At 47.4% G+C, this 70,861-nt stretch overlaps 1 protein-coding gene and 1 long non-coding RNA gene across 2 annotated transcripts; one reads left to right on the forward strand and one right to left on the reverse strand.

Moving 5' to 3' along the window:
• Positions 1–5,987: 5,987 nt before the first annotated feature.
• Positions 5,988–8,754, reverse strand: LOC132346953 (uncharacterized). Its single transcript, XR_009496980.1, has 2 exons — positions 8,487–8,754; positions 5,988–6,519 (listed from the first exon to the last, which is right to left on the reverse strand). It is a non-coding gene; the product is annotated as an uncharacterized lncRNA (long non-coding RNA).
• CHMP4B (charged multivesicular body protein 4B) lies at positions 8,070–52,840 on the forward strand. The gene is made up of 5 exons (NM_001128506.1): positions 8,070–8,391; positions 47,530–47,707; positions 49,520–49,634; positions 50,661–50,787; positions 51,967–52,840. Exons 1-5 carry the CDS (start codon positions 8,202–8,204, stop codon positions 52,029–52,031), a joined length of 675 nt encoding a protein of 224 aa, NP_001121978.1. The 5' UTR covers positions 8,070–8,201; the 3' UTR covers positions 52,032–52,840.
• Positions 52,841–70,861: the final 18,021 nt, after the last annotated feature.

The raw sequence follows: 70,861 nt of genomic DNA on the forward strand, positions 1-70,861 counted from the left end.
TTTGTTGCAGGAAGGTGGACCCCTTCCAGGGCCCAAAAACTGGGCTCTTGTCTAACACTCGGAAATGAATTGTCCAAGGAGACACATGTGCTGACAAAACAAGAGATTTTATTGGGAAAGGACTCCCGGGTGGAGAGCAGTAGGGTAAGGGAACCCAGGAGAACAGCTTTGCCACTTGCAGTCTCGGATTTTATGATGGGATTCATTTCCAGGTTGTCTTTAGCCAATCATTCTGACTCAGAGCCCTTCCTGGTGGTGCACGCCTTGTTCAGCCTAGATAGATGCCAGAGAGAAGGATTCTGGGATATGGTCGGACATGCGGTGTCTCCTTTTGATCTTTCCTGAACTCTCCGGTTCAGTTCAGTTCATTTGCTCAGTCGTGTCTGACTCTTTGCGACCCCGTGAATTGCAGCCTCCCTGTCCATCACCAACTCCCGGAGTCTACTCAAACTCATGTTCATCGAGTTGGTGATGCCATCCAGCCATCTCATCCTCTGTCGTCCCCTTCTCCTCTTGCCCCCAATCCCTCCCAGCATCAGAGTCTTTTCCAATGAGTCAACTCTTCGCATGAGGTGGCCAAAGTACTGGAGTTTCAGCTTTAGCATCATTCCTTCCAAAGAAATCCCAGGGCTGATCTCCTTCAAAATGGACTGGTTGGATCTCCTTGCAGTCCAAGGGACTCTCAAGACTCTTCTCCAACACCACAGTTCAAAAGCATCAATTCTTCAGCACTCAACTTTCTTCACAGTCCAACTCTCACATCCATACATGACCACTGGAAAAACCATAGCCTTGACTAGACGGACCTTTGTTGGCAAAGTAATGTCTCTGCTTTTCAATATGCTGTCTAGGTTGGTCATAACTTTCTTTCCAAGGAGTAAGCATCTTTTCATTTCATGGCTGCAGTCACCATCTGTAGTGATTTTGGAGCCCAGAAAAATAAAGTCTAACACTGTTTCCACTGTTCCCCCATCTATTTCCCATGAATTGATGGGACCAGATGCCATGATCTTCGTTTTCTGAATGTTGAGCTTTAAGTCAACTTGTTCACTCTCCTCTTTCACTTTCATCAAGAGGCTTTTTAGTTCCTCTTCACTGTCTGCCTAAGGGTGGTGTCATCTGCATATCTGAGGTTATTGATATTTCTCCTGGCAATCTTGATTCCAGCTTGTGCTTCCTCCAGCCCAGAGTTTCTCATGATGTACTCTGCATATAAGTTAAATAAGCAGAGTGACAACTCTCCAGTTGGTGGTGGCTTATTAGTTCCGTGTTCCTTACCAGCACCTCCTGTCATAAAACAACTCATGCAAATGGTTACTATGGTGCCTGGCCAGAGTGAGTGGTTTCAGTCAGTGTGCTTCCCCTAACAGTTTCTGCCTTGGTGCCTCTTTCTAGAATGCTCTTTCCCCAGATTTTCCTATAGCTGGCTCCTTCCCTCTATTCACTGTTGTCCGAAAGTCATTTCTGCAGAGAGGTCTTCCCTGGCCAATCTGTTTAAAATAAACCCCACCCACTCCCATTATTCTCTGGTCCCTTACCCTGCTTCATTTTTATTCATCTTTGACATTATATTAGACATTCCTTTATTGTCTGTTCCCCTCATTAGAAGCCCACAAGTTCAAGGACTTTTGTCTGTTTTGTTCACTGGTATATCTACAGTGCCCAGAACTTCCCTGGAATTGCTTGATCAATATTTGTTGAGATACTCTGAGAAAACAAGGTCCCCTCCACAATCCCCTCCTCCCACCTCACAGAGGCCAAGTTTCCCCAGTAAGAATCCTCCATGTAGGCTGAGAGAGAGCTGGGAGGTAATGTCTGATATGAAGGGCTCTTTCCTTTGTCTTAAAAGGGAGCTGAGAATATCTGGGACAAATGAAAAGGCGGTGGCTTGGAAGTCTCAGTTGACAGAGCAGGTATCCTGCCTGGTCCAGGAGAACCGGTTGGACTGATTTTATCACCCCTGGGGAGGAGGGAGTGACAGTAGCAGCTGCAGATGCTCCCAACCCCCAGCGTTGCCAGCAAGTGCCCTGCGGGTTCTCAGGACCTGGAGGGGGTTGGTGTCACGGAGTTTAGCAGTTCTGCATCAGGTGTGGGGGTGACCCCCTCGACTGGCCAAGGGTGGCTGGCGTATGGTTCGTCACAGAAGCTGAGGCAGGAGGTCAAGGCCCAACTTCATTGTGTTGAATCACAGAGAGTGAACTGAAGCCCAGAGAGGGGAAGGGTCTTCTCAGGCTCACTAAGTTCAGATCCAGCTCTCCTGACCTGAAGGATCATAGTGACTCCGGCAAGCCTGAGGTTCTTTGTTGGGAAAGAATTCGGAGACAAGCAGAGAAGTTAAGAAAGTAAAGTGAAAGTTTATTTAAGCAAAGATATACTCTCAGAGGCAGAGGGGGCAGACAGGTGAAGAACTGCTGCCCTAAGCCTCTTTGGCAATCTGGTTACGAGGGGCCTACAAGTGAAGGGGTGGAATATTCACTGGGGAAGGAGGAGTTTGGGGGTTGGCTTCCCTGACTTTCATGGTTGGTGATGCCATCCAACCATCTCATACTCTGTCGCCTCCTTCTCATCGTGCCTCAGTCTTTCCCAGCATCAGGGTCTTTTCTAATGAGTTGGCTCTTTGCAGCAGGTGGCCAAAGTATTGGAGTTTCAGCTTCAGCACCAGTCCTTCCAATGAATATTCAGGACTGATTTCCTTTAGGATTGACTGGTTTGATCTCCTTGCAGTCCAAGGGACTCTCAAGAGTCTTCTTCAGCACCACAATTCAAAGGCATCAAGTCTCCGGTGCTCCATCTTCTTTATGGTCCAACTTCACATCCATACATGACTACTGGGAAAAACATAACTTTGACTAGACGGATCTTTGTCAGCAAAGTGATGTCTCTGCTTTTTAATACGCTGTCTAGGTTCGTCATAGCTTTTCTTCTAAGGAGCAATAATCTTTTAATTTCATGGCTGCAGTCACCATCCACAGTATATGTCACCATACGTAGTCACAAATTGTTTTTTTTCTTGTGCTGAAGATATTTTCAAAGAGCAATCCCAGACCCCCCAAAAAAAAACCCTGACCTAAATCTGACTCCCTCACATTGTTATTCATGGGCACCTAGTCCCCCCGAACCACCTGAAACCACGCTGGCAGCTCACCATAGCGGTCGCTTGACTCCCACTCTGAATTGAGGAACGTACACTTGAACTTTAAAACAGATTCTCTTCGGAAAGGAGACCCACAGGGCAACCTGCTTGGCAGAGTGGCTGCCAAGGCATTGTTCGGCGTGAATATTAATGACCCAAGAGCTGCCACTGGTCATGGGACGTTCGGGAGCTTCAGGAGCACTGAGGGCCAGCGCAGGCATCCAGAACATGGGACTAAAAGGTGGGCTCTGAGGCTGAAGGCAGAGACCCTCAGGCAGACAGTGTCGCCAGCACGAGGCATGGGAATGTGTGTCCCTCTGGTCTGTGAGATCCAGGGCCTTATGCACCAGACACACAATGTCACCGTAGGTCAGAGGTTCCAACAAAGGAGCCCGCAGAGGGGCATGGAAGGAGGATGGCCCTATCTCTGGTGGCCATCTTGAAAAGGCCAAGTGTAGGTTTTGCTTTGCCTGTTTTTCTACTTTGTGTAAATGGAATCACACAGGCTTTTGTGTCTAATTTCTTTCAGTCAGCATAATATATGCAAGCTATTCAAGTGATTGCAAGTCAGGTGGCCCATTCTTTTCACATAGTTCTTAATGAGCTAATACTGAGGTAGGAGGTGGATGGGCCCCTGGGCTGGACAGTTGGTGTTTGTTAAGCAGAGTTAAATTCAAAGTTTGTTCTCAGCCAGACACTCCAAGGACAAAGCTAGTGTCAGAAGCTGAGCTTTGCTTAAGTAGAGATAGAGTGCCCACTCCTGAGGTCAAAGAAGACTTCCCTATCTGCACATGCGCAGGAAGGCTTTTGGGGGGTTGAAAAGGGAGGCAATCCCACCCATAATAAATGTGGGCATGTGCCCAAAGTGTTTTGAGGTAGGATACATCTTAGAGAAAATTTGTGTATGCATCTTGGGGAGGGTGCGTCAACCAGTTAGGTGTGAAGAAGGAAACAAGATAATTGGCCAAATGTAAACAAAGACCTTGAAGCACCGTCTTATATAAGTGACTTGAATATTTATTTGGCTGTGCCGGGTCTACATTGTGGCATGCCATCATCTTTAGTTACGGCATGCGTACTCTTAGTTATGGCAATGTGGGATCTAGTTCCCTGATCAGGGATCCAACTTACGCTCCCTGCATTGGGAGCACAGAATCTTAGCCACTGGACCACCAGGGACCTTCCCTATATGAGTGATTTAAATGACCTTTTTACTGCGCTCCTCGTTCCGGACACCTGTGGGTGTATGTACCTGCCTAGCTTCTGACTTACTGTGCTCCTCCTCTTTGGAGAGAAGGCCCATATCCTTTCTCTCTGAGTACGTATTTCTGCCTTGCTTCTGTCTTAAACTGTTTCTCTGTGCGCTCTCCCACATGTTATGCTATGTCTCTAATAATAAACTTTCCTATTTTCACAGTTTTTTGCCTCCTTGAAATAGTCTTGCTTTCAAGCTTGGTAAAGAGTTAGGGCCCTTTGCTTCTAGCCTCTAGTCCCTGGTGGTCTAATGGATAGGATTCCTGGGTTTTCATCCAGGTTACCCAGTTCAGTTTCTGGGCAGGGAACTAAGATCTCTCTTCAGGACTGCTCACTGCTCACTGCTCTCCCTCTGAGATCAATAACAGTCAGCCTCAGTTTGAAAAAGCTATGCATTTGCCCAAGAGACCAGAGACCAGAAAAAATGAAGACTAGGGAAGCCCAGTATTGCCCTGAGAATCTCTACCAAGGCAGTTGAATCCTCAGCCATGATGGCAGCTACCTTGCCCATGTCACCACCTCCCATCTCAAACACACTAGGCAGACATAATGAATTGATCTCAGCATATTTTTACAAAATATCCTGAAGCAGACTCAGACTTCTTCTCAACCCAATAACCTGAGTGACCCACACCAATTGATTGTGGTTGGTATTAAAGATTAAGTGTTCTGCTATCATATCCCCAAGATGTTTTTCTGGGCTCCCAGAGTTATGACATGAGGGGCTCTGATGGCATCCATGGTTTTCCCCACAGCAATATGAGACTGGTGGTGGTGAGGTCTACAGAGTCTGCTCGTTCATATATTCTCTGGGTCATGGCTCAAACCCAGCAAGTGTTTGCTACCTGTGTGTCTGGTTGCAGCATGACTTAGCTAAGAGGGGAGAGGCTGATTGCTTAGATATGGAGGGGTTGCTCTACTCATTAGATGACTTGACGGAAACTTCCCTGTTTCTGTTTTTTATTTTGATAAAAATATTGTCGTTGTTGTTTAGTCGCTCAATAGTGTCTGACTCTTTTGTGACCTGATGCACTGTAGCCCACTAGGCTCCTCTGTCCCTGGGGTTTCCCAGGCAAGAATACTCAAGTGTGTTGCCATTTCCTTCTGCAGGGGATCTTCCAGACCCAGGGATCAAACCCATGTCACCTGAATTGCTGGCAGATTCTTTACAACTGGCAAAGCTCGTTAAAATACTGCAATGTCTCAATTAAAAAACAAACTCAAGTCTGGCTTATGTTTCACAATTTATGTTGCTGAGAATTCTTGACAATTCTAGCATGTCTCTTACATTTGAAAAAGTGTTTCCAACCTAGAAAGTTGGGTGAGATGGACTTTCTCATCCTCTGGGAATAGTTACCTGTAGGTGGAGGCTGGGGTTGTAGCAGATTACAGCAACAAAACATGAAGGACCACATTCAAAGCTTGTTTTTGTCTATATGTAGATAATAGTCTGGGGAGGAGACAAGACTCATGTGTGAAATAATAGAGAAGTTCCATTAAGCTCTCATTTATCTGAAACTCTGTTCCTAGGCAACAGAGTCCAGCAAGTGATTAAAAAAAAAAAAAGAAGATTTTCTTCATAGGCGAGCACTTCAGTTCCTCATTCAGAACAGGTTTACTCAGAACTGGTTTACTAATGCAAAAGACTGGAAGCAGCAAATTAGATTGGTGGGCTTGAGGGAAATATTGGCTACTAGACTCACTGCTAATACACAGAGAAGTGATTCTTGACAGTAACAGACAGAGGAAAACAATGATATGTGAACCCATAACCAGTTGGCCTTTGTAATGAATGGGCAAAAAAATAAAAACAACCCTCAATACTTCTGCTACTTTTGAAAGTTTTGAGTCTTCTTCTGGTTTAATTGCTATTGTGCATAACAGTACTCTTGCCTGGCAAATCCCATGGACAGAGGAGCCTGTAGGCTGCAGTCCATGGGTTCACGAAGAGTCGGACACGACTGAGCGACTTCACTTTCACGCATTGGAGAAGGAAATGGCAACCCACTCCAGTGTTCTTGCCTGGAGAATCCCAGGGACGGGGGAGCCTGGTGGGCTGCCATCTCTGGGGTCGCACAGAGTCAGACACGACTGAAGCGACTTAGTAGCAGCAGCAGCAGCATAATGATGACCTAGAATAAAATACACATTTCTGAGCATGTACTGTGCTAGGCCTATGCTAAGTAAGCATCTAACACACCCTATCTTACACAAGCTCAGAGGTGGTCCTGTTGTTATCTCCAGTTAACAGTTTTGGAAAGGCACGCACACAGAGGAAGGGAGGTAAAGTGTCCAAGTAAGTATTCAAGGAGGGTTCTGAACCTTTGCAGTCCAGCTTTGCTGTTAGCCTCTACTAGGTTTCAAAGAATCACTTAGGTGAATAAAGCATAGAAAGGCATTGCAGGTAGAGGAACAGCATACGTGAAGACATGGCTAGTAAGTTAAACTAGTCAGTCACTCAATTTCTGAGTCTTGGTTGTTGCTGTTCAGTTGCTAAGTTGTACCCAAATGTTTGCGAACTCCTTGGACCGTAGCCCACCAGGATCTTCTGTCCATGGGATTCTCCAGGCAAGAATGCTAGAGTAGGTTGCCATTTCCTCCTCCAGGGGATCTTCTCTAACCAGTGATCGGCCTTGTCTGTTGTTTAGCAGGTGGATTCTTTACTACTGAGGCATCAGGGAAACGTGAGTCTTGCTGCTGCTGCTGCTGCTAAGTTGCTTCAGTCGTGTCCAACTCTGTGTGACCCCGTAGATGGCAGCCCACCAGGCTCCCCCGTCCCTGGGACTCTCCAGGCAAGAACACTGGAGTGGGTTGCCATTTCCTTCTCCAATGCATGAAAGTGAAAAGTGAAAGTGAAGTCACTCAGTCGTGTCCGACTCTTAGTGACCCCATAGAGTGCAGCCTACCAGGCTCCTCCGTCCATGGGATTTTCCAGGCAAGAGTACTGGAGTGGGGTGCCAACACTGTTACCCACCTACAAAATAGTAAGTCCTAAAGGAGATCAGTCCTGGGTGTTCATTGGAGGGACTGATGTTGAAGCTGAAATCCCAATACTTTGGCCACCTGATGCGGAGAGCTGATTCATTTGAAAAGACCCTGATGCTGGGAAAGATTGAGGGCAGGAGAAGGGTACGACAGAGGATGAGACGGTTGGATGGCATCACCGACACAATGGACATGGGTTTGGGTGGCCTCCGGGAGTTGGTGATGGACAGGGAGGCCTGGTGTGCTGCCCTTCATGGGGTCGCAAAGAGACTAAGCGACTGAACTGAACTGAACTAAAAATAGTAAGAGTATTATCTCACACAAGCTTGTGATAATTAAATGTGATAATCCAAGTAAAGCACTTCACAATGCTTGGATCATAGAAAGTGCATAACGTTAATTACTGTTTTATAAAATATTCTTACTTCTCCTCCTGTTTTTCTACCCCCTCCCAACAAAATTAGTTTCAAGGAGACTACATTTCCCAGCATGCCACCCCGCCCTTTGATCCTAGCTAGACCAAAAAGACGCGCCGCCGAGTGTCTTCAGCCGGAAGACTATAGCCTCCCGGCATGCAGCGCGCCTCCTTCCATTAGCTTTGAAGCACGGCCGGCGCGTTGCCCACCGGGAGTTGTAGTCAGCGGCGTGTTTCCCTGACGCCTGCCGGGCCGGGCGTGGGGGCCTGTGGGAGGTGGCGCGGCCGGGCCCAGCTGCGGGGCGGAGGTGGAGGAGAGGCCTGCGACGGCAGGGAGCGGCGGGGAGAGGAGCGGGCGCCCGAGCCGAGCCGAGCCGGAGCGGACGGCGTAGGCCGGCGCGGCTAGCAGCAACCATGTCGGTGTTCGGGAAGCTGTTCGGGGCTGGAGGGGGTAAGGCCGGCAAGGGCGGCCCGACCCCCCAGGAGGCCATCCAGAGGCTTCGGGACACAGAGGAGATGCTAAGTAAGAAGCAGGAATTCCTGGAGAAGAAGATCGAGCAGGAGCTGACGGCTGCCAAGAAGCACGGCACTAAAAACAAGCGCGGTGAGTCGGCCGGGCCCCCTCAGACTCCCTTGGCCGGACTCCACCTTCGTCAGACTTGCTCCAGTGTTTGCTCGGATCCTGGAACTCTTTCTTACCTTGTCAGACTCCCTTCCTTGCCTTTCTGGTTCCGGGACCCCTCCCCATCCGACTGCCTTCAGTGTCTCCCGGAGCCTTGGACTCCTGCATCATCACACTGTCATTCCAGCCCTCTCGTCTCAGGCTCTCCGCACTCTGCCAGGCCCCTTCAGACCCTAATTTCACAGCTCTTCTTCCTCTTCTTCCGCTTGCACTCTGTTCTTTCTCTTCCGCCTTTTCCTCCTCCCTCTTGCCTGCCCTCACCTCCCCCCCCCCCCCCCCCCCCCGCCCTTCGCAGATACTGCCGTCGCCTCCTTGGCTCCTTTCAGCCCTCCATCCCAACACTTGTGTCCTTCCTGGTCCCACCCCTGCTCTCTCCCGATTCCTCTGTGGAGTCCATGAGCTGTCCCTGGTCTCTCCCCATCTCCTGACTCAGAAATCTCCTTGAGAAGCCTAAATGGAGAGGAAAGGGAACTGGGGGAGAAGAGACTCTGGTTCCAGTTCTGTTCACTTGCTGAGTGAACTTGAGCAAGTTACTTTTCTTCTTGAGCCTCATTTCCCCCATCCATCAGCCAGGGTTTGCCCTCTGTAGGCCTAAAGTGCCTTCCAGCTCTTGTGATTCACTTCTTGTTGCTTTATCAGAGTTTCACGTAGCGCAAGCCTTCACCCGGTGACTCACCGCTTCGCGATCCCTGTGTGCCAGAAATAAGGATTCCTTGCCTCCATTGGCCCTGACTCCTCCCCCAGTCCCCACTACTGTGGTTCTGGGCGGGGCTGTTGAACTCTGAGGCACTTTACTTACTGTTGTGTGGCTTTCTGGGCAAGTGGTTTGTATTCCTCTTAAGTCAAGTGAATGTAAAAATGCTTTAATAACTATGAAGCAATTTAGAAATATTTGATTTTTGTCGTTGTTATGGCAATAGGAGGATGAACCATAGCATGACAACCCTTCCCCTGAGAAGCGGGAAAGGTGAGAGGGGTTTAGGAGCTTTACAAACAAGTATTTAACTGAGAAATCTGCAAGTCACTAGCTTTGTGACCTTGAGCTAGTGAATTTACCTCTGAAAGGAAGATCGTGGATTTACAGTGCCCAGCATATAGTAGGGGTTAATTAGATGTTTTCATCATTCTAACAGAGGAGCAGAATAACGCGTCCTGAGGATACTCCTTTGCTGATGATAGTCAACAGATAGTCTGGAAATTCTTTTGGGGGGCTTACTACATGCATGGTATTCAGAGGGTGAACAGAACCAGCTTCCACTCTCATGAGGGAGAAGACAGGAATATAGGTGAAGAAAATATTGTCTAGTGGTGGAAAGTGCTAAAAAAAAAAACCAAAAGGGATTGGGAGTGATGGGTAGGAAGGGGTGCCACTTTAGATAAGGTGGTCAGGGAAGTCCTCTTGGAAAAGGTCAAGTTTGAACTGAACCTTGAGAAGCTACTAGTTCTGTAGAAGTCTAGGGGAGAAGCCTTCCACGCAAGCAGACAGCAGTGGAAAAGGCCCAGAGATCAGCCTCTTTTAAGCAACAGAAGACCTCTGTTTGTGGAATACAGTGACTGAAGAGAGTGGTATAATGCAAGTGGGTGTGGAGTGGACTTTGAACTTCCTGGTGAAGAGTTTAGATTTTATTCCAAGTGGATGGAAAACTGTTGGAGGGTAATTATGGCTGTCCTAATCATTCACATCATTTTAAAAACACCATCGGGCCTCTCTCTTTGGAAAATAGACCTGTTGGGGGGGGGGGGGGCAGGTGAGAATGGGAGAGGGGAGACGGGTGAGGGCAGAGGCAGCTGGGCATTTGCAGCTTGGACTCCAGTTGTAGTTCCGGAGTTGGAAAGCAGGGTTAGATTTTGCTGTCTTTAGCATTTTTCTTTCATGACTCTCCCTCATTCAGGATCCTCTGTTGTTCACAGAGGTAGTGAGTCGGTGTTTTGACCAGTCTGCATTTGGGGAGGGCTTTGCCCATTGCTGGGCGGAGGAGGGCATTAGTTTACATCATCTCCCATCTGAGAGGGCAGGTCTCCTGTGGTCTTTCGGTCTGGAGCTAGTTTTGTTTCTGCAGTTCTAGAGGTGATTGAATTGGCTTGCAGGAGGCTTGGAGAGAGATTGCCAGCCAACTATGAGACTACCAGGCTCAGCCAGCTGTGAGAACATTTTGGAAAGCAGTCTGCTTTCTTGAGTTTACCTGAGAGGACAGGAGCTATCTCCCCTTCTTTTTAGTGTCCTCTGGGGGAAAGGTTGTATTTGCTTATAGGGGCAGTGCTATGAGGTGTTAACACCACAACCTGTCATTCATTTAGTCACTGATTGACTCGAACTGAGCTGGGACTTGGAAGAGATGAAAATACACTGTGCCTGCCCTCCTTTTGGAAGTTGTGTGTGGTGGTGTGTGTATGTGTGTGTTTTTTTTGTTTTTTTTGTTTTTTTAGTTTGTGTGTGAGAGAGAGGATGAGGAGGAGAGAGGAGGAAGAGTGGGAAAGGAGGGAGGAAAGAACACCGAAGACTCTTGTCTGGAGGGCGAAGGGCAAAAGCAGCTTGGTTGAGGACAGAAATGTGAAGTGATCAGCAAGGGGATTGGGGAGCCCCAAGTGAGAGCATCCCCTAGTGGGAGTCTGTGGGGCAGGAGAGCAGATGGGTAACCCTTGGGAGTGACCTGTAGCCTTGAGACTTTGACCTGGAGATGGTCAGGAGCATTGGCTGTCTTAAAGCAGAAGAGATCGGTCAGCTTGGATTTCTGAAAGAGCAGTATCAATAAAGGAAGGAATGTCCGCTGACCAGGAAGGGACCGGGGGCAGGAGTCCAGTAAAGGGTCAGGGTGAATCTCATGGACAGTGCATTTGAGCTAGCTTCATCATGAACCGTGTCTTAGGCAGGTCACTCTGTACCTCAGATTCCTCCTCTTATCAGTAGGGGTACTAGTATCTACCTTATTGGATTAATTTATGATATGCATGTAAAGTTCTTAGTAGAATGCCTGCCATACAGTGACCAATCAATGGCAGCCATTATTACAAGGAGACTCCAGGTGGGAACAAAGGGCCTAGAGAAGCATGGAGGACCTGACAGGAAGTAATAAACATCAGAGACTTTTCTGAAGGAGAATCAGAAGGCTGGTGCTTGATCACAACTGTGGGCACGATGAAGGAGAGGGAGGAGTTGAAGGTGATTCCTAAGTTGACAGCTCAGACAGTGGGTGGATGGTGATGCCATTAATCAAGTTTGGAAACACAGAGGAGGGGCAGTACTTCCTAACTGAGTCCTTTGACATTTGTGAAACTCCTTTTTCCTCATGAGTCTCATGATATTTCCTTGAGACTGAGCTCCATGAGACAGGATATGTTAGTCATGTTCATTACTGTGTCCACTGGACTGCACGGTGCTTGCAGGTAGTATTTATGCTCAGTAAGTATTTGTTAAATGAATGCAAACAGCCTTGGGGGTATGTTCTGTTAATCCTATTGTCTGGAGAGGAAACCGAGGCTGGAGAGAGGATGTAACTCGTCGCAGAGACCAGGTCTGCCGGTGGCCATGGGTATCTTGTGTTCTGTTTACTCCTGTGCTGGCTGCAGGCCTCATCATGACCTTTGTCATCGCTTAGCTCATTAAACACCCACCTGTGCAAGGTGTGGTGCTGAATCGGGGGAAAAAGAAGTGAGACAGGACTAGGCCCTGCCCTGTGAAGTGTGTAACCAAACGTGGATGTTATTTTTGTGACGTACATATTAGAAAGATGACAAATGGTTCTTTGAAACAAACCTCTGCAGTTCAAGTCAATAATTTGCATCAGGCAAGTATGTTCCAATAAGTGGTTTTAGTTAGGGGCATAGAGCAAAGTTTGGATTACATTTTTTTTTTTTTTTTTTCCAAATTTCTTTTCGTTTTCTTTAGTTATGTATTGATTCTTAGGCATGTGGCTTGCTCTTAAACTGTGTCTTAGGTCCCATGCTTAACATGAGGAGCTTAGTACTGGGAATATAGAGAAAACAGATACATCCAAGGCACTTAAATATTGTCATTTTTCCTTTTCTATTAAGTGGAAATAGTATTCATCTTACATGACTATGGTGTGGATTAGCTAAGATAATATAAGAAAGAGTGTGGCACATTGTAAATATTGAGTAAGTAAACTATCCTTTACTGATAAAGTTGTTATTGATCAAACTTTTTAAAAATTTTATTTTTAATTGGAGGATAATTGCTTTACAATGTTGTGTTGGTTTCTGCCATACATCAATATGAATCAGCCATAGGTCACATATGTCCTCTCCTTCCTGAACCTCCCTCCCATCTCCCACCCCATCCAACCCCTTGATCAAACTTCTTGGGTTCAGTTGTCAAGTGGAAAAGTTCTTTCACTGAGAACTGGATGGGAACCAGAATTGCGGTGCGGGTGAACTGACAGAAATCTCCCCAGCTTAGATCTTTTTTAAACAGTGCCTGGTTGGTTTTCTCCTTAAGAAAGATGATCATATAGCAAACATTGTTTTCTTCTTAAGACATTGTAACTAGTTATGAAATAAGCTACCCTATGTGGCTCAGATTTCTCTGTTTTCCCCTTTTAATAAAAATGAAACCTGACTGTTGAAAGGATCATATTTTTAGTTTAACAAGAGACTTACATGAGATTGGGAAATGGCAGGTTGGATACCTCCGCCTACACTGGTATATTTCTCTTGGATTTATGGATGCAAATCAGTTCATTTATAGGTTCATTTGGGTTCAGTTGAAAATGTCTGGAGGCAGATAGGCCAGACGCTCATGGGAAGTAGATCTTCATTAAGTCCTGTTCATTGCTGGAGCCAAGGTGGCTCTCTCATGTTTAATAAAGTTGCTCTAAAATGTGAGCACGTGGGAAGACATCTTCATAAGTTAAATTTATAGTGATCATGGCTTTTTGGTCCTCTGTAATCAAGATGTCAGGTTGAAAAGTACAGCGTCTTAATGGTACATGTGCCAGCAGGAGCGCCTATCCCAAAGGGCCAGGGATGGAAAACCTGAAACCCACCCAGGGAATTGAGCAATGGGGATTTCCCCTGGTGCTGCTTAAGTTTCTTGTTTAAAGAGATGGTTGGCCAGATTGGCTTTGGTTTATTTCTTAAGACAGATGGAGTGTCAGAGAGGCCTTATGCATTGGCTCTTCAAACATGCTGGCACCTTTGATTCAAATTACAAAAAAAAATTTTTTTTTCCCTATTGGGCGGGAAGATTAAATATTTTTAAAGTGCCTGCCAGTGGGTTTCTAGTGTGATTTGAAATTCAAGATAGATTTTGTTTGGAAGTTTAGCTAAACGTGAGGACCTTTGAGCTGGAGTATTTTGCTCAAGGAAGTTCTGAGTTGTTCTGAGTTGGGTGTGAGTGTAGAGAGCTAGGTTCTGGAGAGGAGCTTGTGAAGATGTGTTTGAGCCATATACTTCTGGGGCAGAAAGCCAGGGCCTGATGTTTGCAGTGGTCCAGAGTCCTGAGATGGAGTTCTGGCCTGCGGGGAGGAGACTGGGGTTCTTGGGGTCTTGAGAGATTTCTTTGCATAGGAGAAGTTTGTGAAAACTTGATCCTCTTACCCAGAGTTGTTTTGTGCTCTGCCACTGTCTTTAAAAAAAGAAAGAGGATATCCAAAAATTGACAACTTTATATTGGTCGCTTTGAGGATTTGTTGCTTAGTCACCCAAGTCGTGTCCGACTCTTCTGCAACCCCATGGATTGAGATTTTCCAGGCAAGAATACTGGAGTGGGTTGCCATTTCCTTTCCTCCTTTGAGGATGGATGGTTATAATTAGAAGGCAAATTTGAGCATAGCAACAGGAAACAACAAGAGACCTAGCTGGATATAGTACTGGCCTGTTTTTAAGGTGTCTGGCTCAAGTCAGCAGACGTTTGTTGAGTTCCTTTTAGGAGGAAGGTAGCATGATGGTGTAGGTAGAAGATTTCCAAACTGAGTGCCGGTTCACCACTCACCAGCAATACCTTGGCAGTTATCCTCCCTGAGTCCGTTTCCCCATCTATAAACACAGAGTAAGAACAATACCTCTTAGGGTTCTTGTGAGGCTGTAGAATAAAGCGACACGTGTAAAGTGCCTAGCAGAGCGCCCAGCACAGAGAAGGCACGTACATTTCCTTGGTTTCCCGGCTATAGTCTCAGGCACACTAAGAGGTAGAAAGATGGATGAGACGCTACAAGGGCACACAGTTCAGTGCAGATGACACACACACGTACAAGTAGCTGATAAAAGGCAAGCCGTGTACAAATGAAGCGTTAGAGAAAAATCCAGCAGGAAGAGATGAACTCATTTCTGAGGGTTGGCAGGTTCATCTCACACAGACACCCATCCAGTACCCAGATTCCCTTCGCAGTGTTCCTGCTGAGCGATTAGCCTCTGATTGAACCTCTCTGCCGACAGGATTTGTATTAGGTGCCCTGTCCTCTCACGCTACTGCATAGTCTGCCTTTGGATGGCTCTGACTAGAAAACCACCTTTCTTATTTGAAACTGAGATCTGTCTTCCTCTAGTGCCGACCTCCGTACAGGCCGGGGTGGTGGCTCCACAGGGAAGCAGCTTGGGCTGGTGGAAAGAATGTGGGATCTGGAGTTAGAAGGTTTAGGGGCGAATGCCACCCCTGACGCTTGTCAGCGGTGAACTGTTTGCTTCAGCTGGAAGAACAGGTGGTGAATTCTGCCTCAGAAAACAGGTCTCATCCCCCTTTGGGAAGATAGATCAAGGCAAATGGGGCTTACGTCTCAACCTGCACCTCTCTTGGACAGGTCTTCTGTGTTCCATTGACTGTTCCTGGCCTGGTGTTTTTGTTCTTTCCTTGTTACCCTCCTGTAGGTGGGCTCCTGTTCATCAGTGTCGCTCTTAAGGTGTGAAGTGGGCAGAGCTGACCACTCAATGACTTTGCCAGCTGAGGTCTGAGCACTGCAGCCCAGAACACGGAGGACTGGCTGTCTGTTAGGAATTAATTTAGTTCTGTGTGCTGTATGGCCCTGGTAATTCCCATATCACTGAGAATTTTTCTTGTTTTTTTTTTTTTTTTTACACTTGATTGATTACACTTTCCCGTGGTCTTTCATTAGTGAAGGAGCAAGCATCTAGGAGCCCCTAAAATTTGTTCCAGGTGGCACAGTGGTAAAGAATCCCAAGAGACACTGGTTTGATCCCTGGGTCAGAAAGATCCTTTGGAAGAGGAAATGGAACCCATGCCAGTATTCTTCTTCTTCTTTTTTTTTTTTTTAATATTTATTAGTTTTATTTATTTGGGTGCACTGGGTCTGGGTTGCAGCTTTGGAATCTTCCATGTTCATTGCAGCATGCAGGATCTTTAGCTGTGGCATGTGAACTCTTAGTTGCAGCATATGGGATCTAGTTTCCCCACCAGGGATCGAACCAGGGCCACCTGCATTAGGAGTACAGAGTCTTAGCCCCTAAACTGCCAGGGAAGTTCCCTCCAGTATTCTTGCCTGGGAAATTCCATGGAGAGAGGAGCCTGGTGGGCTATGCTCCATGGGTTCGCAAAGAGTAGGACACACACACTCACACACTCACACACTCACTCACACACAGTTTGTTTGATCCTTCTTAAGGAGCCTTAGCTGAAGGATTGAATGGTTTAAGTTCTTAACACGAGCATCTGGCTGGCTTGATTCTCCCATAGCTTCTATTTCTAGCTTTCCCTCTTCCCTCTACGTTACATGGCAGAGCTGGCGGGAGGGCTAACTTGAGGGATGCGGGAAAGCTATATGTCTTCATGGTCCTGGATATTTAGTTCAGGAGGATAGTGATATGGTCTAGTAAAAAAAAGCTCTAAGTTTGGGATCAGGTGACCTGATTTCACATTCCACCTCTGCTTGCTGGTAAAAGTATCCTCCTGTCCCTGACCATCAGCTTCTTCAGCTGCAAACACAGGATACAGTATTTACTATACAACTTTGCTTCGCATGCAGAGAATAAACAGGTGGTTGCTGGAGGAGGGCAAGAGTGTGGGGATGTGAATGACATAGGTGAGGGAGATTAGGAGGTACAGACTTTTAGTTCTAAAAATAAATGAGTTAGACTTCCCCGGTGGTCCAGAGTTAGGAACCCACCTGCCAATGCAGGGGACGCGGGTTTGATCCCTGGCCTGGGAAGGTTCCACGTGCCACAGGACAGCCAAGCCTGTGCCACCACTACTGAGCCCACACGCGGCAATGACTGAAGCCTGCGCTCCTAGAGCCCGTGCTTCACAAGAGAAGCCACCGCCGTGAGAAGCCTGCACAGCGCAACTAGAGAAAGCCCGAGCACAGCATCAAAGACCCAGTGCAGCCCCAAATAAAACAATATTAAAAAAAAAGAGGAAATGTGCACAGCATGGGGAGTATAGTCAGTAATAGTGTAATAACTTTGTATAGTGACAGATGCTAGCTCAGCTTATCAGGGTGCTTGTTTTGTATGGAAATGTTGAGTCACTCTGTGGGCACCTGAAATTAACATAGTGCTGTGGGTCAGTTATACTTCAGTCAAAACAGAAAACACCAGTGTTGTAAATTGACTATGCTTCAGTTTTTAAAAAGTTGAAAACAATAGCAATAACAACAGAACTTTGCTACTGAAAGTGTGGTCTGTGGGCACACCGTGAAACTGTTAGACTTGCTGATGCGAAAGCCCCGCCCAGTGAAGCTGAGCCTGCACTTTTATTTTATTTTATTAATTTTTTTTTTTTTAATGAGATCTTCAGGTGGTGTGTATGCTCGTAAAAGAGACGCCTCTCTATAGTTACGTAGCTTTCCCTCCTCCCTCTTCCTCACGTTGTAGTGATTACGTGAGAATGTTGGGCATTTTTCACATGTCCATGCCAGTATTCTTTCTTTTCCTGGACACTCAGGAATTCTGTGTACCTGGCTAATTTGCTCACTTGTTCTGCGGCTTAATGATTGAACTCTTATCCAGCTCAGCCTGTCCCAGCTACCTTCAGTCAGAAGCCTGCCATCTAGATAACTGACATGCATTCAGTAAAGCTGTCGGCCATGAGGACCCACTGACTAGCAGGCGCCAGCAACCCCGGCTGGTGTTGCTCATAAGTTAGAGGTAGTTGCTGATACGTTAAAGGTAGTTCCCTTCCTCAGTGAGCATCACTCCCTGGATGGAGGACCAGGGGGTAAAGAAAGAACTTTCTTTCGCCCAGTGAGCTTGTGTAGAGCACTAGAAGGACCCCAGGTGCAGAGATAACTCCACCTGGAGTGGGTTAGGAAGTGAGTTTTTTAAAGTCATATTTTTTTTCCACCAGAAATCATTTTTCAGTGAGTTCTGATTTCTTGGTTCAGTGGCTTTATGACTGTTTCCTCTTCTGTTCATCTGGCACTGATACTGTTCTGGTCCACCAGTTTTCTGCATCAGGAGGAACAGATGTTCTCCGAGTGCCTGTTCTGTGTTGGGAGCCGTCTGAGATGCCGTGTGGATTTCCAGGCAGTGAAAAAGACACAGCCTGGCCCAGTGGATCCTAGCATTGGACAGATCTGTGGCTTTCTCAGAGAAAGAAGTTATCACAACTAAATAGCGCATACGTTTTCTGACTGGAGTCTTAGAACCATCCTAGGTAAAGTGTCTTTTTCAGGAGTTTTTGGATAAAGTAAAGCTAGAAAAATCCAAGGAGTTTCTCAGCTAGGCGAGAGGGAGTGAGGTGGGATGATGAAATGGGGAATTCCAGCATTAAACTTGCCCTATTTGATTCTGTAAAATGACATCTTTTCTAGATTTTAAGGCGTTAGTGAGTTTTTGAGCAGGGATTCCTGATTGGGTTTAAAATCCAGCAAAAAGCTTTGTCATCTCTTTTTCACCCTCAAAATAAAACAACATACTAAAAAACACATCACAACAAAACAGAAAGCCCCAGCGTCAAGCATCAGGTTGTTTAGGAGTCTTGGCCTGGAGCTTGGCACAACCTGCTGAGGTAAGTTTTTTCCCATTGAACAATCAGGGCAGTTGAGTTTGCTCAGAGCCAGGAGGCTCTGTGGTCCCAAAGCAGGAGTTCAGGCCTTCACCCAATCAAGGTTTCCTGCTGAAATGTGGGGTCCTGCCTTATAGTCCTGCTCCCAGGAAGCCCAACTCCTGGTGAAGGGATAAACCCTGGACAGCAGTAATTAAAGTCCAAAATTGGCCATGGGTACCACCCATGAGAACACCCTAAATGTAGCTTGGTGGAGATTTGAGTTTGGGAGACTGGCCCCAGTTTAGGATTGGGGATGGCAATGTGATCTTTTGCATTAGGCTGGTGGCTCAGACGGTAAGAAGCCTCCTGCAATGTGGGAGACCTGGGTTTGATCCCTGGGTTGGGAAGATCCCCTGGAGAAGGGAACGGCTACCCACTCCAGTATTCTGGGCTAGAGAATTCCATTTACTGTATATTCCATAGTGTCGCAAAGAGTCGGACACGACCAAGCGACTTGCACTGTAAAGGAGTAGGTAGCTGCGAGGTGGGGCAGGGTGAGGTGGGGGTTAGGTGTAAGCCTTTCATGTTTGGTATATGACACCACCTCAGTTACAACGGAGAGAACTTTTGCTTTCATCTGGCTTTTCGAGGAGAGTGTATTTGAGGAAGGGGGTTTTGAAATGAACTTAGAGATTGTGCACTGTTTCGGGACTCTGCTGTTGAGACCCCAAATCTTTTCTGTCTTCGTTCTGCATAGGTAAGACATTTGCATTTTGTTTCAGATGGTCCGTTTTATTTTTTTTAATTTATTTTTATTTATTTACTGATCGTACCACATGGCAGGCATGTGGATCTTAGTTCCCTGACCGGGGATCAAACCTGTATCCCTTGCATTAGCAGTGTGGAATCTTGACTCCAGGCAAGTCCTGAGATAGTCCATTATGAAAGAAGGTTGCTAGAAACTTTTGTTTCATTCATGTACCCGTTTGATAAATATATGTGAACTTGAGCTTTGTGCCAGATACTGTCCTAGTTTACTGGGTAAATGCAGATGGAGTCAGGTCATTGCCAATGAAGTGCTCACAATCTAGCCAGAGTGACAGACAAGTAAACAGATGTAATCAAGGTACAGTGTGATCTGTTCTAGAAGCATATTTAGATTTCACAGTACAGGATATGCAGTGGAGGGAGTCAAAACAGCTCTGTGTGTGTGTGTTACTTGAATCTGTGTTTTATTAAATAGTTATTTTGGAGAGTAGTAGAATGTTAAAGCAGTAGGGAACTCAAATCGTATGAGTGCTTGAAACTTTGAATTAAATGGAAAAGTTTTGAGAAGGGAAAACCAGGAGCATGGTAATATATAATAATGTGCCATGTGCTCAGTCGTGTCCAGTTCTTTGTGACCCCAGGGACTGTAGCCCACTAGGCTCCTCTGTCCATGGGATTTTCCAGGCAGGAACACTGGAGTGGGTTGTCATTTCCTCCTCCAGGGGATCTTTCTGACCCAGGGACTGAACCTGTATCTCCCGTGGCTCCTGCATTGCAGGCAGATTCTTTACCCACTGAGCCATCAGGGAAGTCCTATAGTAATATATGTAGTACTTTGAAAAAGTACCTTATTTGAATCAGAAGCCCCTTTGGCGGGGACGTAAGAATGGATAAATGTTTAACTTAGTTGGGTGATAAAAATAATTGGCTTTAGAATACTGAAGTGTAGCTTATTCTTCCTGTAAAAGGAAATAATAACTAATAAACTTGAGGAATGGCTTCTTTACTGTCTGCTAAAGCAGGAACTGTAAGTTCTTTGTAATCTGTGTAAGACCTGTAATATGTGTAGATTTGGTAGTTGTAAAACCAAACATAAGACGTGTACACATGAGTAGCCTGGCTGCTGTTCTCTGCAGAGGCTTGCAGAGGAGCTGCCACTCAGATGAAGCCATCTGAAAGGCTCCCCATTTGGGTGAGGAGTTTGATTAGCTCAGTGTCCCCGGAGTTCATGAGACTAGTTTCTTAATTTTCCGTTAGCTGGATCAGTTGCTTTCACCTCCCCAGAGCATTTTCTCCTTTTAGAATCTTGCACAAGGGCAGTCAGTGGTTGTAGATTGCTTGGCAGGTCTGGAGTTAAAAGATTTAGGTGTTGAGTTGTAGTGGGTGCTGATAGCCCTGTGTGGCCATGTCCCAGGAGGGAGTTGGTATCAACCTGGCATTCAGCTTGTTGCTCTTAGGAGTCAGGGCTGCTGGGCTTGCAGCTGCGACAACCCCCCACCCCAGCCCATCCCCTTCTTTTGGCCACATCATCGGCATGTGGGATCTTAGTTCTCAACCAGGGATCCAGACTATGCTCACTGCAGTGGAAGCGTGGCGTTTTAACCACAGGACCACCAGGGAAGTCCCTGACCACTCTTCTTATGCTTAGATTTTAGAGGTAATTTCAGAGGTGTAAAGGACAAATAACACTATAAAAACACCTTAAGTTATTTTCGTCATTCTAAAAAAATTTTTTTGAAGCAAAAAATTATTTTTTCAGGGGAAAAATCAGAAAATGAAAATATTCCCCCCATCTTTGGGAAATGGCATGGACTCTACAAACTTGATCACATTTGACCTTTTCAAACAACCTTGTATATGAAGTGGTATTACCTTCCCACTTTTAGAGATGAGAAAGCCAAAGTTCAGAGTACTTGAATCACTGGGCTGACCCAGGAACCTTGGGCTTCCTGAGATGGGCTGCATTATGGTGGGCTGTAGTATTTTGGTGTTCCATAGGACCAGGACTCTATAACCTTGAGTGCTTATAACTTACCAGTGGATAAAGTCTTGTCATTGGAAATTAATTTTTACAATATTCCCTCTAGAGTATGAGCACCTGTTACTCTGCAGGAGAGTGCTTCACATTTGTGCTGGGTCTGTGGCTTCCAAAACCGTTTCCACATCCATGATCTTATTTTGAAACCCAGAGAAAATTCTATAAGGCGGATGGGACAAAGTGATTTTAACCCATTTTGCAGAGAGAGAAACTAAAAGCTCAAAGCAATTAAGTGGCTTCTTTAGGGCTTGAGCCAAGGCTAGCCTTCATGACGCCCCAAGTCTCGTGCTTTCCTGCCACATCTTGCACCATCCTGACTCCCTCTCATTTATGCTCAGTCTCGAAAGCTGTGTGTCAGTAATGGGCATGGGTCAGGTTGAGGAGGAACAAGGTTGTGGGTTCTTAGAGTGACTGACAGAGAAGGCAATGGCACCCCTCTCCAGTACTCTTGCCTGGAAAATCCCATGGATGGAGGAGCCTGGTAGGCTGCTGTCCATGGGGTCGCTGAGAGTCAGACACGACTGAGCGACTTCACTTTCACTTCTCACTTTCATGCATTGGAGAAGGAAATGGCAACCCACTCCAGTGTTCTTGCCTGGAGAATCCCAGGGACGGGGGAGCCTGGTGGGCTGCCATCTCTGGGGTCGCACGGAGTCGGACATGACTGAAGCAACTTAGCAGCAGCAGCAGCAGAGTGACTGAATCATCTTAACACAGTGGGACTAGTGCCAGAGAGAAGATGGACAGGAGATTGTTCTTACGTGTCTGGAATGGTTTGAGAGCTTTTTTGTTCACTGTATTCATTCATTCCCAGTCTGCTACAACATCAGCATTGTGCATTTCCCAGCCTGGTTTCCATTTCTTCTACAGCAGTAAGCTCCTTCTCTCAGTGGTCTCTAGTTTCTCTGCCTCAGCACTGTTGACATTTTGGGCTGGATGGGGAGTGGTCCTGTGCATTGCAGGCTGGTTAGCAGCACCCTTGGCTTCTGCTCACTAGATGTCCATAGCACACCCCCACCCCAAATTGTGGCCACCAAAAATCTCTGCAAACACTGCTGAATGTCCTAAGAGACAAAAGCTCCTAGAGTTGAGGACCACTATTCTAGGACTGGTGAAGCCACACAGGTACAGCTCTAAAGCTTTAGAGGTTGGCCTAGGGGGAGGGATCTTAAAGAGCAGAGCCGGGAACACCTGTTAGAGTGTTTTTTTTTTCATTTTAAAATTTATTTTGTTGAAGTATGGTTGATTTACAGTGTTTATTCGTTTCTGCTGTACAGCAAAGTGATTGATACCTATATACATTCCTTTTCATATTCTTTTCCATTATGCTTTATCACAGGGTATTGAATGAAGGGAGGGCTTCCCAGGTGTCTCAGTGGGTAAAGAATCTGCCTGCAGTGAAGGAGCCACAGGAGACACGGGTTCAATCCCTGGTCGGGAACATCCCCTGGAGAAGGAAATGTCAACCCACTCCAGGATTCTTGCCTAGAAAATCCCATGGATAGAGGAGCCTGGTGGGCTACAGTCCATGGGGTCACAAAGAGTTGGTTTGTGATAGTTGATTTACAGCGTTTATTAGTTTCTGCTGTACAGAAAACTGATTGATACATTTATACATACATTCTTTTTTATATTCTTTTCCATTATGTCTTTTCACAGGGTATTGAATGTAGTTCCCTGTGCTGTGCAGTAAGGTCTTGTTTATGCATCCTGTGTACAATACTTCGCGTCCAGTAGTTCCAACTCCCAGTCCTTGCCTCCCCCCCTCACCCCGCACTGTTCTGGCACCCGTAAGTCTGTTCTCTAGGTCCGTAAGTCTTTTTTGTTTCGTAGATAAGTTCCTTTGGGTCATATTTTAGGTCCCACCTATAAGTGATACTGTATGGTATTTGTCTTCGTCCTGCTTCATTTCCTATGATGATCCCTAGGTCCGTCCATGTTGTTGTGTATATGTATATACCACATCTTTACCCATTCATCTGTTGACAGACCTTTAGGTTGCATCCTTGTCTTGGCTATTGTAAATAGTGCTGTTGAACACAGGGGTGCGTGTATCTTTTTGGATTATAGTCTGGTCTGGGTATATACCCAGGAGTGGGATTCCTGGATCATATGGCCCCTCTATTTGTAGTTTTTCGAGAAACAACCGAACTGTTTGCATTAGTGGCTGCACCAATTTACATTCCCACCAACAGTGCAGGAGGCTTTCCTTTTCTCCGCATTCTGTCCAGCACTTGTTGTTTGTAGATGTGTGTGTATGTGTGTGTGTGTCTGTAGATTTTTAACGATGGTCATTCTGAATCATTGTAGTTTTCGTTTGCCTTTCCTGTTAGACTATCTTTTTGTTGTTCTGCTGAGGAAACCAAGGTTTGGAGATGGCTCAGGGCCTCCTGGCTCTGCTTTCTGGGAGTGTAGTTAGTATCAGGATCTGGACCTGAATCCTTCCCCACCAGGACTCTTTCATCATCCCAGAGACCCTCAGTCTTTTCAGATTGGAGGACCCTTATCTAGTTCCAAAAAATATTTGGTACGGTCATGTGATAATAGTTGTGCTTTTAGTACCCATTAATTAAGAAGGTACATTATTCCCTTCAACTAGTATTTATTGAATACCGGCTGTTTTGTGTCTTTATCCTAGGACTGTGTCTGAGATGAATGGTAGAAGGTGGGGAGGTGGTGGTTGCTTTAGTTATTGTGCAATATATCCATCGTTCAGTGTGCAGAGAGTGCTGGGTCGGCGCATTCACAGAGCAGCAGAGTGATACCTGTCAACCCCACGGGCCCACACCGGTAGGCCGGGAGCCAGTTGACGCATTATACTGTGCGATTTGAGAGAACAGCAGGCCTCAGACTCCAGGCTCTTCTGAAACCATGAGTTGATAGCCACACTTGAGCTGGAAATCTCACACTCTGCGGAAATAAAAAGCGAGCGGCTACCCAGTGTCCTCATTGCAGCCCTCTCACAGCTCTCCGTGGGGCATTGGTGACACGAGAAGGGGCTTTGGCTGGAGACAAGCTTTAAGTTAGCATTAGCTGGTCAATGGGGCGTGGGCCTAAGGGGCCTTTAAAATAATGGCCTTGTACTTGAGAATGTGTGTTTCCAAAGCCTCTCATCTCAGGCACTCAGCTTCTCTGACAAGAACTATTGCTCTTATTTCAGAGATAAGAGGCAGAGAGGCCAGGCCACACAAATGGTCCCTACTCCCAGATTTAGGAGCTGGCACTCTAGTTGGCATCCCAGGATGTAGCTGTTTGTTTCTGTCAGATAATGATGGAAAAGGGTAGTTAAATTAAGTTCTACCCAATTTGGCCAACATTTTGAGTGTTCTGTGAAAGACTCCATGTGAAGGGACTCTACAGGACCCAGCTGAATGGGGCACAGATGAAGGGATTGGGGACAGGGAGGGGGTTAGGGTCATTCCAGGCAGAGGGGATTGTGGGAGCCAGGGTCCTGAGATTAGCCTATGCCATGTGAGGGGTGGGAGGGAGAGGGGGGATTATGGGAGGGGTAGGAGGATTATGGGGTATGGGTGGGGGGTGGGGGTGGCCCCGGGTGGAGTAAGAGTTGGAAAGGTAAGCTGTGGCTTCCCTGAGGAGACCCTGGATGCCAAGCTGAGGAATCTGTGTTATTGATTTTAGTGGGGCAGATACCTGAGAGACACATTCTGTCTGGAGAGCAGTTTGGTGGGGCCTAGCAGTCCGTGGGGTTGCAAAGAGTCGGACACGACTGAGCAACTGAACTGAGAACTGAGCGGCCATGTTTCCCCAGCACCTGGCGAGGTTTCCCACCAGTAGACTTTCTGCCCATTATTACTTGAGAGAATGAGGCAGGTAGAGCGGCTGTTGCCTTATAGCAGGGGACACATGGCTCACCACCCTTTTTCTCCGTTAACTTCTTCCTGGTTCCCCTTCTGCTTTTCCTGAAGCCCAGCACACCCTAGGCAGCTGGATAGAGGCAGAATAGCAACTTTTTTTTCCACTCTGAGCGAATCTCAGGTTACATGCCGAAGGTAAGCAGGCACATAAATATTTCCTGCCTAAATTAGCTCAACCCAGCCTCCTTTATTTAATCAGGTCGTTTGCTGCTTCATATAGTGCATTTCACCCTAGCTGCCTGGCTGGCTCACTCAGTTAGTTGTGATCTTTGCTATTATTTAATCTTCTCTTTATATTTATCTTTGAGCTAAAAGAGAGCTGGTGACTCCCTTGGCTGATGACAAGGACCTCTGTTTATGAGGCCATATACTTCAAGTTCAGCCTGGACTCTTCTCTCCTAGTCACAAAAATCTGAGAACTAACTCTTTTTTTCCCCCTTTTGTTTGCTGAGCTCCTGGACTTCCGTTAGTTTTCCTGTTCCCTGGGTGCTGCCTTTGTGCAGGATGGTCGAACTGAGCCCTAGGACTTAAAGCAGCCTGGTTCTAGTTTTGACTCTGTCAGCTGGTATCTTTGGGCGAGTCCTGCCCAACTCTCGGCCTTTGTTTTCTCAACAATAAAACGAGAAGGACAGATTAAATGAATGCTAAGGTTCTTTCCTGCTCTAACATTCTCTGAGTCAACAAGTGCCGTATTACAGCAATCCTCCAGAGAACCAGATGTTCCAAGCAGTTTTGCTGTGTAAAAAGATGGAGTAGCTCAGCATTCGTTTCATGTGTTAACAGCGTGCGTTCCTCCCTGCTCATTGTAAAAGTTGGGGAAGCTATAGACTATTTTGTAAAAGGTCGTTTTCCATTTCATTTCTCTAGTTCAGAGACCAGAGCTGCATAATGGCATTTAGCTGCTCCCCTGAGACTCCATCCAGGCAACAGGCACAGACGCCGGAGGGCATCTCTCCTCGTCTGGATCGGTAGCCTCCCTCTGAGTAGACTGCCAGCTTTTGGGCAAATCAGAGCCACAGGTTTCTTCTGGGGCTTAAGCAGGTTCAAGTTCGGCTGGACAAAAACTCGGCGCTGACCAGTTAAGCATATTGAGAGTGCTCCCTTGCAGTAGGACTTGACTTCCTCACTGACCCAGCTTTGAGGCCATGGAATGTAGGGGACTTGTCTCCTGTGTGAGGGGAGTGGAGAGAAGAACCAGCTACCAAGAGTGGCCTGACTTGACTCACTTAAATTAAATCTGCTCTTGAGGATTGCAGTTGTAGATGATGCTGGGGGTCTTGGGAAGAGCCATGGCCTTCTCTGCAAAGGCGTTCTGTGCTTAGTGTAAATCTGCTACCGCCACAAGCAGCTACGCCTCTTAGGAATATGGAAGACATTTACTTACCTGGTTCTAAATTAAGGCCTTCAAAACCTCAAGTCTCTACTAGTGCCCATTAAAACAGTTCTCTCCCTTTTATTAACTTCCACACTACGTTCCTGTCTCCTAAACAGCTCTGGAGGATCACACAACTTTAGAACTCTTCTGTCTTGTATACAGAGGGGCGTCCCAGGCCCAGAGAGTTTGGTGACCAGTTGAAAGTGACGTCGCTCTTGAAAGCCCACCCGGAACTGGAATCCACAGCTCCTGTCTCCTCGTTGCAGTGAGTTGTGCCTCACTGCTTCTCAGCAAATACTGTGGTGGCATGTGCCCAGCCCTGCCAGAATGATCCTGAAAATAAAGTTGCCATGCAAGAAAGCCAGCTAACAGGCACGGTGGAGCAGACAGCTGCTATTTTGAAGGGTTTTTTTCTTTTGAGTTATAACTGGCTGTTGGTGGTTTTGTGGGCTGCCTGGAGGATCCAGATCTCAGGGTCTTGTTGCTACATTCCTGACACTCTGTGTAGCCCCGCTGTCTTTCCTGCCTCTCAGGGTGCTCCTGTGCAAGGGGTCTGAACAGTCCCTACCTCTGGCCCATTTTGCAGGACTCTGGAGGACTAGGAGGTCTAGAAAGAGACCTAGGAAAGAGTTGGCATATAAATAGCAATTTTTGGTGCTTCTTGATTTTTTTTTCTTTTGATTGAGGTATAATTTATTTATGGTGAAGTGACAGGTCTGAAGTGGACTGCTTAGTGAATTTTTACACACGTATGTGCCCATGTGACCACCACCCAGATCAAGATACTGAACACTCAGCACTCAGGCAGTCTCGCTCTCATAGGGTCTCAGGACCTGAGACGAGAGCGGTGTCTGTTTACCTGCAGGAGTCTCGGAGGCCGTTCTGTTTTCCTTCTGCTGCTCACTCGGCGTCTGTTTTCCTAAGCACCTGGTAGGGCAGGGTTCTGTGCTGGGAGTATAGACAGCAGTAAGTGTGGTCCTGTCTCGGCTCACAACCCGTCAGGGGTTATAGAATCCAAGGGACAGAGAGAAAGGCTGTGAGAGACAGTGGAGGAGGGAGGCTGACGCTTGCTGCGGGGGGAGAGGTTGTGTGTATTCTGTAGATGCAGATGTTTACCCACTTCCCTTACTATCTAGAAATACAGGAAAGGGGCCAGATTATAGACTTTCAGTCTCTTCTCACCCAGTTGTTTACATTCTCAGGCCATGCTGGGAACTTGGAGAGGTGCAGGCTCAGCTGAAAATCCCCGTCTGTGGGGTTTGTTCAGCTTTACCTTCTCTGCTGAGAAGCAGGGGAGAGTTCAGCAGTGTGGAAGAAAGCAAAACCAAGAGGGACCCCCCACCCCTGCCCGCTGACTTCTTTGGCCTTAGGCTCTTTAGGAGCTGACTTCCCTTCTCTCTTCGGTTTTAAGACTCGTAAGGCCACAAGTCTTACGTGAGTTAATGTTGATTTTGACCTGAATTTCTCTGCCCACTTTGGTTGAATAGTTAAAACATAGACATTTTCTGTCTCTTAAACAGACTTTTCTGATCTCTTTTCATGTGTGAGGAACAAGTTTTTGTTCTGTCTTAATTATTAGTAAAGGCGTATGGCTCTGGTTGACAGGAGGGCAGAAGGTCATTCCAAAGTAGACACAAGGTGGTTCTTTTCTTTAAAGAGTTCTTGAAGCAGTGAAGACCAACACCTGAGACATGGTCATCATGACGAGATAACACGTTAGGACATCTGCATGTGACGGGGCTGTATCTTGGTCCATGTGTAAACAGTAGGGAAGAAGGAGGGCAGAAGCCTTAGTCTGACTGAAACTTGTTCAGGTTCTGATGAATTACTGTGTCTTGGAAATATAAGAGACTTGGATCAGGGGTCCCCAGCCCCCAGGCCACGGACCTGGTACCAGTCCGAGGTCTGTTAGGAACTAGGCCACACAGCGAGAGGAGAGCAAGCAAATGAAGCTCCATCTGTGTATACAGCCACTCCCCATTGCTTGCATTACCACCTGAGCTCTGCCTCTGGTCAGATCAGTGTCGTGGGCATTGGATTCTCATCGAAGCACAAACCCTACTGTACTTGAATCATCCCAAAACCACCCCACCCTACTGTCCATGGAAAAATTGCCTTCCGTGAAACCAGTTCCTGGTGCCAAAAAGGTTAGGAACCTTTGACTTAGATCATCTGTGTCTTTTCCGCACCCTCATTTTAAAGATGGAGAAACTAATTTGACCAGAGCTGGAACCAGAGCCAGGTTTCATATCTGGTGGCATACGAAGATGTTCTCGAGGAGTGAGTGTTCAGCAGGACTTGAAAGAAAGCTTGGCTGAAAGAGGGTGGCAGTGATGCAGTGAACAGAGTGGCAGGAGCATTGGGTGGTTCCCCACGTTTGGAGTCAGAGAACCAAAGTGCCGAGGCCGATGGGAGGTAAGAGTGAAGAGGCAGCCAGCCATCTCTGGGGAGGGCCCAGGAGCCCCATAGCATGGGGACTTGGGGCTATGGTGGTCGTGATTAAGGATATTAATTGGCTGGAGAATCTCTAGTGTTTCTCCTTCTTACCTTTTTGTTTTCTGAGTGACTACTTGGGGACACTTGAGGTACATATTGCTTTCCTTGACAGGAAGCTTGCTTTTTGACATTCCTTTCTTTGCATTCTTTTCTAAATAATCAGACTATAATCTAGAACTGTCATATATTTTTCAGGGAATAGAAATGATCTTCAGGTTCTGCTAATTCTGTGCACTTTAGAGTAGATCCTCCAGTTTTGTTATTCTCAGTCATATGTGTGGTTACAAGCTACAGTGTTGAAGAGAGAAGACCAGATAGCAAACCCAGGAACCTTTTTTGGTGGTAAATTATACGTAACATAAAATTTACCATGTAGACCATTTTCAAGTGTACTGATTTGTGGCATTAAGTACATTGACTTTGTTGCGGCAGGTCTGTTTTTACTTTTCAAATTTTGGTTGGCCAGGATTAACCATTCAACAGAAAGGTGCTCAAATTTGATGTCTGCCATTAAGAGAAGCTCTCTGAGTATCTGTGTCCTTATCTATAAAATTGAAGGAATAATGATAGTAATAAGAACTTTGGAGTCAGACAAACTGTGTTTCAATTCAGGCTTCATTACTGTCTTTTTTTTTTTTTTTTTAAATACAGTTATTTGTTTATTTTGGTTCTGCTGGGTCTTCATTGCTGTGCAGGCTTTTCTCTATTTTCAGAGAGTGGCGGGTACTCTCTACTTGCATTACTTGGGCTTTTCATTGCGATGGCTTCTCTTGTTGTACAACATGGGCTCTAAGGCTTATAGACTTCCGTAGATGCAGCCCGTGGGCTCGTAGTTGTGATGCGGGGGCCCAGTTGCTCTGTGGCATGTGGGATCCTCCTGGAACAGGGATTGAGTCTGTGTCCCCTGCATTGGCAGGGGGACTCAACCCTTGGACTACCATGGAAGCCCTCAAGTTCCCTTATTTTCTAAGTGCAGTCTTGGGGAAGGTACTTAGCTTTCTGAGTCTCTTGTTTCCACTCTGTCCATTTTGAAGGGGAAAGGAAGGAAGGTTTACTGAACATCCACTATAAAGTATCATGCTACACAAGTATCTTGTATGTTCTGCCTCGGTGCCCAGTTAGATGCACGTTACTATTCTCATTTGACGCATATGGACTGTGAACCTCAGAGAGGTTAAGTGACTTGCCCAAGGTCACCTGCTTAATCAGTCTTAGAAAGAGCCTTTTAGAAGTGATTGTCATGGTACTTTCTGAAATGGGATTTTTTTTTCCTCATACAGATTCTGATTCAGTTCATTTTTGCTGAGTCTCTCTCAGGTGATAGGCATGGTTGGTTCATGCCAGGATTATTTTATTGTCTTATTACCATTTTATAAATGAGGAAATGAAGGCTCACCCAGGGTCACTCAGACTGTAAATGATGGAGCCATGCCTTACTCCTACTACGAGCCCATGGGCCGCATCTACTGAAGTCTATGCACCCTAGAGCCTGTGCTCTACAAGAGAAGCCACTACAACAAAAAGCTCGAGTCCTGCAAGTAGAGAATAGTCCCCCACTCTCTGAAAAGCCCACACAGCAATGAAGACCAGGCACAGCCAAAAATAAATAAATAAATATGTCTAAAAAAAAAGAGCGAGAGAGAAAGTGATGAAGCCTGTACTCAGGATGGCCTGACTGTGGCCCAGTTGCTTCAAGCAGTTGTCGATAAAAGTGAATTTCATTCCAGCATTAGAAATTGGCTTGTCCCAAGAAGTTAATTGCAATGAGATTTGACTTGAGTCACAAAATAATAAAAGGTGTTGGAGTGGGGCTGGGTATAAGGAAGAGGCCTTCTCAGCCGTTATTAGCGTGTCTGTTCAGAAGCTTTGCAAAGAACAGAAGTAGAGAAGCTATCATTCTTTGTCTTATATTCTCAGGAGGTTGGAACTAGAGACAGATTCCTTCTTTCCTCTCTCACTGACCTTGGGAGGTAAACCTCTGGGGGTCTGGCAAGGATAAAATTCTTATTAGAGCTTGCTCCCAAAGTTTTCAAGATCTCAGGCTGTCGTTAGGGGTTTTAGGGCTTCCCTTGTGACTCAGCTGGTAAAGAATCCACCTGCAATGCTGGAGACCTGGGTTTGATGCCTGGGTTGGGCAGATCCCCTGGAGAAGGGAAAGGCTACCCACTCCAGTATTCTGGGCTGGAGAATTCCATGGACTCTATAGTCCATGGGGTCACAATGAGTCGAACATGACTGAGTGACTTTCACTTCACTTCACTGAGTCCTTTGAGGTAGTTCTCAATTTTTTTTTAGCAACTGGACATCATTCAAATAAACTCTTATGGAGAAGCAATGATGGCAGGTCCTTGGGCAGTTTAAATCCTGGCTTGGTAGAAAATATTTGGTTGTTTGACAAGCTTCTAAACATTTTCCTTAAGACCAGGGGTCCTAGAAAACCACTGACGGAGGCAGAGTAACTGCCCGGACTGCAGGCATTGCTTCCTCGTCATTCATTGAAATGACACATGGGCTTGAATACCTCTCCTATGCCAGGGGCTGTGCCCAGGAGGTTCACTGGGCTGTCTAGGGGCATGTCAGCTATAGCACAGTGTTAGGGATTTTGAGCAGCCTTCAGCAAGAGTCTGTGCAGGAGCATGCAGGGGAAGGGTCCTAGCCTGGCTGGGGCGAGGGCATGGGGGCATTGGTGGTTGGGTGACAAACTAGTGCCTGGGGGCTTCCCTGGTGGCTCAGTGGTAAAGAATCCTCCTGCCAATGCAGGAGACATGGGTTTGATCCCTGGTCTGGGAAGATCCCATATGCTGCAGAGCAGCTAAGCCCATGTGCCACAACTACTGAGCCTGCTCTCTAGAGCCCGGGAGCCACAACTGCTGGAGCCCATGCGCCCTAGAGCCCATACTCTGCAACAAGAGAAGCCACTGCAATGAGAAGCCTGCATGCCGCAACTAGAGAGTAGCTCCTGCTCACTGCAACCAAAGGAAAGCCCACAGAGCAATGAAGACCCAGTACAGCCAAAAATAAATAAATTAATTAATTAAAAAAAAAGAAGAAGCTGCTGCTGCCTGGACAGTACTGTAAGACCAGTGGAGGATAGCCAGATGATGCATGAGAAGAGCATCTGGGGAGAACTGGAAGCCTAAGGAGGCTGCAGAGAATGAAAGTCAGTATCATGTTTTCTTGGCAGGGGAGTGAAATGTTAGAGTCTGTGTTTGGAAAGACCACTGGTGACAAGTGATGAAGGGACCAGTGGGGGCACAGCCTGGCAACCCCTAATCCCACAGGGTCCTGCCCTGGACACAGTGCTCTTGCTCTTGGGTCTTCATTGCTCCAGCTGCTGGGGACGGGGATGGGGGTGAGGGCCTTCCCTCGGTATGCTGAGGAGCCAGGAGCTGTGGCTTAGGCCAATGATCTGTTGTGGGCAGAGGGGCTTTCTGAGTCCCTAAGGAGGGAGAAGCTGAAGTTGCCTTCTGTGTTCTGGCCTTGATTCAGGTTGGCTCGAATTGGGAGGGGTGGCAAGTGACTATGGGAGAGGAGGTGGGGACTGCTGACCAACTAGCTTCTTAGTTAGGGAGAGTGAGTGTAGAAATAAGAGGCAGGAGACAGGTCTTTAATCAAATTCTAGCCATATCCCTGTGACCCAGGTGGCTGGCAGGTTGCATGTAGGGGAAGAAATGGCCCTGTCTTCTTGAGATGCACTTCAACTCCACTTCCCTTTTGCCCTGAGATCCTCAGAATCTTCACTGTATGCATCTCCCCACCGTAGGACAGGATCTGTGATTGAAAGAAAAGAGAGGACGGAGGTTCCCATCCTGGAAGGTAAGCTGAAAGTGAAGTCGCTCAGTCGTGTCCGACTCTTTGCAACCCCATGGACAATAGCCTACCAGGCTCCACCGTCCATGGGATTTTCCAGGCAAGAATACTGGAGTGGGCTGACCTTATATCATCCAAACAGAACACTTATGAGAGTGGAAGGGGATGCCATTAATATTTACTCTGGTACAACAGATATAAACTGGGACTGTCCCAGGAAAGCCAGAAACTTATGATAACCTAGTTCTCTCTCTCTCTCTCTCTCTCTCTCTCTCTCACACACACACACACACACACACACACACACACACACATATGTTCCTGAGGGCAGAGGAGAGCTAGAAGAAAATGTCAGTTCTGTTGTTATCTTTATGGAGGCAATAAGATCTGTGCAGAGACTATTGCAGTGGTAAAGGCATGGAGGAAATTCAGGGCAGTAGGGCTGGGAGGTGAAATAGTAAGGAAGTTGACCTGCAGAACTTGGTGGCCCAGGGGTTCTGCTTTGGGAATATCTGTCTCTTTTTGCTCTAGCTCCCTCATATTAACTCTTTGGGAGTCATGGGTCCTTTCAAAAATATAGTAAGTGCCTCAGAAAACTGTGCATACAATATATATGGGAAATTTTGCATGTTGTGTTAGGGATTCTGGAATCTAGGTTGAGAATAGAATCCCTGTTCCAGCTTCTCTCCCCTTGCTTTTTTTCTGTTCTACTTCATTTCTTGAATGGGCCAGTCGGTTTTTAGTTGCTGGTGAGGCGGAACTTGTTGAGTTATGACTGTGGGGAAGGGCAGGATGGACCTGGTCTCTTTCTGCTGATTATTGATTTACTGACTGATTTTCTGTGAATCTGGGCCATGGCCGAAGGCTGCTCTGGCTTATCTCTTTGGATCCTGGGTGTAAAAGAATCTCTACCTGCATTCTACCTTTGTTTCTCTCCTTTGGAATCTCTTAGCAGATTTTGGAGAAGGAATCTGATTGGCTGCTTGGGTCATGTGCTCATGACTAGATCAATGTCTGTTTTGGAGGCCGGGGCTGTTCTGCAGCCCAGCTTGCATCACAAACCTATGCCATGCCTATGGCCAGGGAGGCAGGGTCTGTTTGCAAAGGCTTGGAGTTTGAGGGGGTTGGTCTTTAGGAAAATAACCACACCTGCACTTTTCTTGCTGTCCCTGGTAGAGCTCACTGCTGGTCCTCATCCATTCTTTCCCCAGCCCCAGTAGGGCTTGTGGAGGACTGAAGACCTGGGTTCTGGTCCTAGGCCCGCCCCTGCACCAGGCTTGGGTTCAGTAGGGGTTTACTAAGTACTTACTCTGTGCCTAAATATCCCTTGGCCTTAGTTTCCTCCTCTGTGCAAACAAGGTTGGATTTATTCCCCAAGAATGTGTTTGTCCAGCCATCAATCCCTCACTGAACACCTACTGTGTACCAAGAATACTGAGGTGACGAGAGACAGTCCCTCCTCCCAGGAGGTCACATTCTAGTTGAATAACAGGCAGTTTGAGGGACTTCCTTGGTGGTTCAGAGGTGGAGAATCCGCCCTCCAATGCAGGGGACTTGGGCTCGATCCCTGCTTGGAAAACTAAGATCCCACAGGCCTCAGGCAACTAAGGCTGTGTGCCACAACGAGAGAAGGCCGCGTGTCACAAGGCAGAGCCTGCGTGCCACAGTGAAGACCCAGCGCAGCCCCCCCCCCAAAAAATTACAGGGAGCATACAAATGGAGATATTTTCATAGGGTTCCAGGACTCTGAGGTTCTGTGCCCCTGAGATTGTCTTTTTCCAGAAAGGCATCAGCTTCCTGTGGCTCCCCTTGCCCTCCATCCCTTGCTGTCATTTGGGTAAGAAAAGTGGTTTGTCTTTATAACCGTCTCGTGTGCCTCTGATTCTAAAAGGAGAAAAAGCTGGTTTGGTGTTCTCTCTTGCTTGGGAGAAACCCTGAAAAGTGGTTTTCTGTTGGCATTCCCTCCCTCCCCACACAGCCCCCTCACTGCCCCACTAAAGCCCCCAGCCCTCTGTTGTCATCTCAGTTGCCAGGGTGCCATCATGCTTGCTCCAGCAGAAGGGGCTCTTGTTGGCATGGGTCCAGCTGGAATCAAAGGAAAAAAAGCCAGCTGGAAAAGAAACATTTCATTCTGGCCTGGGAAAGGAAACCAAGGGCAGGCTCTGCTTCCCCCCTGTCCCAGCCAAGAACCTGGTCCCCCAGAGTAAGCCCACCTGGTAGATACTGGGAGGAGCTCCACAGTGAGTGCCTTCACTCCACTGACTGGACCAGACCACAGTGGCAGTGCTGGGCATCATGAAGTTGTTCTTAGTAAGTGTCTACTATTTTAAATATAACTGCCTTTCCACATCTGCGGGTGAGGAGGAAACTGGCCATTTTATTTAAGTTACTTCTTTTTGTTTATTTTGATTAGATAGTCATGTAAATGGTATATAGTTTTTAAAGTGCATCCTCTGCCCCAGCCATGCAGTGCCCCTCCATGAGGCAACTGATTTAAAAAAAGCCCAGAAATAGTCTGGGCAAATTATAAGCATATACCTGTATTTATAATTTTCCTGACACATATGCACAAATGGTAGCAATTCAGGTTACCTTGGAATCTTGTGCTCTTTACAATTTTGTAGAAAATGACTTAGATTTGACCCACCCAGGTGCCCCTGAACTTTTTTCCCTTCATCATAAGGATTTAGAGAATGTTTTTCAAATTTCAGGTGCTAATTTGAATTGAAGTTCATATCTCCACAGAAAGACTTACTGAGAATGATCCTTCCCTTCCTGCCTCATCTTCTCTTCCCTGAGTCACTAGATTCCCTGAGAAATGGTATCTGAGTCACCTGGTTGCCCCTGCCAGGAGCCTGAAAGTCATTCCTGACTCCTTCTCCAAGTCCTTCCCCTGTACATTCAAACAAGTGTTAAAGGCCCATGGAGTCTTCCTTCCTGTCATCTCTCAAGTTCATCCTCTCCTAGTCAGTCCCTCAGCTGTGGCCTTAGTTCAGGCCCTGAAATCCAAACCCTCTACATTATTATAGTGGGTTGCTAGTCCTTTTTCCCCCAGCAGCCTGGGCTGGCCTCTCTGAAATGCAAATCTGATCACGTTCCTGGTCTGCTTTGAATCTTTCAATGGCTTTCCTCTAACTCTGGGATAAAGTCCAGCAATTCCTTAATAAGACATAAAGCCTGTTCTTGAGTTTCTCTCTTGGGTGTTTCTCTTCCTCCCTCATTCTCTCCGGCCCTCCCTTCCCCTTGCCTGGCTGGGATATGTCCCTCTTGGCTATCTCTTATCATTCTTTAAAATTCAATAACACCTAAGGTTGCGTTCTCCTCCCTGGGGCTCCCACAGTGCTTATTTCTTACCATATCACATTGTCCATCTGTCTTTTGGGTTGTGAGCGCCTTCAGCCTTGGGGCTATATCATTTTTGTCCCTGCTTTCAGAGCAAAGCGTCATTTACAAAGTGTAATTCTTGGCATAGTAGAAGGAGTGTAGATTTGGGTTGTACAAGGTATTCGTCATTCTGAGCTGTCAAAATTATTGGCATGAATTTGTTCACATTCCCTTCTTTTCCTTTTAATATCTGTGGAATCTATAGTGACGTTACACCTGTCACTCCTGATGTTGGTAACTTTTTTTCCCTAGTCTGGCTAGAAGTTCAGTTTTATTCATCTCAAAGAGCCAAGGTTTTTCATTGATATCTACTGTTTCTGTTTTATTTATTTAATTTTTAATTGAGATGTAATTGTCATATAACATTACATTAGTTTTAGGTGTACAGCATACTGATTGGTGTGTATATATAATCACCATAATAAGTGGTGACCCAATAAATAATCACTATACCAAGTCTTCCCAGGGTGGAGCTAATGGTAACGAACCTGCCTGCCATTGCAGGAGACCTAAAAGAGGTGAGTTTGATCCCTGAGTTGGGAAGATCCCCTGGAGGAGGTCAAATGGATGTTGGCAATTTGATCTCTGGTTCCTCTGCCTTTTCTAAATCCACCCTGTACATCTGGAAATTCTCAGTTCATGTACTGTTGAAGCCTAGCTTGAAGAATTAGCGCAGTACGCAGCAAATACTAGTCTGCTGCTGCTGCTAAGTTGCTTCAGTCGTGTCCGACTCTTTGCGACCCCATAGACGGCAGCCCACCAGGCTCCCCCATTCCTGGGATTCTCCAGGCAAGAACACTGGAGTGGATTGCCATTTCCTTCTCCAATGCATGAAAGTGAAAAGTGAAAGTGAAGTCGCTCGGTCGTGTCTGACCCTCAGCGACCCCATGGACTGCAGCCTTCCAGGCTCTCCATCCATGGGAGCCTCTTCCAGGCAAGAGTACTGGAGTGGGGTGCCATTGCCTTCTCTGAAATACTAGTCTAGATAACATCTATTTTCTTTTTTAGTGACTTTCACTCTCTTTTTTCTACTTTCTTTGGATTTTCACTTGTTCTTCAGTTTCTGATTTCTTAAGGTTGAAGCTGAGGTAGCTGATTTGAGGTCTTTCTTCTTTTCTAACATAGGCATTTAGTGCTATAAAATTTCTCCTAAGTGCTGCTTTCATGGCATCCCATGTATCTTGATATGTTGTGTTTTCATTTTCATTCAGTTCAAAATACTTTGTAATTTCTTGTTTTATTTCTTTTTTGACCCATGGGTTATTTAGCAATAGTTATTTAGTTTCCAGTCCCAAAGAAAGGCAGTGCCAAAAGACTGTTCAAACCACCATACAGTTGCGATCATTTCATATGCTAGTAAGTTAAGCTAAGCTAAGCTAAGTCACTTCAGTCGTGTGGAGTGGGTTGCCATTTCCTTCTCTAGTGCATGAAAGTGAAAAGTGAAAGTGAAGTCGCTCAGTCGTGTCCAACCCTCAGCAACCCCATGGACTGCAGCCTTCCAGACTCCTCCATCCATGGGATTTTCCAGGCAAGAGTACTGAGTGGGGTGCCATGCTCAAAATTCTTCAAGCTAGGCTTCAACAGTACATGAACTGAGAATTTCCAGATGTACAAGGTGAATTTAGAAAAGGCAGAGGAACCAGAGATCTGGTTAGGAAGACCTTAGGATCCATTCTTCTCATATCCTTGATGAGGAGTCTGAGGCCCTAAAAAAGGAAGGTCCTTGCTAAGTGACGTAACTTGGTCTTGGCCGAGTTAGATCACAGGCCCCGGGTTGCAGTTCTGCCTGGTTAGGAGTTTCCCTAGGAAGTCGAAGGGGCGTGGCCCAGGAGTAGGGCGCCTGGCTCGGGTTCTTCCCTCCCTGTTACCTCTAACCACGGGACTTTGAGCAGTTTTGAACCTTTGTGACTTCCATTGCCTGTCTTCAAATTTTGCGTGGTCAGTCACTCAGTTGTGTCCGACTCTTTGTGATCCCATGAACGGAAGCCCTCCAGCCTCCTCTGTCCATGGGATTCTCCAGGCAAGAATACTGGAGCGGGTTGCCCTCCTCCAGGGCGTCTTCCTGACTCAGGGATTAAATCCACGTCTCCTGTATCGGCAAGTGAATTCGTGACCACTAGTGCCACCTGGCCGAAGGCAAAGGATTGTTCTCCAGAACTAAGATGTTATGGTGTGGTCAGGTGTAAGGTGGTGGGTCGTTGTGGGTTCTGAGGTCAGTATGTGCCCCTTCTAAAAGGACGGCTGCTCCTTGGCTCCACTCGATTGTTGCCAGACAGCAGTGTGGGCTGTGTTGCCAGATAATCTGCATTTTCAAAAGGAAGCCAGAAATCGGGACTTCTGTGTGAAATGTGCATTCAAATCAGATTTATGCATTACGACATGGTACAACTAAGACAAATCTGTGGGCTGTGCTGCTGCTGCTGCTAAGTCACTTCAGTCGTGTCCGACTCTGTGTGATCCCATAGACTGCAGCCACGAGGCTCCCCCGTCCCTGGGATTCTCCAGGCAAGAACACTGGAGTGGATTGCCATTTCCTTCTCCGGTGCATGAAAGTGAAAAGTGAAAGTGAAGTCGCTCAGTTGTGTCCGACTCTTAGCGACCCCATGGACTGCAGCCTACCAGGCTCCTCCATCCATGGGACTTTCCAGGCAAAGTACTGGCGTGGGGTGCCATTGCCTTCTCCATCTGTGGGCTGTATGTGTGTGCAATTTTAGCCTCTGATAATTGTTTAAGGGAAGTTCTGTGACCTGGTGCCATACAGGAAAGAGTCTGGCCTAAATCCCAGAACATAGGTTATCTGACTGTGGCCCTCAGTAACCAAGGGCAGATCACTTTCCCTCCTGGGATCCTAGGGCCCCAGCCTGGCCTTGAGTTCCCTTATCACAAAGAGGTAATTCCTGGATGCCTGCTGTTCGTGAGAAGTGAAACATCTCTTCTTCCTTCCCGAGTTGAAGCCAGCTTAAGTAGAGCCAGGGAAAGCCATCATCTGCCCTTTCGGGAACGAGGACAGAGCCACACAGGCCTTTGCACTGTTCCCCTGGGTGAGCCCGAGTCCCCTTGGCCATTTCCTTTTCCTGCTATGGCTCTGGCCACTCAGACTGGCTCACTCTGGAATAATCTGTTGATCTCTGTCACTTCCTTACATAGTCACAGGGAGGTCCTAGGCTCATTGTCCCTTAAACAAGCCCCAGACCCCTTGGGTTTTGTGTGTGTGTGTCTGTATTTTTTTCAGCCATGCCACGTGGCATGTGGGATCTTAGTTCCCCAACCAGGGATTGACCTCGGCCAGGGATTACAGTGGAAGCACAGAGTCTTAATGACTGCCAGACAAGTCCTGGACCCTTTGGTTTTAAAGTCCTAGGCATTCCAATGGGGATTAGTTAACATGGACAAAAAAAGTGGACAAGTGACAGGAATTTGAGAAGCTTTACCAAGTTCTTATAGATGTGGCCTCTAGGTCTTCTAGAAAAAGAGGGAAGGTCATTTTAGGTCTTGGAAAAGATCTGGAGGCCATTACAGAGTGAGAAGACAGAGGGCTCAGCCCACTGGCCTCAGAAGAAATGACTGGGTATTTTGGAGTGCCCCCTGCTCGCCTTATCTCAGTACTGTTAGGGCCTCAGAGATGCAGATTCCACCCTTGAGAACCTTGTGGTCTAGCGAAGAGATAGGGCAGACACAAGGAAAGAAGGCATTTATTCTTTAACTACAAACTCCCTAACTATGTAGAACTGTCATCCTAAATGCAGAGGGGCCGATTAAATGTTTATGTTTTATCACTTGTACGTCTAGCCAATTTAAAATCCACTAGAAAATTTTTTTTCTTTTTTTTTTTAGTCAGAGGCTTTTACTGCCTGCTTGCATGGATTACCAATTAGTCAAGAGTTTCTGGGCAGACTGAGCTGCCCCGTGGTGCCAGACTGCTGGCTTGGAGCCTCAGTTGGGTGAGGAGGCACAGAGGCACTCAGATCCCCAGACTCAGGCAGGAGCAGGCCAGCTGGAGCAGGGTCGACTTTCCTCCGTGGAGTAAAAACATGCCCTCTGCAGATAGGCTGCCTGGCACTGATCCCATGCTTGCCACTGCTTAACTATAACTCCAGCAGGCGATAAACTCTTTGAGCCTCAATTTCCTGATCCTGAGATGGGACACTACTGTACCTACCTATGGCGTAGGGTTTTCTGGGGGGGAGGCCAGTCAACACGTAAAGCACAAGCTGTGGTGCCTGGCGGCCAAGAAACCTCTCATAAGTGTTAGCTGCTGTTATGTATCTCTCTCACTGGGCCACAGCTGTATACTCTTTCTTGAAGAGACATGCTGGGCTGGGGGAAGGACACGAAGATACAGAGCTCGTCAGAATTCAGGACACAGGCAAGGAGAGAGGGGAGCCGATGAGGGAAAAATGGGCAAGATGGAGAGAATGCTCACAATTGTCAAGCATTTCCTTTTCTTTTTTTAAAAAATGTTTGTTTGTGTGCACCAGATCTTAGTTGTAGCACGGGGGATCTTCGCTCTTTCTTGCACCACACTAACTCTTAATTGTTGCGTGTGGGATCTAGTTCCCTGACCAGGGATTGAATCCAGACCCCTGTGTGGGGAGCGAGGAGTCTTAGCCACTGGACCACCAGGGAAGTCCCTCAAGTAGTTTCAAAGGGTTTATCTTTCTTACCTGTCCTTGGGGTAGCCATATTGCTCCTGTTTATTAATGTTTGATGAAGAGGTGAAATAACTTACCCACGGCCAGGATTCTGACACCAAGCCCTGTGCTCTTTCCTCTGTGCCTCGGTGCTGGTACAGGTCAACCAAGGTTGTTGATATTTGAGTTGACTGCATCATCAAGGTGGCTTGAAACTGTTTTTTTCCCAAGCTGTTTTTGGGGCGGAGGGCAGGGAGTCATAATGGTATTGATTCTTTTTCTACTAAGATAGGCTCTGAGAAGTCCTGCAGTTAGTAATACCAGCGATGGACATGGACTAAACATGTACACATGTCTGGCCCAGTGCCAGGAGCTTCACGTACGTGTCTCATTTTCATCCTCACAGTAACTGTGAGGTGAGTTTATTATTATCTGAGGATTAATGAGGTGGATTTGCTTAGGGTTTACTTGATAGTGGAGCTGAAACTCATAGCTGGACAACTGGGACTCCCTTAGTGACCACTGTAATTTGATGTGACCTTGCGTTTCCTGGGCTTATATGAACTTGTCTTATCTTCCTTTTACAGAACGTACATCCTGTGTGTTGTTTAAATGATTTTGGAGCAGTTTGTCATTCTGTTAGATTGTTAACTGAGTGGGGGCTTATTTCTTTCAGCTTTGTCCGTGTTAACAGATAAGAGGCTTTTTTTTTCTTTCTCTCTAGCATTTTCCCTCACGAGGAGTGCTGTACTCCCTGTGTGTTTGCTGATGAAGTCAGCAGGGTTTCAGACTCTGCTTTCCTGGTCATACACAAGTACTTATTTTACCATCGCTAAATGGAGTGCATTAGCTCCAGGCCACGGAGAGCAAATTAGAGGAACTGGGAGATAGATCACAGAGAAGGAGGCTGCTCTGAAAAATGCTGTTCTGCACCTCCAGCCTGAATGCTCCAGCTGTGGGGGGTGAACACAGCACGTCAGGGACCGCAGTCCAAGGCTGCGGCAGGTGAGGCCCTCTCTTCTGCAGGTGAGCCTGGGACACTGAGTAACGGTGAGCACAAGACCAACCGTCTGGGCTTAAAGGTCCTTTGTAGTTTGGAAGCCCTTCCTGTAGGTTCCTGCCACCTTTATACAGAGTAGAAAACTGAGAGCCCAGCCCACCCCTGCCTTCTGAAGCTGCGGGCAACTGTTCTAGGGAATGTCCTCTGGAACAAAAGCACCTCTTTTCCATTCATTTTTTTCTTCCATCTGGGGACTTAGGAAAGCATATTGGGTAGCTTCCTGGTTCTTTTGTGCATTAGTGTGAGCTTTTAATGGAGTTTGCAAAAGGGAGAGTTTGAGATTGGCTGAAAGAGCATTAGGAGACTGTTTTCCTAATGGCAAAGGAACTGCTGGTTTATTTATAATGACTTACTTTGGAGATAACAGAGTTGAGGTGGTGGAAAGAGCCCTGGGCTGCAGACCGGGGTTCTAGTCCTGATTCTTCCTCTAACTCACTGTGGGGTCCTGGCAGGCTGTGTCGCCTTTTCTGGGCATCGTTTTTTCTCAGTTTCTAATGAAATAGATTGGACTTTAGGGTCTCTGAGAATCCTTCAGGTCCCTCAGCCTTTGATGCTAAGATTGTAACTCTTATTTGGTCAGGATTTGGTGGGACGTCCAGTGCCATGTGGTGCAAGGATGCGTGCGAATAGCCATCTCTCCAGGAGGATGGTTTCTTTGACATTGGTGGGCTTGTAGTTTTGACTTGGGTCTTTTCTTGCCCACATACACAGGGCGGATGACAGGCAACCCCAGCAAAGCAACTAGTGGCTTGAGGGCTGGGTGTGCTTCTCTTGGCTGAGGGCACCTTGAACGTATGAGGTTTACTCATGGGCAAAAAGAGCAGGGAGTGAGCATCTGACTAATTGCTGGAGGTGGGCAAGGCAGGGTTTCTGCAGCTTCACCAGCTCGCTGCCCACCAGTAGCCCTGCCATGACCGAGCTGCTGAGGGTTCTTCAGAATTCTCACTTAGCATTACGTGTGTGGCTACTGGTTTACGTTTGTGTTTTTTGTGTAGTTCATGCTGAGAGTGGGAAAGGACCAGCCCTCGCCTCCTCTCCCAGCTCTTGGACCTTCTGCTGCATGAATTCAGTTGTAGAATTTTGAGTCTTTGAAAGGACTCTAAACATCATCATTCATTCAGTGAGAGGCTATCACCGCACCCTCCTTCTCCCCAATGCCTGAATCTCAGTGTACTAATCTCAGTCATTAGTATACAGTTATGACATCTTAGCATCTGTTGAGATACCCTGGGCTAATGGCCCCGATTCTGAATGCCCCCAGATCAGGGCAGGCAAACTTTCCCTCCTTGGCAACTCTTCAAAGAGAAGTCATGTCTGCCTTTGTTGAGGAGAAAGGAACATCCCACCTGGTGGTTGTGTTGAACTGATGTGTTCTTTGAGAATGGTTTCTGTCCAGTCACTAACAGATGCCTTGCAGAAGGAGTTTCTTGTCCTGGGTGAATGTCTTTTCCACTGATCTCTGCTTCTTTGGGTATCTCTTCTGTATTTTTTCTTCAAATAGCTGTCTTTAGAGTGTCTAATGAAGCAACTGTCTGGAGACCAATGTTTATTTCAACATGGTTGGAGTTGTTTTTGCTTCAGCTTTCAGAGCCAATAAAGCTGGTTATTAGATTCTGTAATTGCTGCTGTAATTACTCTCTTGGAACCAGCAAAGGCATAATTAAATATGGAGATTCCAAAGACTATTTTTTTCCAGCTAAAAGCAGCCTTTTAAACTTCTGTTGGCCTGGGTTAGACTTCAGTCATTAAAGCATCGTGTTTATGAATGACATGGGGTGCGGGTTCTTTGGCAGAAAAGGGTCTATTTGGATACCTCTTCTTTGAACACTTGGTTTGGATGTTGACCTTGTTAACTCCCTGTACTTGTTTTTATCTTTTTTTCCCCTTTTACCCCAGTTTTATTGAGATATAATTGACATATAATATGTTATTTTTAGGTGCACAACCCAATGATTTAATATATGTGTATATTGTGAAATAATTATCAAAATACACTTAGTTAACGTGCATCACCTCACATGATTACGTTGTTTTAAACCTCGTAATGAGAACTCAGTACTTGTTTTTTTAACTCAGGAATTTGGAGAAGCATAAGTAAGGCAAGACATATGTAAAACATTGAGTCTGACCCTTTAGGCTTTGGCTCTATAGAAGCAAATTTTTGTGGTCAGCAATAAGCTTGGAGTGGAGATTGTTTACTTGAAGTGGAACGGTGTGCAGGAAGTGTGGCATGTTACTAGTTTATTTTGCCCTGAGTTACACTTCACCATGTGCCACACGTTTAGACATGGGGCAGATGGTGAAGGAGGGCTGGGTCGAGTGCTGTGAATATTTATGTTTACACATAATCTTGCAGCCCAAAGGCTGGCCCCATGTCTCATTTCAAGGTTACTCTGCTGGTGAACCATGTATGGAGGGGGAAATTAATCACATACCCTTTCTTTTTAGGGTTGAGAAATAGAACAGGAGTTACATTGGGGTAAACAAATGGACTGTCTCTGCCAGAAACCATTCTGGAGATTTCTGTGCAAAAAGGTGGAGAGACCATGTGAACCCTGCAGGTTGGAGGGGGAGCCCTAAAGGCTTCTAGCTCAGAACCTTTTCCTCCCTTCAGGGCACACCTCTTGGCAAGGACAGAGGGGAAGGGCAAGCACTTGCCAAAGTTCCTGTTTCATGGGTCAGGACAAATGCAGGGAAAGAATCCTGCCAGATGACTGTTATCTTTTCTCTGTTGAATCAGAGATTCACAGGAGATAAAATATGGGTGTACCCTATATGAGGAACCTTGCAGAGAATATATGAAGAACTTAAAATAGGTGAAATTGGAGATTCAGTTTAATATAATTAAGCATAGTGTGTCCCAGGCATTGTGCTGGATGATGGCTTGTAAAGATGCGTAATATAAACATTATTTCATTCATGGGGGTCTCTGGCTTACCCCCCTGATATGTTTGGGTATTTGCTTCCAGATAATTTATTGCCTGGGGGATTTTAGCAGTGGGGTGCAGATCAGAGAAATGGAAGACTGGCTTACAAGGAGTCCCTGCCAATTGAAAATGTATTAGAGAAAAAGTTAAAGCAGTTCTAAATATGCTGTGATGTTAACAGGGAAAGAATAAATTTGGTTTTAAAAGTCAGAACACAGCTGACTGTAAAATCACGGCTCCTACTGTACTCAGGACACTGAGAAACAGAGCAGATGTCATCTCGCTGTTTGTTCTTAAGAACCATCCCCGTGTCGCTTACCATCGTCCGGAGCCTGTGTGGGAAGCAGGGTCCTGGGGGTTCACACAGGCCAGTGGTTGAGCCCTCTGCTCCTCTCATACCAGCCAGCTGACTCGGTTGAGCCACTCCACCTTTCTGATCTGTCTGATCTGTGTCCCAGGACTTTGCGGAAGGATTAAATGAGGAGGCGGATGGTATTACACAGCAGGCGCTCAGAACACCTGTTGAATTTCAACTGATGAACAAGTTCTAGGCTGGGCTATGTGAAGGTGGTGAGGGCAGCTGAGGAGGGCCTGGGAAGGGGGCACGTATGGGGTGTTGACCTGAGGTTTGAGAATCACTTGTTGATTGGGGTGTGTCTGAGCCAGTTTCAGCACCAGGGAGTCAGGAGGAAGCAATGACAGGCCCTGACCTGGCATTGTACAACAGGACACTCCCAGGGTATCGTCCCTGTGCCTCGATGGTCAGTGGCAAAGGGATCCGAACCTGGGTCTGGGGCTTCCAGAACCTGTTCCAAGGCGAGCATCCAAGTCCATTGCCGGCCTCGTTAAACCACTCAGAGGCTTTGTCCTGCAGGCAGAGGGAGCGATTGAGGGTTCTTAAGCAGAGGAATGACATGATTGGATTTGTGTTCCCTCTTCTGTGATCCCCAGTTCCCTTGACGCTCCCTGCTAGACTGGACTGCACCTCCGCGGCAGGGTCCTGCCCGGTTTGTTTAGTGGGGGCGTAGCAGTTAGCGTGGCAGCCCATGACTGTGGAGTTCCATACCTGGCTTAATCTACTCTCTGCCGACTACCACCTGGTAACCTGAGTTACCTCTCTGAACCTGTTTCCTCCTCTGATAAAGAGTGGTCATTTCTGCTTTAAAGGGTTGCTGTTGTGAGGTAATTACTTGGCAGGCGTGGCTTAGGACTAGCAGAAGGCGCAGGCATTCAGTAAAGGGTCTTGGGGACATCTAGATGTGACTGCAGGTTGAATTTCTTACCGTCATAGGCTGTTCTGACCATTCACACCAGGATAGAGAAGTAACAAGTGGAATGGCTTTTCAGCTTTTAATGAGGCACATTTCATTGTTCTTTGGATTTTTTGCAGTGTTTCTTTAGCCTGCTTTATCCTTTGGCTGGAGGAATTTTCCTGGGGGTTTTGTCTGCTGCTTTTGGAAGAACTGTGGACTTAAGGATTGCTTACATGCAAACCAAGGCCCTTTTCCCTTGGCAGATGGTTTTCAGGGGGCAGTCCTAGGCTCACAGGGCACTTTAGTGGAAGGAGTGCAGGACCAATTCAGGTGACATGTGGAGAAACCACAGCCCTGTTGGGCAGGTGATTAGCCGTGGCCAGCAGCCTGCAGAGCTTGGGGACACAGCGGGCACAAGTGCACGAGTGTATGTGTCTACATACATATGTGAGGCTGGTGCTGTCCAGGCCAAGGCAGGTGCCAGGCAGCTTCCCTGACCCATCATTCCGTCTGCTTGAGTCTGTGCAGAGCCTCCTTCCTGCGCTTTATGCTCCGCTAAGATACTTTTCAGCGTAAAGAGGGGAACTAAAATAGTAAGGAGAGGGAAGCCTGGGCTTTGAGTAGGGAGGTGTGGTTTGGCCCTTGCTCTGCTACCAGTTTGCCTTGACCAAAGTGCTCACCCTGACTGGATCTTAAGACAAGGTGATCGCTGCAGCCTTAACACGCTGGGAGGCCAAGAGAGGTGGTGGCATTGATTTGACCCAGTGGTCAGACTCTAGATGAGGCCCCGACAGGGAATTCTGTCTTTATTTCAGTTGCTCAGTCCTTTCTATGATAGAGAATGCTGTAGTTACCATCTTCAGGCATGGGGTCTTTGCTCTTGTTGAATACATTTCCAGAAGGAAATTACTGGGTCAGAGGGCAGGAACAGCATTCTGGCTGTTGCTGTGTGTTGCCACGTTACTTTTCAGAAGCACTATAACAATGTACAGTTGTGGGCTGTGTGTGAGATAGCATTTTAACCCCGAATGATCCAGTATTTGCTATAGTCATTATTTATTATTTTGTAATTTAGTTGACATAAAATGATACCTTAAAGCTGCTTTATAATAATTAGAGGGGTTTGGGGGTGTCCACCATGTTAAATGCTGTGCTAAGTGTTTGCATATATGTTATCTCATTCATATCAACCTATCAGGGAGGTTCAGCAGCTCACTGCGGCTGAGAGCTGGGGTTTCAACCTAAGGCAGTTTGACTTCAAAGCAGTCTCTTGTTTGGGGTGCCTTCCATGCTTTGATTTATGCGTGTGGTTACCAGAGAGAGTGAACTTTGGCTTAGTGCCTGGCTGCATTTTGAAGAATGTGAATTTTGTATAGTTTTCCCAGAATATTGAATATGCTGTTTGTGAAGAAGAGAGTATTAGCCCTCTGTTGTAGTGAAGCAGAAACTGAAGTGCATCCATCCCAATTAGGAAGACAACTCAGTGAACTCTAGGACGCTGCCCTGTGTCCGGGCTCTCTGAAACCCTGTTTTCTTCCCCCAATGCAGCGGCACTCCAGGCCCTGAAGCGCAAGAAGAGGTATGAAAAGCAGCTGGCGCAGATCGACGGCACGCTGTCAACAATCGAGTTCCAGCGAGAGGCCCTGGAGAATGCCAACACCAACACCGAGGTGCTCAAGAACATGGGCTATGCCGCCAAGGCCATGAAGGCTGCCCACGACAACATGTACGTGGCACCCGCTGGTGGAGGGGGCACACATGCGCAAGGGCATGCTGGCTGTGCAAGGCCTCAGTCCCAGACCCCTCCACTTATCCATTCAGGCACCCAAGTTTGTTCTAATTTTCATCTTTTCTGGAACTCTTCTGAAATGGATTATGGTGCCCTGCTACCCCTAGAAGCAGATCTGATGGAATGAAACTGTTTTCTGAGTAATTCAGGGTTATTGGAATGAATGTAGAGTTTTAAGCTGGAAAGCTTTGGCTTCTTAGAAGGTTCTCTTACCCAGGCCTCTGATCATCTAGGTGGAGAAGTTTGTCCCAGGGAGGGGAGGTGACTTGCCCTGGGCTATGGGGAAACTTGAATAGAACTGGGATTAGAATCAGTTCCTGTGACTTTCTCCTGAAGCTGTCAGGGGCCCTGAAAGGTGTGGTACAGTTGAGGGCTTTAGCTCTTTCTCTTCCTGGGTCTGTTTTTGATGGAATTTTCCCTCCTCGTCACTCTTGGGCTTTGGCTCTCATATTGACAAGTGTTCTTGACCTCTGCATTACTTCCTTTATGTAGCTGCTCTCACATCCTGTGGCCTAAAAAACCAGATAACTGAGCTGTTACATTTGTAATTAAAGGCCAGGTTGACATTAAGCCCCAAATGAGGACTTCTTCCAAATAGAACAGAATTCTGCATTTGTTTTAGTGCTTGAACTTGGCATCATATATTTGGGGGTGCTGGGAGCCCCTTTTTGCTCCTTTTGGTTCCTCAGCCATGCTCTAAAACGGGTTGGCAGAATGTGGCCTGTGGGCCCCAGGCAAGTCCCCTGCTGCCAATTTCTGTGAATAAAATTTTGTTGAAACACAGTTGTGTCCCTTAATACATACCGTCTGTGGCTGCTTTTGTGGCACACAGCAGGCTTGAATTTTTGCAACAGAGATCGTGTGGCCCACAGATTCTAAAACATTTATTACTCTTTGGGGCCCTTTACGGGAAAAGCTTGCTGATCCCTGCCCTAGAAGTGTGGGATTGTGGGAAAAGTAGCCTTCAGATAACTGAGCTACTGTCTGAGGGGATGTTCATCAGACTGAGCTTCCTGAGAGAGGTGCGTGTCCCCTTCGGGCCATGTTCTCCACAGCACAACACCTCCTAGTAAATACTGTGCTTGGAGATAACATGTGTGTATATGATATTGACTGACTGTAAGTGTTTTGGCATTAGTGACAGCACATAGGGAATACTCTGCATTGTTTGCGTTTCCTCTGGGGCCTCGTGCAGGAGCCATAGTGGATTTGTGTAGATGGGAAGGGCTGGTCACGTTGCATGGTTCTGTTGTAGGATTTGTGATTTTACCTATTGCTGTGCAGAGTTGCCCTTGAACTTGAAGAGCTGTTGATCCAGGAGTTCCCAAGTCCCACGGTCTCATCTAATATGTTTACCAGCTTGCATGAGAGACTCTCACGATGGCATCTAACTTTGCCAGCTTTATTTCCTCAGGGTGTTAGACTGGGTGACGTCTAGGGATGCTTTTGTCCTCTTGATTCTGTGATTCTCTAGTTTAAAAGAGGGGGAAGAAGACAAAGACAAAAAAGGAATTCCACGAGACTTCCCTGGTGGTCCAATGGTTAAGACACCATGCTTCCACTGCAGGGGGCTTGGGTTCGATACCTGGTCGGGGAACTAAGATTCCACACGCCACTCAGCGCAGCCAAAAAAAAAATGGAATTCCTCAGAGGGAGTGATTGTGGGGCTGGGGCTGGGCAGCAGATCCTTTTTTCTGCCTCACAGAGCCTGTGTACATAGACTTAACACAACACTCGTTTCATTTAAAGGGACATCGACAAAGTTGATGAGTTAATGCAGGACATTGCTGACCAGCAGGAACTTGCAGAAGAGATTTCAACAGCTATTTCAAAACCCGTAGGGTTTGGAGAAGAGTTTGACGAGGTGAGTGATTTCATGCCGACCACACCAGCTTCTCAGCTGATGCCCAGGCTGCCTCTGATGTGCAGTTGAGTCTTCTCCAGCAGGGAGTATGTGGTCTGGAAATCACCAGGTCTCCTCCCTCCAGAAACCTGAATGTAGACATAAGGTATGGCATGCACCCTCCCGAATTCTGGGTTTTGAGGGATGCTTTCAGTTTTGGGGGGAGCTAAGGTGGAGTAAAGGGACCTTCGTCAGGACATCTCAGCAGACTTCAGGTCAATACTGATTTCAGCAAGCAATGACCCTGCACCCTTCCATGGTGGGCCCCTGGGCTCAGAGCTGGGGCAGCCGAGGTCACCATGCCCTGAGGAATTTACAGGGTTTGCCCTCAGACAGCTCTGCTGGGAGATAAAGGTAAAACCAAGGAAGGAATGTTTGCAACTGATCCCTGAAGGATTCATCTGGAACTTGGTCAGCTACCAATTTCTGCCATAGCAATTGGAACCTTGAAGCTCTTAGGTTTTTAAAATACAGTTACAGGCTCTGTACCTCATTCTGCCTTAGATTTGAGTCCACTGAAGGTCAGGGCCTCTCCACCGAACCTAATTCTTTGTGCTGATTGCCGCCGTATAGCTGAGAAAGCAGCCTGTAGCTCCCTTGGCTCCCAGTGCCAGAGTTTCCATGTTTTCAGACTGGAGTTCGATGGACTATTCAAGTTCATTTCAATTCAGCAGACGTTCCTGAACATTCACTCAGTGCACCCAGTTCTGAGATAGAGATAGAAATGAAAACATACGACCCCTTTTCTCAAGATGCTCCCTGCCTGGTGCAGGGACCCCACATAGACATCAGTAATTGCTCGATAGTGTGCTCCGTTCACCAGTAGAAGTGTGTTTAGGATGAGTCACAGAGTGTGCACTTGGAGTCCATCAGCCCTGACCTTCTCAGAAGGGATATGTGTCCCCTGAGCCATCGGGTAGGAGGCACCACAGGAGGGGCTAGGGTTCCCCAGGGTGTCGCTCTCATTTTTGTGTTTGTGTTTCCCAGGATGAGCTCATGGCAGAATTAGAAGAACTAGAACAGGAGGAACTAGACAAGAATTTGCTGGAAATCAGTGGACCGGAAACAGTCCCTCTACCGAGTGTTCCCTCTATATCCCTACCATCAAAACCTGGTGAGTACTTCTTATCCATGGTCATGACACAGCCACGACCCATGGGGTAGGTGATCCTGTGGTCAGTTGGCTTCAGTGTGGGTCCTGAGTTGCCCAGAGTTGAGAGCCAGGTGGCATCTGTTGTGACAGCCCTGAAGACAGTGCCACCCGCTCTTTCCTCGTCTCCTAACCTTGGCGCTATTGACATAGCCAAATCATTCTTTTAGTGGGGACTAGGAGGGAGCCTGTGCTGTGCCCTGTGGATGGTGAGCAGCACCTATGGCCTCTGCCCTCTAGATGCCAGTGGCATCCGCCTCCGCAGGTTTTAACAACCAAACATGTCACCGGATTTTGCAAGATGTCTGAGGGCTGTGGGGTGGGGGAGGGGAGAAATCTCATCCGGTTGAGAGCCGCTATTTTAGAATCGCTTTCCCTGTTGTCACCAAGCAAGGTGAGAGTCCACGTCCAGGACGGCGCTTTCTCCCCGTCTGGTGTCTCGTGCAGTGCACAGCTGGGGCTCATAGGTAGCCAAAACAGCTTTGGGTTTTTTAGAGACCTTGTTTATAAATCCTTCATTTCCTTCTTTGAGCCCCTCCTCCCCCATTATTTTACCTTTGGGTAGAAGTATTCCACCCAGAACTTCTAGAAAAGGTGAAGCAGCTTGATTTGGCACGGAGAAAGAACCCAGGGAGCAGGGTGTGACCAGGCTGTGTCCTCTCATCCTCCCATAGGTCAAGGGGAAGTGGATCCTCTGGTTGAGTCTGCTGCCCAGGGTGGGGTGCGGGTCTGAAAGCTGTCCGGCCAACTGCCTGTGGTGGAGAGGCGGCTTAGGCCCTTGAGGTGGAGAGGAGTGGCTTAGACTAGAGCTCTTCTGGGTTCTTCCCACTCTCTCCCACGTTGGATGCTCTGGCCGGAGGCCACGCGTGGATCCTGATGGACTCAGTGTTGAATCCTCCCCATTTTGTCTGGCTCTGGTGTCGGGGAGGGGAGGTGCTGGAAAAGCTGTGCCTGGTTATCTGGAGTTCTGCGTTGCAGCTTTTAGGCACAGAGAGGCAGTCTGCTGATAGCCTGGAGACGCGGCGGGCTGCACGGGCAGGGCCGTTTTGTAGATACGGGGTAGCACAGCCCTGGCATCCAGCCAGAACGTGTGGAGAACACAGCGACCAGCCTTCCTAAACAGCCTTTTCTGTCTTCACACAGCCAAGAAGAAGGAAGAGGAAGACGAGGACATGAAGGAATTAGAGACCTGGGCTGGAACCATTTAACCGGTCCAGTGCGGGCTGAGCCCAGACAGACTCTGGTGGCCTGCGCAGCGGGCAGGCGCGTGCGTGTGCGGGGCAGGCCGGATGTGGTGCAGGCAGGTTCCATCGCTCTCAAATCTCCCTCCAAAGCAGTAGGGCCGCATCACTGCTCACTCCGCATAGCATGGTCTGCACCCAGCGGGACAGGTCGGGGGGAGGGGGTGGGGTGGGGTGGGGGGGAGGTGCCTGCTGTTTATAATGTTGAATTTCTGTAAAATAAACTGTATTTGCAAATCCAACATTGAGCTTCTGGACTACGCTAACTCCACTGCTGAACCTCAATGGCAAGGGTCGACCGTTTGCAGTCAGAATGACCTGAAAATGTAGCCTCTGTCCTTTTAAGTCAGCTGACTTGTCGCACATCTCTTTGTAAGACGTGTATGGTACTGGCAGAAGAGTCGTTTTTTAAAAGCCATAGGCTTTTCCTTGTCCTTAGCTGTAATAATGCATCTATTTTGGTTTCCTCGAGAGCTGTATTTCTGTCCATCACCTGTGTACTGGCCCCTGTGTTCCCCACCCTGGCCCACTCCTCACTCCCACCCCCCTGGTCTTTCTGGAGTTTGTGACACTGATTTGAAATGGATGGTGTTCTCTTGAGAGTGTGTGAGATTGTTTGAGTTAAATTCCAGCTATACATTTTTCTAACATAGCTCTAAGGTCCTTGTTGCTGTTTGTGATAACTGATAGATAACCCATTGGAAACATGTGCATACATTTATATTCAGATGAAATTATGGTTTGCACTGTCTATTAAATATCTCAATTAATTTTCATACTTTGCCTTTGTCTTTAATCAATCGATCATTGGCTTTGGGAGGTGACCCTTTCCGGGCCAGTGTGGTGTCCAGGGGAGTCTGGAAACATGGAAGACCCAAGCGTGATGTGTATCAACAATCTGAACTGAGAGCAGAGTGTGTCTTACTGGAAACATGTTTAGGTTCCAGAAGCCCTCACCTTGTTTGGGGACCCCCTGGGCACAGTTCAGGAGTAGTTGGTGCTTGAGGGGCTCCAGGGTCTTCTCTCGTTCTTCTCTGTCACGTCCATGGGCAGTGCCCGCAGGACCACAGACCCTCCACCTGTTGGAAGCATTGGTGTGCCCACTGACGAGGCCCATCTGTGTATTGAAGAAAATAGTCTTTCCTGTGGGGTGGAAGGTGTAGGGCAGTGACCGAGAATTGAGGACACAGATGCTAGTCTCAGGTCCGCTGTGACCTGCCCTGTGATTTTGACCCGGCCTCTTCCACTGTTTCTGGTCTTCTGTAGTCTTACGCTGTCTTAAGAAACTGATGAAGGGCTTCCCTGATGGCTCAGTGGTAATGCAGTGCCAATGCAGGAAACACGGGTTCAATCCTTGGTCCGGGAAAATCCCACATGCTGCGGAGCAACGAAGCCTGTGCACCACAACTATTGAGTCTGTGCTCTAGAGCCCGTGCTCCGCAACGAGGGAAGCCACGGCAATGAGAAGTCTGCACACCGCAGCTAGAGAGTAGCCCCCGGCTCGCCCCAACTAGAGAAAAGCCCATGCAGCAATGAAGACCAGCCCAGCCAAAAATCAATCAATCAAAAAAAAGAATCTGATAAACACTATGGACCCTCTCCTTCAAAAAATTTGATCTATGCACATTAATCCTTTATTCTGCATGCAAATTGGCAGAGTCAAGAGGATCCCCTTCCAGTGCCCATCCCTACACCTTTTGAGATTAAAACCAACCTGATAAACAAGGTCCTGCATATAGCACAGGGATATCTGCATAGCATATACTGTATAGCACATGCAGTATATATATGTATAGGATATACTGGGTAGCACAGTATCCTTGGGTAAACTGTAATGGAAAAGACTAAAAAAATGTATATTTGTGTGTGAATGAATCACTTAACTGCAGAGCAGAAATTTGCACAGCATTGTAAATCAACTATACTTCAATTAAAAAAAATTTTTTTAAATGTCATTAAAAACCCCAATCTGAGTTCACAGTTAAACATGCCATTGCTCACTGGGTGCCCTGTGGCAAGCTGCCCACCTGTCCTAAATGTCATTTTCCCACCTGTGAAACAGCCAGGCTGGACCAGATCATTTCAGATGTCCCGTCTGCGAAGCTATTCCTGCCCTGCTCCTCACCCTTCACTGCTCCTCCACCCAAGCCGCCACACTTAGAATCGGGACTTCACCACGGTGGCTTGAAGATTTATGGCTCGAGTGGATGTTGCCTGTGGTGTTCTCAGAAGTTCTTTCCACCTTAAGAAGAATCTAATGGCAGTGTTTGCTGCCAGATTCCCCCTTCTCAGCTGCAGTTGGTGTTTGGCAGGCATCATCTGGTGTGGGAAATGCACAGTGGACATTACACTTTTCTCATCAGCTGCTTCAGGGGCATCTCACCCTGGGATTTGGAGAGAGGAGCTGGCAGACCCAAGCATCCAGCTCTGGCAGGCCTGCAGCTAATTCCTGGGCAGTGTCTGGGGCCCCTGTGAGAAACAGCTGCTTATTCCTACTTGATGTGGGCTTTGTGCCAGGCCTGTGGGATGCTGTGTTCAGTAATGCCCAGCCCCCTTCCTGCTCTCTGGAGGTTCTCAGGATGGAGAGAGAAGTGACCATGTCAGGATTCCTTGGCTATAAGCTCCAGAAGATTTCAACTGGTACAAACAGTAAAGACATTGACTTAACCATTCAAAACTTACTCAACAAATATTTATTGAGTGCACAGGTACCTTAATACTATAGAAATTTATTCTCTTACAGTTCAAGAAGTCATAAGTACAAAATCGAGGTATCAGCGGGGCCACACTCCAGAGGCCTAGTAGGGAGGATCCTTCCTTGCCTCTTCTATCTTCAGGGAGCTCCTAGCATTCCTTGGCTTGTAGCTCCATCACTTCAGTCTATACCTCCATCTTCACATGACTTTCTTCCCTGTCTCTGTGTGTCCTTTTCTGTCACTTATAAAGACACCTCTCATTATGTGTTAGGGTCCCTAATTCAATGTGATCTCATCTTGATCCTTAATTACATCTGCAACGACCCCCATTTCCAAGCAAAGTGACATTGTAGGGTTCCAGGTGGACATTAGTTTGGGGGACACTAGTCAGTGCACGATGGTGCCTCACACAGCTGTGAGGTCAAGGCCTGCAAGCACCCATCAGGGCTTTGGCAGCTCTGTGAGGTGGGTAGAGGTGGGAAGAACAGGTTATTATGAGCCCCATTTGCTAGAGGTGAAAACTATGGCTTAGACAAGCTTCTGGTTCCATGCTAATAAGCGACAGAAGCAGCTAATGAGTTTCTTGTCCTATGAAGGCCATTTATCCAACATCTGTATTTTGGGCAGCTTTGTGCCAGCTCTCACAAGGCTCTTGGTGAGGAAATTAGGCCATTGCCATCCTCCTCCTCATCATCATTGCCACCACAGGCTGGGTAATCAATGCAGTTAAACCAGTTAAGGAGACTGGACTTTGGCGGTCCAATGGTTAAGACACTACCTTCCAATGCAGGGGGCATGGGTTCAATCCCTGGTCAGGAACTAAGGTCCCATGTGCCTTGAAGTGTGGTCAGAATTTTTAAAAAAGGAGGCACCCGATTGAGGAGGGCTTGTGGGAAGAAGTGCTCTCTCAACCAAGATTGAGGGGTGCTAAGGACTCAGCAAGGGAAAAGTTGTGAAAGACTTGGAACTAGGAGGATAGTTTTCAACAGCACGTGCAAAGGCCTGGAGGCCATCTTGGGCTTTCTTGTGGGTCTGAGCAGGACAATGACACAGAATCAATAGACCTTTGATAAGTATTTATTCAGTGAATGACAGGTGAGGAAACTGAGGTGCCAAGGTACGTCAAGTCCCATAGTAAGTAGAGGCCGAGCTTGAGTCCCTGTCTCTCCAACCAGATCTCTTCTTGTCTGCCCTGGGTACCCACCTTGCAGAAAGAGCTTCCCTCCTTCCTGCTAAGCTGCATTCTGACCTTACCCAGTAAACAGAGGAAGCAGGTGGAGCTGGGAGAGACACATAAACCTTTGGGTCCTGCAGCCCAGGCTCTGCACCAAGCCCAGGCTAGATTTCTGTGAGGCTCTGGCTAACCTGGGCCCAAATTCCCACAGGGCAATGTAGGCCACAGCAGGAGAAAGCAAATATGTGTACGCTTGCTCACAGTGATGTTACTTGCCTGGACTTTTTGGTTTTCAACAAGAACAACAGTCTCAAAAGAATGGCAAACGTTAAGGGAGCATTTACTAAGACCAGGCGCTTAATCTGCCTTCATCTCATCTCATTTAATCCACACAAGAACTGTTTCAGGGGTGGACCACTCACTGCCCTATTTTACAGCTGAGAAAACAGGTTCAGAGGGATAAAGTGACTGGGGGCCCAGGTCACTGAACTGGTGAGCAGCAGAGCCACGAGAATCCAGCCCCAAGCCCTTCCCTGCTGTGGTGATGGCGGGAGGGCTAGGTTCACAGACTCCTGTCTCCCTTAGAAGGTGCCAACCCTGAATGTGACCAAGTGCGGAGGCCCAAAGAGGAGGCCAACTCTCTTGGAAATCCTACTGAGAGTAGTGAAAGGTTGTTGTTGAATCACGCGAATACAGCAGGATTCTTGGCCCCCGGAGGAGAAGAATTCAATCCGGGGCCAGAGACGAGGCTTGATCGCTCAGAGCTTTTGTGTAATAAAGTTTTATTAAAGTATAAAGGAGATAGAGAAAGCTTCTGACATAGGCATCAGAAGGGGGCAGAAAGAGTACCCCTCTGCTGGTCTTTAGCTGGATGTTATATAGTCACTAGCAGTCTGTTAATGAAAGAAAGGAATATCTTAAAATTCAGAATGGCACCAGGCCCCTCACCCATAAGATGCATCTTGGGATAAATGGTTTATCCTGGGCCATAAAATGATTAACTTGAATCTTGAAGAAGGGCAGACCACCATACAAATAGTTTCATTTACATAGATTAGGGGAACAATATCCATACTGGTTTGTCAAGTAGGTTCTGGGCCAAGAGGCGGAACCGACTTGGAGACAGAGTTTGGGTACATAGTACATTAGCATAGCTTAAGACAAACATTTCCATAAGAAAAAGGCATTGGTTATCTCTAGACTCGAGAATAGCTAACTTCAGGCGAAGCCGGGTGTCATTATGACAACACAATATTTTAAGAGAAACCTCCCTTTAAATTTGTATAGAGAAGGAAAAAATATTGCTAGTTTGTTTCCTCCTGCCGCTTAAGAGAGAGAAAAATGTCTGACACTTGCAGGCTATTTCCTCTATTTGGAGACCCCTGGCCTTCCTGCCTGTTACCCTCTCAGTAGAAAGGCCACAGGCAACAGGATCTGGAATCATCCAGCTGACCTGGAATGGAGCTATGAGTCAGAGTCATACAGTGGAGTTGGGCTCCTCACTCCTTCCCCAATGGGCTTTTTTTAAATTAATTTTTATAGGAGTATAGTTGCTTTACAATGTTGTATTAGTTTCTACTGCCCAGAAAAGTGAGTCAGCTGTACGAATACACATATCCCTTCTTTTTTGAGTGGATTTCCTTCCCACGTAGGTCACCACAGAGCACTGAGTATAGAGTTCCCTGAGCTACAAAGTAGGTTCCCACAGGGGCTTTGAAGATGGGACTCCTTTGGGGCTGGTTTCCCCTTCCCACCCGAAGGCCTGACCTTTTTCCCCTAGACCATCTCACGGGGACTACCTGGTTTCCTTCTCTCCCTCCTCTGCTTGGGCAGCTACATGTGGGCACTTGGTTCCCTCGCAGAAAGCGTGGACAAAGACACAGTGGTATACACTACGGCAGTTCCGCTTACCTATTGCTTCACAGTAAACCGCCCTGAAACTTAGTTGTGAAATGCAACTATTTCCTTATGCTCATAGATTCTGTGTTCAGAAACTCAGAAAGGACCCAGAGGGTATGACTTATCTCTGTTCCATGGTAATTAGGGCCTCCCCTGCCAAGCCCTGGAAGGCTGGTGACGTCATCAGTTGGAACATTCGGAGACCTCTTCAGTTGCGTGCTATGTGTGGCTATGGGTGCTGGTGGGGGCTGGGACCTCCCGTGGGGGCTCAGCAGGAACACATGACTTCTCCATGTGGCTTGAGCCTCCTCACAGCATGCAGCCCTTGGTGTTGTCCAAGGTCAGGGCTCTAAAATTGATGGTTCCAGCCAATATTGTTGATGATGTATCTATCACCTTTATGACCTAGCCTTGGAAGTCATGTGAAGTCACACTGCTGTGTTTTACTGGTTATATTAGTTGCAGATTCAAGGGGAGGGGAATTAGACTCCACCTCCTGATGAGGGCAGGGTTAGTTCTAAAAGAGCGTGGGATGTGGGGAAGGATAAATTGGGAGATTGGGACTGACATATACACACTGCTTTAGACATATAGTGGGCTTAACCATTGGCTAAGCAGGTAAGGAATCCACCCGAATGGCAGGAGACACAGGAGACATGGGTTTGATCCCTGGGTCGGGAATATCCCCTGGAGGAAGACATGGCAATCCACTCCAGTAATCTTGCTTGGAAAATCCTATGGACAGAGGAGCTTGGTGGGCTACAGTCCATGAGGTCTCAAAGAGTTGGATATGACTGATGAGAGGGTAACAGCAGGAAGGCCAGGGGTCTCCAAATAGAGGAAATAGCCTGCAAGTGTCAGACATTTTTATCTCTCTTAAGCGGCAGGAGGAAACAAACTAGCAATATTTTTTCCTTCTCTATACAAATTTAAAGGGAGGTTTCTCTTAAAATATTGTGTTGCCATAATGACACCCGGCTTCGCCTGAAGTTAGCTATTCTCGAGTCTAGAGATAACCAATGCCTTTTTCTTATGGAAATGTTTGTCTTAAGCTATGCTAATGTACTATGCCTTTACCCCAAACTCTGTCTCCAAGTCGGTTCCGCCTCTTGGCCCAGAACCTACTTGACAAACCAGTATAGATATTGTTCCCCTAATCTATGTAAATGAAACTATTTGTATGGTGGTCTGCCCTTCTTCAAGATTCAAGTTAATCATTTTATGGCCCAGGATAAACCATTTGGTGCCAAGATTATCCCAAAATGCATCTTATGGGTGAGGGGCCTGGTGCCATTCTGAATTTTAAGACATTCCTTTCTTTCATTAACAGACTGCTAGTGACTATATAACATCCAGCTAAAGACTAGCAGGGGGGTACTCTTCCTGCCCCCTTCTGATGCCTATGTCAGAAGCTTTCTCTATCTCCTTTATACTTTAATAAAACTTTATTACACAAAAGCTCTGAGCGATCAAGCCTCGTCTCTGGCCCCGGATTGAATTCTTCTCCTCCGGGGGCCAAGAATCCTGCTGTATTCGCGTGATTCAACAACAACCTTTCACTGAGTGACTAACACTCACTCACTTATTGACATAAAGAAGACACATGCACAGTGCAAGGAGATCCAACCAATCCATTCTGAAGGAGATCAGCCCTGGGATTTCTTTGGAAGGAATGATGCTAAAGCTGAAAGTAGTTTGGCCACCTCATGCGAAGAGTTGACTCAGTGGAAAAGACTCTGATGCTGGGAGGGATTGGGGGCAGGAGGAGAAGGGGACGACAGAGGATGAGATGGCTGGATGGCATCACTGACTCGATGGACGTGAGTCTGAGTGAACTCCGGGAGTTGGTGATGGACAGGGAGGCCTGGCGTGCTGCGATTCATGGGGTCGCAAAGAGTTGGACACAACTGAGCAACTGATCTGATCTGATATAAAATAGATAACAAATAAGGACCTACTGTATAGTACAGGGAACTCTACTCAATACTCCGTAAAGACCTATATGGGAAAAGAATCTAAAAAAGAGTGGATATATGTGTATGTATAACTGATTCACTTTGCCATACACCTGAAACTAACACAAAACTTCAAATCAACTGTACTCCAATAAAACTTTTTTTAAAAGAAAAGAAAAAAGAGCATGGGGGACAGGAGATATCATTTGGGCCATATTTGGGAGGCACAATCTGCCGTGAGAGCCGACACAGAATGCTTAGTATGTGCCAGGTATTGAATTAACTCATCTGGTCTCTGATACACCATCCAGAGAAATTTTTTGAATCCATGCCACATCTATATCTGAATCTGTATCTCTACCATCTGTATATCTATATATACACACTCACACAGAGTGGTATATTGGGCACATAATACATACACAACCCCTTGAAGTTTTAAAACGCTGGGATAAGAATATAATCAGCAATTCTAATCTATTCTTCTTGTGTTCGAAAGGAGGCAAAAGATTTACCTCTGAAATCTGTCCCCCTTTCCTCCCCTCCACTTGGTCCAGGACACCACTGAATCTCATCTGGGCAACTTCAGCAGTTACCTCTCTGAGGTCGTTGCCACCACCATGATGGACCCTTACCAACTCTCTCTTCATAGTAGCCAGAGCCAGTGTGATCATTCTAAAAAGCTGTCACTCTTGCATGCCTTGCTGCACAGAATGTAGCAAGCTCCCATGGCTTACAATAGCTCTCACGGCTTCTATTTGGCTTCCCAGGTGACTCAGCGGTAAAGAATTTGCCTGTTAGGCAGGAGATGCAGAAGACATGGGTTCGATCCCTGGGTTGGGAAGATGCCCTAGATGGGGAAATGGCGACCCACTCCAGTATTCTTGCCCAGAAAATTCCATGGACAAAGGAGCCTGGCTGGCTACATACAGTCCATGGGGTCGCCAAGAGTCGGACACCACTGAAGGAACTGAGCACACACACAGCTTCCACCGCCTTCTGTGCAGTCACAGCGTCCACATTCAAGGTGTGCTCCGGCAGGCCGCTGCCGGCTTTTCCAGCTTCCTGGAGGCTCATTCCTTCGGCAGTGTTTCCCACTCTGGGGTAGACAGACCATCTGCATCAGAATCTCTGATTTTGACTGAACACGCAAGCTCCTGCATGGATCAGAATTTCTTGGAGTTCTGGATTTTGCATTTTAAACACGCCTCCAAATGATTCTCTCTTCATGAAAGTTTGAGAATTCCACCAAGCCTTCGAGATAATCTCTTCTAACCCTCACCCCCATGCTGCATTTGAGGAAACTGAAGAATGACTTTCCCATGGCCTCAGCATTCATGTTCCGGGAACTGAAGGGTTAACTCAAGTCGGACTTCAGGGCAAATGTCCACGGAGCATCTCCAGGGGGCGTTTTCCAAGCATCTCATCAGCGTGTGTAGGTTCCACCGGACACTTGATGGGAAACGCGGTCCACTGCTCCAGCCAGCAGGCGGGGTGACCCTGTGGACCAGGGCGGGAGTCCAGGCCCCGGGGGTGAGGAGCCGACGCCGCAGCGCGCCCGGGTGCCTGAAGGTGGCGCCATTTCCCCGGAAGTGAGGCCCCGTGCAGCGCTGGAGCCTCGGGGCGGGGAGTGAGGGGTGGGGAATGGGGGTTGGGAGGCGGCTCTTCAGGAGGGTCTGCGCTCCGGGAGGGAAGGGCGAGAGGAGGAGGGGTGGGGAAGATGGGATAGGAATGGGCTTAGAATCCCCACCCCCAGCCATCCCAACTTGCCTGCTTTCTGGGGTCTGATGAGACAGACACGGGGGCGGGGACAGGGGGTTTGGGGCCGGATGAGATTGTTGTATGTGTGGAGGTCCTGGCTCCTGCCAGAGTGGGGATGAGAGGTAAGGCTGTAACAGAATGGAGGGAAGCCAGCCAGGAGGTGGGGCCATTATAGCCACAACATTCGTAATGTAATAGTCATTATCTACTGAGCGCCAGGGGCTGGGCGGGTGAGGAGAGGGGGGCTGGTGTGTGCTGCTCCTGCGTGGTCTAGGAGGGCTCTGTATTGGTCCCGTGTTCGCCCCAGGAGTCCCGCAAAGTGGGCAACCTTGTGGGTGATGTCTCCCCTATGGGCTCAGCCTCCACGTGGGAGGGTGAGGTTGGGTCCCAGGCCCAGAACTTCAGTTTTTGACCCCAAGCAGGACGCCCCCACACTCTCACTCCACAAATCCGGTTTTTTCTAGCCCTCCCTCCTATGAAGCGTGTAGACGCTGTGGTGGGCCCCAGCCTTCCTGTGCTGGCCCTGCAGCCTCAGGGGGCTTTGGCATCACCTAGAAACTATATTTTTAGCACACTACTCAAGTGTGGCCTTGGACACACTCTGGGAAATGCTGATGAATAAATGTCTTTGAAAAAATAAGACTGACTTGTAATGTTAGCTGATTTCCATGGTGTAAGTACTCCCACCAAGGCCAATTTCAGGCTACTAACAAGACAACAAAATTCCTCAAAGTTGGCTCTCAGAGATGGTACAAGCCCTATTACAGTGCACCGGTGCAAAAAGGTTTATGATTTTGAGTGTTTAAGAAAGATCCTTTCTCTGCTTTCCTCGGCCCTCTATTTAATTTGTAGGGGCCAGGGCAACATGAAAACACAGGGCCCCTTCTTCAAAAATTATTAGCAATTTCAAGACAGTGACAAGTATTAAACCAAGTGGGGGCCCTTCTGGATGAAGGCCCTGTGTGGTTGCACAGGTTGCACACCCACGAACTTGCCTTGGCTCTGATTCTGGCCACCCTCATTCCTTTGCTTGTCATGGCCTCCTCACCGGTTTCCCTGTCTCCCTGATCCCCTATAAACCATTCTCCACTCAGCTGCCAGGGGTACCTCTTAATATCTAGGCCAGGTGTTGTAGCTTCCCTGCCTGCCTTTTATCCTTAACAGCAGAGAGGCCCTTCTGCCTGGCTTGCTCTCCCATCCCTGACTCCCCAGCTCCATATTCTCACAGCTCCACGCATAGCCCTGTCTCATTCTCATCACCTTAGAGGCCCTCCATTTCCTTGTCGGACGTCTGTTTCTCTCTCCCGGCCCTAAATTCCATGACAGCTGAGGCTATTGTATTCCTGTGCTCAGCACCCCTGTGTGCCTGCACTTAGAGGTGCTCAGTACGTGCTAGCTGAAGAAATGGATTATTTGAGGAAAAGGATAATTTCATCAAATTATCCGTGGACATTTGCTTTCATCAAAACAGCCTGCAGGGAGGACCAGAGCCCTGACCTTGGACCCTACATGATCAAGTCTCTGCAGAACAATGATAATTCAATGGATCTGGTTTGGTGACAATGTTGTCACTTCCCTTCTCTTCCTGCATTTAACCTTAGCCAACCCTTCATGGTTAACACTAAGGTTTGTTTATATTGGCCAGACTCTGAACTCTTAGCTGTCACATTGGTTATAAATCTAGGTGATGTTCTCATGAAGACGGAGAGGAAGTCACTCAGGCTGCCTCTTCTGAGCGCCTACTGCACACTGCCAGGAAAGATGGGCTTGTGTCAGTGCGGGGAGCCTGCCTTCTCCCTGTCCCTGGCCATGCAGACCCTCCTTGCTACCTCTCAGCTCTCAGAACAGCGGCTGGGCTGTCATGAGCAGAGGACTGGGTGTGCTCTGGGGAGGATGCTCGTGGTGAGCATAGGCTCACAGCCATGGCCCCATCTGTCAGGGCACCAGCCTGCCTTGGCCCACTAGGCTGTCATCCTGGCCACACATTGGCCGTAAAGTGACCTTCCGTGGCCAGAGGCTATGTGCTCCCTCTCTCTGGCCTCTAAGCTCACCCTAACACCAGCCAGCACTTACTGAGTAGTCAGTGTACTGCTTAGGGCTCTGTGAGTTTTTTTTCCAACAATTATTCACTTTGTTTTATTTTATATTATTTATTGGAGTGCTTTTGGGTTTTTTTTTTTCCATCAGTCCTCTCAATAACCCTAGGAGTGGCTGTTATTATGTCCCCCATTTCACAGATGAGAAGATGGAGTCTCAGAGGTACAGAGTGACTTGGCCAAGGTCACACAGTGGGTGAATCAAACAATCTACCCACTCTGACCCGGGCTGCTGAGCCACAGACCAGCCCTTTATCACCTTCCTCTCCACATGTGTCATCTGTGGTCTCTTGTAAGACATTGGATTTAGGGCCCACTTGGGAATCTAGGATATCATCTTAAGGTCTTTCATTTAATTATACCAGCAAAGACCCTTTTCCCAAAGAAGGTCACATTCACAGGTTCTGGGGATTTGGATGTGGGTATATCTTTGGGGGAATCACCCTTCACCCCACTATGGGGGTCAGCACAGTCAGCACACCTCACAAGCGCCTGGCCAGAAACACAAACATGGAGAGAAGAGGGTGTCTCTGATGGCAGTGCTGCATGCAGCAAGCTCGATAAATGTGAACCCAAAGAAAACTCGAGACACAGGGAGGAAAAAAGCCATGGGGAGAGCCTTTCCCTTCAGCCTTGTCTCGGCAGGGGTCAAGCTTGTCCTCCTGGGCCGGGGCAGAGGTGCACTTGCAGCTCCAAGGCCTGTCTCCTGGCTGAGCTCCAGGCAGGATGGGGCATCTCTGCACCCCGTTCTGGCAGAGCACTACCCAGAAACATATTTTACCCGTAAACGGGCCAATTAAGAAGGCAAATGTTTTCAAACAGGAGGATTTATTGGCATAGAATGTGCCATCCCTCCAAGCGGGAGGAGTGGGTGTGCGTGCGGAGCCATCTGGAGGGGAGTTGTTTATCATATTTATTTAGTTACGAGTTGCTGGTTTGGAACTGGCAGGGCTTCATTAGGTGTGAGCGTGGATCCCCGGGAGGGTGCCCGGAGTCAGGCGGCGGTGGGGATGTACGTGGGCCTGCGTCTGTGCAGACACTACGTCTTTGTGCCTGAGTAGGTGTGTCCACACGCGTACGTGTGTGTTTGCATGCCCGCTTGTGTGTGCACACCTCTTCATCACACTCTTCTTGGTGTGTGTGCGTATGTGTCTCTTTGCCCTTGGACATGGGGTATCTTTTTTTGGTGGGATCCAACATTCCCCTGTTAACAGTTGTTCAGCAGCGAGTTGTAATTTTGGAGTTCTCGCAGAAGAAGATGAGCGCATGTCCTTCTACTCCGCCATCTTGGAGGCCCAAGGGCAAAGGGTGCTGCTGCTGCTGCTGCTCAGTCGCTTCAGTCGTGTCCGACTCTGTGCGACCCCATAGACGGCAGCCCACCAGGCTCCCCGTCCCTGGGATTCTCCAGGCAAGAACACTGGAGTGCGTTGCCATTTCCTTCTCCAATGCATGAAAGTGAAAAGTGAAAGTGCAGTCGCTCAGTCGTGTCCGACTCTCAGCGACCCCATGGACTGCAGCCTATCAGGCTCCTCCATCCATGGGATTTGCCAGGCAAGAGTACTGGAGTGGGGTGCCATTGAGCCCCAGCAAAATGGTAGTGGGGGGTGAAATCGCATTTAGAGTCAAACCCCATACCCACCAGAGATGCTCAGAGGGCTCAAACAAACTTTGTGTGCAAAAGGACCCAGAGACCCCACAGAGACTGAGCCAGAACTGTGTTTGAGTGTCTCCTGTGGAGGTAAGGTAGTTGGAGCATTCTTTGGTATTGCCTTTCTTTGGGATTGGAATGAAAACTGACCTTTTCCATTCCTGTGGCCACTGCTGAGTTTTCCAAATTTGCTGGCATATTGAGTGCAGCACTTTCACAGCATCATCTTTCAGGATTTGAAAGAGCTCAACTGGAATTCCACCACCTCCACTAGCTTTGTTCGTAGTGATGCTTTCTAAGGCCCACTTGACTTCTCATTCCAGGATGTCTGGCTCTAGATGAGTGATCACACCATCGTGATTATCTGGGTCGTGAAGATCTTTTTTGTACAGTTCTTCTGTGTATTCTTGCCATCTCTTCTTAATATCTTCTGCTTCTGTTAGGTCCATACCATTTCTGTCCTTTATCAAGCCCATCTTTGCATGAAATGTTCCCTTAGTATCTCTAATTTTCTTGAAGAGATCTCTAGTCTTTCCCATTCTGTTCTTTTCCTCTATTTCTTTGCATTGATGGCTGAAGAAGGCTTTCTTATCTCTTCTTGCTATTCTTTGGAACTCTGCATTCAGATGCTTATGTCTTTCCTTTTCTCCTTAGCTTTTCGCTTCTCTTCTTTTCACAGCTATTTGTAAGGCCTCCCCAGACAGCCATTTTGCTTTTTTGCATTTCTTTTCCATGGGATGGTCTTGATCCCTGTCTCCTGTACAATGTCACGAACCTCTGTCCATAATTCATCAGGCACTCTATCTATCAGATCTAGTCCCTTAAATCTATTTCTCATTTCAACTGTATAATCATAAGGGATTTGATTTAGGTCATACCTGAATGGTCTAGTGGTTTTCCCCACTTTCTTCAATTTAAGACTGAATTTGGCAATAAGGAGTTCATGATCTGAGCCACAGTCAGCTCCTGGTCTTGTTTTTGTTGACTGTATAGAGCTTCTCCATCTTTGGCTGCAAAGAATATAATCAGTCTGATTTTGGTGTTGACCATCTGGTGATGTCCATGTGTAGAGTCTTCTCTTGTGTTGTTGGAAGAGGGTGTTTGCTATGACCAGTGCATTTTCTTGGCAAAACTCTATTAGTCTTTGCCCTGCTTCATTCCGTATTCCAAGGCCAAATTTGCCTGTTACTCCAGGTGTTTCTTGACTTCCTACTTTTGCATTCCAGTCCCCTATAATGAAAAGGATATCTTTTTTGGATGTTAGCTCTAGAAGGTCTTGTAGGTCTTCATAGAACCGTTCAACTTCAGCTTCTTCAGCGTTACGGGCTGGGGCATAGACTTGGATTACTGTGATATTGAATGGTTTGCCTTGGAAACGAACAGAGATCATTCTGTCGTTTTTGAGATTGCATCCGAGTACTGCATTTTGGACTCTTTTGTTGACCATGATGGCTACTCCATTTCTTCTGAGGGATTCCTGCCTGCAGTAGTAGATATAATGGTCATCTGAGTTAAATTCACCCATTCCAGTCCATTTTAGTTCGCTGATTCCTAGAATGTCGACATTCACTCTTGCCATCTCCTGTTTGACCACTTCCAATTTGCCTTGATTCATGGACCTGACATTCCAGGTTCCAAAATCACTGCAGATGGTGACTGCAGCATGAAATTAAAAGACGCTTACTCCTTGGAAGAAAAGTTATGACCAACCTAGATAACATATTGAAGAGCAGAGAGATTACTTTGGCAACAAATGTCCGTCTAGTCAAGGCTATGGTTTTTCCTGTGGTCAAGTATGGATGTGAGAGTTGGATTGTGAAGAAAGCTGAGTGCCGAAGAATTGATGCTTTTGAACTGTGGTGTTGGACTCTTGAGAGTCCCTTGGACTGCAAGGAGATCCAACCAATCCATTCTGAAGGAGATCAGCACTGGGATTTCTTTGGAAGGAATGATGCTAAGGCTGAAACTCCAGTACTTTGGCCACCTCATGTGAAGAGTTGACTCAGTGGAAAAGACTCTGATGCTGGGAGGGATTGGGGGCAGGAGGAGAAGGGGACGACAGAGGATGAGATGGCTGGATGGCATCACTAACTCAATGGACATGAGTCTGAGTGAACTCTGGGAGTTGGTGATGGACAGGGAGGCCTGGAGTGCTGTGATTCATGGAGTCGTGAAGAGTCAGACACGACTGAGCGACTGAACTGACTCAACTGTGGAGGTACGGGTCTATAGTGGCCTGCTGCAGGGGCAGGGCTCTGGGTACAGTAGACCTGGGTATGGCATAAGCCCTCTTGGAGGAGGTTGCCATTAACCCCATCATAGAGCCACCAGAACTTACACAGGACTGGGGAAACAGACTCTTGGAGGGCACAAACAAAACCTTGTGCACACAAAGACCCAGGAGAAAGGAGCAGTGACTCTGCAAGAGACTGACCCAGACTTGCCACGAGTGTCCAGGGGTCTCTGACAGAGGCGTGGGTCGGCGGTGGCCTGCTGCACTCAGTGCAGCAGTGCCTGCATGGGACCTTTTGAAGGAGGTCCCCATTATCTTCACTACCTCCACCATAGTTTGGCCTCAGGTCAAACAAAGAGGGAACACAACCCTGCCCATCAACAGAAAATTGGATTAAAGATTTACTGAGCATAGCCCTGCCCTTCAGAACAAGACCCATTTTCCCCCTCAGTCAGTCTCTCCCACCTGGAAGCTTCCATAAGCCTCTTATCCTTCTCCATCAGAGGGCAGACAGAATGAAAACCACAATCACGGAAAACTAACCAATCTGATCACATGGACCACAGCCTTGTCTACCTCAATGAAACTATGAGCCATACTGTGTAGCACCCAAGACGATGGGTCATGGTGGAGAGTTCTGACAAAATTTGGGGAACTCTTGGTGATGGACAGGGAAGCCTGGTGTGCTGCAGTCCATGGGGTCACAAAGAGTCAGACACAACTGAGCAACTAACTGAAAATGTGTCTCTGTGTGTGCAGAGGCAGGTATACTGGGAGTGTAAATGACCTGTGTGCTTGCTCTTGTGTATGTGTGTATATACATGTGCCTGTGTGCACATGGGCGTGTGCACTCATTTTTACATGTGGATGCATGTGTGGCCTTGTGTGCACAAACTCTTGTCACAAATGAGCCATGCCTGTCTAACTCAACTTCCGTCAGCGCTGGATATTGCTGATCACTCTCTCCTTAAAAGTCTATTTCCTGGTGATGCCCCCTGTCGCCCTCCCTGTCTGATTACTCTCTCCCTGTGTCCCTCTTCTCTTTTCCCTCTAGGCCACGGATTGCTAGCAAGACCTGTGGATGAGAGAAGAGCGTCTGGCCTGGCTTAGGCTTTTGACACAGACTCGTTTTGCATATTAAAGGCAAAGGAATTGTCTTGGTGTCTGCAAAGATATATGCGCTCCTGTTTTACTTGAAACACTGAACTTCAACTCTCTGAGACTATCCTTTATGATAAAAGTGTGGGATGTTGGAAGTCATTGCAAGTGCAGTAACTGACAACAGAACTACTTAGCCTCGGATTCTACGAGACCATAGGGAATGGTGGGGACTGTGGTGAATGAAAGAGCATGTATTCTGACTTAACTACCTAGTTCTGAACTACTCCTTTTCTTTTAATATTTATTTTTATTAATCTGGCTGCACCAGGTCGTAGTTGCGGCACATGGGATCTTTGTTGCAGCATACAGGGTAATTTCAGTTGCAGTATGTAGGATCTTGCAGCATGCGAACTCTTAGTTGTGACATGTGGGATCTAGTTCTCCAATCAGGGATTGAACCCCGGGCCCCCTGCATTGGGAGAGCAGAGTCTTAGCCACTGGAACACCAGGGAAGTCCTATTAGCTATCCAACTTCTTAGCTTTGTTGTTGTGTAGTCACTAACTCCTGTCTTAGACCACACAGACTATAGCCCACCATTCTTCTCTGTCCATGGGATTTCCTAGGCAAGAATACTGGAGTGGGAGATCTTCTCCACCCAGGGATTGAACCTGCGTCTCCTGCATTGGCAGGCAGATTCTTTACCACTGAGCCACCAGGGAAGCTCAACTTCTTAGCTACTTCTCAGCAATGGTTGCCCTCATGGGATTCTAGCCCATGTGGCCAAATCTTCTGATTTTCCAAGAGAAGACAAATGTTTGTGTTTTAACTGAGCATGCCTTGTTTTCTAAACATGGACTCATATTTTAAACACAGTGCAGGTCAAACTGAACTAGGTGAGCCCTGCTGCTCTGTGGCTTCAGGGATCATTGCCAAGCTGACAATCAACAGCTATGCCTCTGAGTTGGGCCCAGGCCACACATAGGCCAGACCCTCTCCTCTTGGGCTCTTGTCTTTTGATTGCCAAGAGCTGAGCATGTCCACGGTGCATTGCTACATTATTCCCCAGGTCTGCCTTGGGTCCCTGAGTTGGGCAGCCCCACCATCAGCTCTGCAGACAGAAATCTGGACATCATCCTTGGGTCCTCTCCTCCCCTCAGCCTCCTTAGGTATCCAGTCCAATCAGCCACCCAGTCCTGCTATCTATGCCTCCGTGAGTTTCTCTAACTCCCTCATCTCTTGCCTTGATGACTCTGACAGCCACTCCGGAGTCTCCCAGCTTCTGGCTCCTGCCTCCCAGTCCCTGCCCCATCCAGCAAGGTCCATGAAACTGTCATCTGTTCCCACCCACAGCTCTAGCCTCATCATTTTCCTCTCACTGTTGGCACTTTAAGCCTCAGCAATACCAAACTGCTTTTCTTTTTATATACTGCCTCTTGCCTTGCACGTACTGTTTCCTCTGGGTAATTCCTTTCCAGGGCCCTCCTCTTCTCCTAGCTAACTCCTCTTCCACCTTTGAGACCTCACAGGAAGTGCCCTTTGCAAGAGGGTGATAATAAATCTCACCTCTCAGAGTTGTTCTCAGGAGTCCATGAGGTTGTGCCTTGCACAAGACCCGGCACACAGGAAATGCCCCAGTTTTGCCTGTTTGTTTTTTGTGGTTTGTTTTGTTTGTGTTTTGTGGGGGTTTTTGGCTATGTGTTGGGTCTTTGTTGTGGCCTACAGGCTTTCTCTAATTGTGGCAAACAGGGGCTTCTCTCATTGTGGAGCACAGGCTCTAGAGTACTTGGGCTCAGTAGTTGCGGCACACAGGCTTAGTTCGCCACGGCATGTGGGATCTTAACTCCCCGACCAGGGATTAAACCTGAGTCCCCTGCCTTTGAAGGTGGATTCTTAACCACGGGACCACCAGGCAAGTCCCAGGAAGTGACCAGCTGACGTGAGTGCCTCCCTCTGTCTGCCTCCATGGGGTGCCACTCCCTGTGGGAGGGGGACTATGGGTGTTTCCTGGAACTGGAGACATTGGACAGCTTGGCCCCTGGACTGATGAGCTCCGTGTCTTTTCCAGGCGTGGACCCCATATGACATCAGTCACAGAACTTCACCAGCACATGGATTTTTTCAATCAGCCTTCTCCCATTAAATGGGCATTTTAATACTTTCATTGGACACACATTAGTCACAGAGCATTCTGACTTTTACCGTCTGTGTTTTAGAGTGTGGCGTTCTGGGCTGT

The sequence above is a fragment of the Bos taurus genome, chromosome 13 (assembly GCF_002263795.3).
Source record: "Bos taurus isolate L1 Dominette 01449 registration number 42190680 breed Hereford chromosome 13, ARS-UCD2.0, whole genome shotgun sequence".
In the NCBI taxonomy this organism is placed as follows: Eukaryota; Metazoa; Chordata; class Mammalia; order Artiodactyla; family Bovidae; genus Bos; species Bos taurus.

Bases quoted from the DNA above. Each gene is read 5' to 3' on its own strand.
- CHMP4B (NM_001128506.1), top strand. From the start codon at position 8,202: ATGTCGGTGTTCGGGAAGCTGTTCGGGGCTGGAGGGGGTAAGGCCGGC. The intron at 8,392-47,529 runs GTGAGTCGGCCG...CCCCCAATGCAG, and splicing joins CGGCACTAAAAACAAGCGCG to CGGCACTCCAGGCCCTGAAG. The intron at 50,788-51,966 runs GTGAGTACTTCT...GTCTTCACACAG, and splicing joins ATCCCTACCATCAAAACCTG to CCAAGAAGAAGGAAGAGGAA.